This window comes from Mustelus asterias, chromosome 10 (assembly GCF_964213995.1).
Source record: "Mustelus asterias chromosome 10, sMusAst1.hap1.1, whole genome shotgun sequence".
Classification (NCBI taxonomy): domain Eukaryota; kingdom Metazoa; phylum Chordata; class Chondrichthyes; order Carcharhiniformes; family Triakidae; genus Mustelus; species Mustelus asterias.
The window spans coordinates 82,437,175-82,495,046 of NC_135810.1; the positions used below are offsets into that span (position 1 = coordinate 82,437,175).

The following is a 57,872-nucleotide window of genomic DNA, read 5'->3' on the forward strand; positions in this document are numbered from 1 at the left end:
AGGGGAGGAGACGGGGCCAGGTCTGAGCTCGCGCTTCCTCGCTGCACTGTGACGCTGGGCGGGGCCAGGGCTGAGCTCGCGCTTCCTCGCTGCATTGTGACACGGGGCTAGGGCTGAGGCTGAGCTCGCGCTTCCTCGCTGCACTGTGACGCGGGGCGGGGTCAGGGCTGAGCTCGCGCTTCCTCGCTGCAATGTGACGCGGGGCTCGGGCTGAGGCCGAGCTCGCGCTTCCTCGCTGCACTGTGATGCGGGAAGCGCGTGAAGAGGGAGGGAGGCCGGCATTGAGCTCGCGCTTCCTCCCCGCATTATGACGCGGGGAAGGGCGGGACAAGGCAAGGCTCGAGCTTCCCTACCGCATTGTGACGCGCGGGAAGCCATGGTGATGCAGGGGTGAAGGGTGAAGCCGCGGGTAGTCACTGTCCTCTTTCCGCCCTCAGACCGGCAGCATGTGGTTCGTGGCGGCCCTCCTGTCTATGCTGCCCTTCACCTTCTTCGACTTCTGGTACTTCATACGTGGGATCCTGGTGTTTATGATCTCTTCACTCGATGCCCCGGTGAAGGATATCCTGAAGGAGCAATCGGTCCGCGGTAAGGGAAGGAAAGCCGCGGCCGAGGCGCCGGGCTCACTGCACGGGGGAGGCGGTGGCAGCAGCTCGAGTCATTGGTTTCAGACAGCCGGGAAGCCGCTGGCACGACTTGGGCAATCGGTGTGAGGCAGGGCCTGCGTGATTGGGTGCTGTCGCTGCCCTCATGGGGTCAGCCTGGCGGGGGGAGGCCGGGAGGTTGATGGTGGCGGTCAGTGCGAGGCCGGAATGGTGGCGTTGGCAACCCACAATACAGTGCGGATGAAAGCGGCCTATCTTTGGCTGTTAGAGCTGGAGGCTGATTCTCCCAAAGCAAACCGGTGAACGAATAGGACACGACCAGGACCGATTTTACCGAGGAAAACGTGGAACAGTACCATAGATTAATATAAGGCAGGAGGAGGTCATTGGGCCCATTGTGTCCATGCCAGCTCTCGCTCAGAGCAAGGCCCCTGGTGCCACTTGCCTGCCTCCTCCCTGGAACACTGCAATTTTAAAATCTCTTTTGGATAATTATCCAATTCTTTGATTGAATCCGCTTCCAAAGTGCGCATACACAGTATCCCAAATCCTAACCACACTGTTAAAAATATTTTCCTTCTGTCACCATTGATTCTTTTGCCACTCGCTTTAAATTGGTGTCCTCTGGTTCTAGACCCTTATGCCAACGGGAACAGTTTTTCTCTATCTGCTCTGTCCCCCAAACCCTTAATGATTTTGATACCTCTGTCAAATCACCTCTTAATTCTCTCTCCTTCAAGGAGAACAGATCCACCTTTTGCAATTTATCATGTAACTGAAGTTCCTCATCGCTGAAATATAATTTAAGTCAGTTTTATATGGCTTACAACAAATATGCGTTCATTTAAGATACACACATCCAACAGGAACATTGGATCAACCACAGCTAACAAAATAAAGATTGCATTAAATAAAAGGAAGAGGCTTACAACGTTGCTAGAAAAAGTGGTAATCCCTAGGATTGGGAGCAATTCAAGATCCAGCGAAGGGTGACCAAGAAACTGATAACAGGAAAAGAGAACATGAAGGCAAGCTAGTGAGTAATGTAAAAGCTGACTGTCAAAACTTTGTTTGATATTGGAAAGGAAAAGATTAGCAACAGATGTGGGTCAATAACAGGGAGAGACAGGACAATTTTTAATGGAGAATAGGAAAATTGTGGAGAAGCTAAACAACTACTTTGTGTCTCTTCATAGAAGAAGATACAAAAATAGACAATATCAAACAGGTAATATTTGGAAAAAAAATAATTGGATTGAAGATTGCCTGGACCCAGATGAGCTACATCCCAGAATATTGAAGGAGGTGGTGATAGGAATAGTGAATGCATTGGTGATTATCTATCAAACTTAATTGATTCTTAGAAGGATCTTGTAGACTAGAAAGTAGCAAGTGTAACCCCACTATCTAAGGGGAGAAGAGAGAAACCCAAGAACTGCAGAGCTGTTAATTTGACTTCAGTAGTAGGGAAAACATTAGAATTTGTTATAAAAGATGTGATAACTGGACACTTAGAAATTAATAGTCGATTTGGGCAGAGTAAACATGAAAGGGAAATCTGTAGGAATTTTTTGAAGATGTTACTTGTAGTGTAGGTTAAAGGAGAGCCAGTGAATGTGGTGTATTTGTCTTTTCAGAACGCTTTTGATGAGGTCCCACACAGGTCAGTAAACAAAATTAGTGCACATGGGATTGGGGTTGATATATTGGCATGGATTGAGTTTTACAGACAAAACAGAGTAGGAATCCTCATTCTCACGGTGGTAGGTTAATAGTGGAGTAGTGCAAGGATCAGGGCCACAGTTATTCACAATCTTTTTATTGGGGATCAAATATAATATTTGCAAATTTGCTGATGACAAACTGGGTGGAAATGTAGTTGAGAGGAAGATGCAAAGAGGCTCCAAAGGAATTTGGACAGGTTAAGTGAATGGGCAAGGACATGGCAAATGGAGTATAATATGAATAAGTGTGAAGTTATCAACTTTAGTAGAATAAAAACAGGCCAAATATTTCTCAAATGTTGAAAGGTTTGGAAGTGTTGATGTTCATAGGGACCTGAGTGTCCTGGTTCATGTGTCACTAAAAGCTAGCATGCAAGTACAGCAAATAAGTTCGGACGGGCAAATGGTATGTTGGCCTTTGTTGCAAGGGGGTTTGAGTACAGGAGTAAAGAAGTCTCACTGCAATTGCATGGAGTTTTGATGAGACCTCATCTGGAATATTGTTCAGTTTGCCTCTCCTTAGCCAAGGAAGGATGTGCTTGCCATCAAAGGAGTGCAAAGGAGGTTCACCAGACTCAATCCCTGGGATGGAAGGTTTATTTTGTGAGGAAAGATTGAGGAAACCGGACCTGTATTCTCCAGAATTTTGAAGAATGAGAGGTGGCCTAATTGAAACTTGCAAAATTCTTACAGGGTATGACAGCGTAGATGTGGATAGATGTTTCCCCTAGCTGTTGAGACTTGAATCAGGCGACACAGTCTCAAAATAAGGGATAGGCCATTTTAGACTGAAATGAGGAAGAATGTCTTCAGTCAGAGGGTTGTGAATCTTAGGAATTCTCTATTCAAGAATTGTGGGAGTTCAGTCATTGAGCATGTTCAAGACAGGAATTGGTAAATCTCTGGACACTAATGACAACAAGGAACATGAGAATAGTGGGGGGAAATGGCTGAGAGGTAGATGATCACCCATGAACTGGTTAAATGGCCTAGCAGGCTTGATGGACTGTATGTCTTCCTTTTTCCTATGTTCCGATGAAATTGTCGTGAATCTTTTCTACATGGCTCCTGTGTTGCTATTTGCCATTACAGAACAGCATATTCTCATTCACAACTTATTTGACATGGGGATGTCTCAGTGTGTAACAGCAATGATGCCATTAAGCAGATTTTGGAAGTATCCGTACACAGCAAACCAGGAAGTTAAACACGTGTCATAATATTCATGTTTAATTAAAATTTTAGAAGCCAAATAAATGACGATGGTTGAATTAAGAGAGAAGCTAAAATAAACCAGTCAGTGTCCATATGCAGCAAGACCTGGGCGGCATACAGTCTTGGGCTGAAAAGTAACATTCATGCCACAGAAGCCAGTCAATAGGCAAACACAACAAGAGTGAACCTAACCATCTCCCCTTGATATTCAACAACATCACTATTGCTGAATCCTCTGAATAACTCACTTCCTGACTGCTCAAAGGCTGCCTGTGATCTACAAGACAATAAGTAAAGGAGTGTGATGGAATACTCTTCGCTTGCCTGGATTCGTGCAGCTCCAACAACACTTAATAAGCTTGACACCATCCATGATAACACATTGGCTCCCCATCCACCATGTTAACAATTCACTCCCTCCACTGCATATGCACAGTGGCAGCAGTGAGTACCATATATGCACTGCAGTAACTCTTTGACAACACCTTCCAAATCTGCAACTGCTACCACCTCGAAGGACAAGGGCAGTAGATGCCTGGGAACACCACCAGTTCCCCTCCAGGCCACACACCACCCTGACATGGGCGTATATCCGCATTCCGTAACTTTCACTGGGTCAAAATCCTAAAAACCCCTTCCGAACAGTGCTTTGGTGTACCTACTCCACTTGGACTTCAGCCGTTCAAGAAGGTGGCTTGCCATCACCTTCACAAGTGCAGCTAGGGGTGGGCAGTAATGCTGGCCTTCCCAGCGATGTCCACCTCCTGTGAAAGAACCTTTAGAAATGGTAAACAATCTTTGAAATCAGAAAATAATTTGTTTAAGTATTTGGATTGTTATCATAATGGAGAAATTTGATATTCCACAAATATAAAATTTGCTTTCCAAGGCTACAGAATTAAATAAGTAATTATGAATTAATACACACTTTTAAAAATACAGTTGCACCTCATTCTGCAAGTGTAACATTTTCAAGGGATACTGCAGTAAGACTAACAGTCTTAAGAGTAGGATAAAGGCAAAATAGTGTGGTTGCTGATTGGCTTCTGGAGGTGCCTTAACAGTACACATTGGAGAAATATAGAATCCCTATCAGTGATTTCTGGATTTCACATTTGTGGACTCCAGAAGTTGTTGCCAGTAATCCTACCCTTTTCCAGAGGATATATTGTTGACATTCCCACAGACAATTACTTCCACATTTACCTTATTGGTCTAATTGTAAAAACTCTTGAAATAAGGTGTAACCTTGAGCATCATCACTAATAATCACTCCTCATTAGTGGTCGTGCCTTCAGTTGCCTAGGCCGTAACCTTTAGAATTTCCTTCCTACACCTTTCTTTTCCCCTTTAAAGCAAACCTTAAAACATACCTCTTTGACCAAGCTTTTGGTATCTGACCTAAAATCTCCTTATGTGGCTCAGTGTCATATTTTATTTTATAATGCTCTTGTAAAGCATGGGACATTTTCTAACGTTAAAGGTGCTATGTTAAGGTAAGCTATTGTAGAGTCAATTGTCAGTTCAGCTATTCTGGTATTGGAAGGAAAACATGGTTCTTACGAAAAATTTAGAACCATTTAATGTCAATGCAGCTGTAAATTACACTTCCTGCTAATGTTTTACGATTTATGTCCAAATAAATTGCCTATGGAGACAACCTGTATTTTAGTTTACTCCCAGTTTTAAAAAAACAAGTTAAAGAATGGTATCGTAACTTACAAAAGACGTAGCAATTTTGGATGGTTTTGAACTTCCAAACCCTTGGTGCCTTCATGTCAATGTTGCAGTCAATATCTCCTCCATATAGCTTCTCATTTTCATCCCAATGAATTGCCTGTGCAGACAACTGGTGTTTTAGATTTTAGTTGACTGTGTATAAAATAAGTAAACTGTAGTCAGTTTAACAATAGGAAAGTCAGTTAGGATTCTCAGATTATGCTGCAAAAACCTCTGATCTCGTCCACGACTGGGAATCTCCAGTACCGCTGCAGTGAATGGGGATTTGGCTGAGGGCTAAATTCTCCATTCTCGCTGGAATCGGGGTGGGAATAAATGAGATCGGAGAATCAAAGAACAAAGAAAATTACAGCACAGGAACAGGCCTTTTGGCCCTCCAAGCCTGCATCGACCATGCTACCCGACTTAACCAAAACCCCCTACCCTTCTGGGGACCATATCCCTCTATTCCCATCCTATTCATGTATTTGTCAAGAAGTCCCTTAAAAGTCACGACCGTATCCGCTTCCACTACCTCCCCCCAGCAACGATCTCCTTTAAACCTTGTCCCTCGCACCTTGAACCTTTGCCTCCTATAGTAATTGATTCTTCCACCCTGGGAAAAAGCTTTTGACTATCCACTGTCCATGCCTCTCGTGATCTTGTAGACTTCTATCAGGTCACCCCTCAACCTCTGTCATTCCAGTGAGAACAAACCAAGTTTCTCCAACCTCTCCAAATAGCTGATGTCCTCCATACCAGGCAACATCCTGGTAAATCTTTTCTGTACCCTCTCCAAAGCCTCCACATCCTTCTGGTAGTGTGGTGACCAGAATTGAACACTATATTCCAAGTGCAGCCTAACTAAGGTTCTATAAAGCTACAACATGACTTGCCAATTTTTAAACTCAATGCCCTGGCCGATGAAGACAAGCATGTCGTATGTCTTCTTGACTGCCTTCTCCATCTGCATTGCCACTTTCAGTGACCTGTGTACCTATACACCCAGATCCCTTTGCCTATCAATACTTTTAAGGGTTCTGCCATTTACTGTATATTTCCTATCTGTATTAGACCTTCCAAAATGCATTACCTCACATTTGTCCGGATTAAACTCCATCTGCCACCTCTCCACCCAAGTCTCCCAACTGATCTATATCCTGCTGTATCCTCTGATGGTCCTCATTGCTATCTGCAAATCCACCAAACTTTGTGTTGTCCACAAACTTACTAATCAATCCAGTTACATTTTCCTCCAAATCATTTATATATATATAAACAGCAAAAGTCCCAGCACTGATCCCTGAGGAACGCCACTTGTCACAGGCCTCCATTCAGAAACGCACCCTTCCACTGCTACCCTCTGTCTTCTTTGACCGATGTGGAGATGCCGGCGTTGGACTGGGGTGAACACAGTAAGAAGTCTCACAACACCAGGTTAAAGTCCAACAGGTTTATTTGGTAGCAAATACCATAAGCTTTCGGAGTGCTGCTCCTTCGTCAGATGGAGTGGAAATGTGCTCTCAAACAGTGCACAGAGACACAACATCAAGTTACAGAATACTGATTAGAATGCGAATCTCTACAGCCAGCCAGGTCTTAAAGATACAGACAATGTGGGTGGAGGGAGCATTAAACACAGGTTAAAGAGATGTGTATTGTCTCCAGACAGAACAGCTAGTGAGATTCTGCAAGCCCAGGAGGTACGCTGTGGGGGTTACTGATAACGTGACATAAATCCAACATCCCGGTTTAGGCCATCCTCATGTGTGCGGAACTTGGCTATCAGTTTCTGCTCAGCAACTCTGCGCTGTCGTGTGTCGTGAAGGCCGCCTTGGAGAACGCCTACCTGAAGATCCAAGGCTGAATGCCCGTGACTGCTGAAGTGCTCCCCCACAGGAAGAGAACAGTCTTGCCTGGTGATTGTCGAGCGGTGTTCATTCATCCGTTGTCGTAGCGTCTGCATGGTTTCCCCAATGTACCATGCCTCGGGACATCCTTTTCTGCAGCGTATCAGGTAGACAACGTTGGCCGAGTTGCAAGACTGAGCCAGTTTTGTATCCACCTTGCCAGCTCACCTCTGATCCCATGCGACTTCACCTTCTGTACCAGTCTGCCATGAGGGACCTTGTCAAAGGCCTAACTGAAGTCCATGTAGACAACATCCATTGCCCTACTCTCATCAATCATCTTCGTCACTTCCTCGAAAAACTCGATCAAGTTCGTGAGACACGACCTCCCCTTCACAAAACCATGTTGCCTCTCACTAATACATCCACTTGTTTCCAAGTGGGAATAAATCCTGTCTCGAAGAATCCTCTCCAATAATTTCCCTATCACTGATGTAAGGCTCACCGGCCTGTAATTACCTGGATTATTCTTGCTACCCTCCTTAAACAAAGGAACAGCATTGGCTTTTCTCCAATCCTCTGGGACCTCCCCTGTAGCCAGTGAGGATAAAAAGATTTCTCTCAAGGCCCCAGCAATTTCCTCCCTTGCCCTTCTCAGTATTCTGGGGTATATCCCATCAGGCCCTGGGGGCTTGTCTACCTTAATGTTTCTCAAGAACCCCAATACCGCCACCTCTTCGATCTCCTGCCCAGGATGTTGAATATCTGGATGGCAGAGGTGGATCAGAAGAGCCTGTCACATAATTTAGGGGGTTCCCATCGAAGTTAGTGGATCCTGTAACAATCTGCTCACAGCACTTTCTGCAGGTCTGAATTTTCAGACCACTCATTGTTTCCAACATATACATTTTTAAAACTCTTAGACCTGTAATTTCAATATTGTCTTTTAAGTAGATATGTTAGTAATTTATTTGGATTATCACGGATCCTTTCCTAACAGCATCATGTTCATTCTACTGTATTCTAGGTATTGTGCTGTTGCAAGACATTGACTTCCTGGGCCACATGAATAATTCTCGATACTTGCGGGAATGTGACTTTGCTAGGTAATTATCATTTATGCTAAATTAAATGTGATTGTGTCAGAAATAGACACTTAAGTCACCAATAGTTCCAATAGATGCATAACTGTCAGTGGGCAAGGAAGAAAAATCTAAGGCAACCATTTTATCATTGAAAAGCTGCACATGAAAGTTGGGGAGTCGATACAAAATTATTTTTCAGGGATAATATTTAGTTGGTATGATGAATACATATGTGGAAAACATTTTGCCAGCTGAGATCACGAACATAACCCGTCTGCCAGTTAACAAGATCTTAATAGAGCTGTTAACTATTTCCCGAAATGAGATGTCAGTAGAGTTGACATTGAGTTCAGCCAAGTGAGTGACACTTTCTTCTGACATTGCTTAGTTTCTAATTCTAGGAAAAGTAAGTTGGAAAACATGATGTAGAAACTTAGTTTAATTGTTGAAATGAATTAAATTGAAATTATCCTCTGCTTGCTGGCTATAAGGGACTTATATGTAAAGAATTTGGACCGTCATCCCTATTTTAAGAACATAAGAACGAGGAGCAGGAGTAGGCCATCTGGCCCCTCGAGCCTGCTCCGCCATTCAATAAGATCACGACTGATCTTTTCGTGAATTCAGCTCCACTTACCCGCCCGCTCCCCATAACCCTTAATTCCTGGATTGTTCAAAAATTTATCTATCCTTGCCTTAAAAATATTCAATGAGGTGTAGCCTCAACTGCTTCACTGGGCAGGGAATTCCACAAATTCACAATCCTTTGTGTGAAGAAATTCCTCCTCAACTCAGTCCTAAATCTGCTCCCCCTTATTTTGAGGCCGTGCTCCCTATTTCTAGTTTCACCTGCCAGTGGAAACAACTTCCCTGCTTCTATCTTATCTATTCTCTTCATAATCTTATATGTTTCTATAAGATCTCCCCTCATTCTTCTGAATTCCAATGAGTAAAGCCCCAGTCTATTCATAAGCCAACAACTCCGGAATCAACCTAGTGAATCTCCTCTGCACCCCCTCCAGTGCCAGTATATCCTTTCTCAAGAAAGGAGACCAAAACTGTACACAGTACTCCAGGTGTGGCCTCACCAGCACCTTATATAGCTGCAACATGACCTCACTATTTTTAAACTCCATCCCTCTAGCAATGAAGGACAAAATTCCATTTGCCTTTTTAATTACCTGCTGCACCTGCAAGCCAACTCCTTGTGATTCTTGCACTGTATTTTGAATGTATATAATCCGTCAGCACAAAACTGCTCACAATTTGGCACTGACTGGCAAGCTGACTTTACGATGTTCATTGTGGGAAAAGGAAAATGTCACAGTGATATTCTTCAGAGATAGTGACTGAGGCACCTTGTTGGGACATTGCAGAGGAAGCATTACTCTAATGTAACCATAATATATATGATTTTGGTGTGCTGGGTGCTGACTGTGGCTGCTTGAATTGAAAAGTCTACCACAGTCGTAACAGCCTTCATCTTTTGATTGCCACAGTTGCCTTAAAAAGTATGATTAATAATGACTTAGTATTTCTCCACAAAATAAACCTGATAATTTTAATACACTCTTGTGATTTGTTCATACAAATGATTATCTTTCATTTTAAATTTTACAAAATGGTGACTAGTCTTCAAAGTCCGTGTCATGGGCATGTCCTGAAATGAACATACTGTTATGTGTGAAAGCCTTAATAGTTATATGGAACATTTTACATATTTTTTTAAAAATTGTTTACTTATCTTTAATTGTTATCCTTCCACTCTTACAGATAATGCACTACTGAACTGTTTTTACAATATTTTGTGTGTGGCGGGACTGATTCTGTAATTGGTCCTTCAATTGCTTCACTTTTGAGTTTAGTCACTTACAGTAGCATGGCTGGTTAAGTAATCATTACTTAGAAATTAGTTCATTGGATATGTCTACAAAATTGCTTCATATGCTGTCTGTTTTGCTGGACTAAGATAAAGAAAAATATTGGCTACATGGTTTCCTTGGATAGCTACATATAAAATAGCTGACTCAGCAACTTGTAAGTCAACTAAATCTGATTTTTCTATAATTATCACTAAAAATAATGTGTTGCAAATAAATATCATCTTTCAATTGGTGAACTAGGTATTTTGTATTTTGCTTGATTATTGCAATTAAATGGCTGGAGGAGGTGTCCATATGTTTCCTTGATATTTAACTCCACCTTTTGTTTACTGTACAGTGCATCTGCATCACTAGTATAAAATATCTGGCTTGTGAAAAATGTCGAATTTATTAATTTTCAGGGTATTTTAGCTTGTGCAGGTTAAACCGCAGATGTTTTAAAGCCAAATTAGGGAGTATGCTGTGTTGGAGCTTAAATGCAGTGTGCAGCAGTATGTTGGAAGGAAGCCAGTTTAGGCCTGCAATTTCCTACATGATAAACTAATCTTAGCAGCATGCAATTCCCCACAGGGAGAAAGGGAAAATCAACTCGTATGTCAATTTTTTGAAGGAGATAAAGGAGCGTGCCCACACTCTTAACCAGGAAATGGAAAGGGATTGGACAAAAGTACGTTTAAAACGGGGAAGAAGAATTAAAAGTAAGAAAAATGCTTTTAATGTGCACTTACCGTGGCTAATCCACCTACTTGCACATCTTTGGACACTAAGGGGCAATTTAGCATGGCTAACCCACCTAACCTGCACATGTTTGGACTGTGGGAGGAAACTGGAGCACCCAGAGGAGACACGGGAGAGAACATGCAAACTCCACACACAGTCACACAAGGTCAGAATCAAATCCAGGTCCTTGGCGTTGTGAGGCAGCAGTGCCAACCACTAAGCCACCATGCTGTAATCTAAAATAACCAAATTTACTGACCAATGCCCAAATTAAGAAATCACCAAGAAGAAGTCACTTTTGTAACTTTTGCTGAACATACAATCAGAATCGATATAAATTAAACGTTAATTATCAGGCAAATTAAAGTCAGTGCGAACTATAAATTTTCCCACCAGGACAAATCTCCAATGTCCTTTTAAACAGCCCCTTCACTGAACCTTCTGAGCATAATTGAATCGATTTCCAGTAGTGATGTAATTTATGGAAATTTTTTGACCTTTAAATGTAACTTATGGAAACTTTTTGACCTTTAACACATCATGAGTCTCTTTTAGTGGTTCACCAAAAACAGCTTTTTTCTCATGTCAGGCGGAGCAACACCTGTTATAAGAACAATACAGCTCAGGAACAGGCCCTTCGGCCCTCCAAGCCTGCGCCGCTCATGTGCCCACTAGAACATGCTTTTGTATCCCTCTATTCCCAGTCTGTTCATGTGGCTATCTCGATAAGTCTTAAACGATCCCAGCGTGTCCGCCTCAATCACCTTGCTTGGCAGTGCATTCCAGGCCCCCACCACCCTCTGTGTTAAATACTTCCCCCTGACATCTGTGTTGAACCATGCCCCCCTCACCTTGAACCCGTGACCCCTTGTGTTCGTCACCTCCGACCTGGGAAAAAGCTTCCCACTGTTCACCCTATCTATGCCCTTCATAATTTTATACACCTCTATTAGGTCGCCCCTCATCCTCCGTCTTTCCAGGGAGAACAACCCCAGTTTACCCAATCTCTCCTCATAGCTGAGACCCTCCATACCAGGCAACATCCTGGTAAACCTTCTCTGTACTCCCTCCAAAGCCTCCACGTCCTTCTGGTAGTGTGGCGACCAGAACTGGACGCAGTATTCCAAATGTGGCCTAACCAACGTGCTATACAGCTGCAACATCATATGCCAACTTTTATATTCTGTGCCCCGTCCAATAAAGGCAAGCATGCCATATGCTTCTTGACCACCCTCTCCACCTGTGCTACCACCTTTAAGGATCTGTGGACTTGTACACCCAGGTCCCTCTGTGTGTCTATATTCCTGATGGTTCTGCCATTTATTGTATAGCTCCCCCTTACATTAGATCTACTGAAATGCATCACTTCGCATTTATCTGGATTAAATTCCGTCTGCCATATCTCCGTCCAATGTTCCAGCCTATCTATATCCTGCTGTATTCTCTGACAATGTTCATCACTTTCCACAACTCCAGCAATCTTTGTGTCGTCTGCAAACTTACTGATCACACCAGCTACATCTTCCTCCAAATCATTTATATATATATCACAAACAGCAGAGGTCCCAGTTCAGAGCCCTGCGGAACACCACTAGTCTCAGACCTCCAACCGGAAAAAGACCCCTCCACTGCTACCCTCTGTCTTCTATGGCTAAGCCAGTTCTCCACCCATCTAGCTAGCTCACCTTTTATCCCGTGAGATTTAACCTTTTGCACCAGCCTGCCATGAGGGACCTTGTCAAATGCTTTACTAAAATCCATATAGACAACATCCACGGCCCTTCCCTCGTCAATCGTTTTTGTCACCTCCTCAAAAAACTCAACCAAATTTGTGAGGCATGACCTCCCTCGAACAAAAACATGCTGTCTATCGCTAATGAGATTATTCAGTTCTAAATGCGCATATATCCTATCTCTAAGAATCTTCTCCAACAATTTCCCTACCATGGACGTCAAGTTCACTGGCCTATAATTATCCGGGTTATCCTTGCTACCCTTCTTAAATAAAGGGACCACATTTGCTATCCTCCAATCCTCTGGGACCTCACCTGTGTCCAGTGAAGAGACAAAGATTTCTGTTAGAGGCCCAGCAATTTCATCTCTTGCCTCCCTGAGGAGTCTAGGATAGATGCCATCTGGCCCTGGGGATTTGTCAGTCTTAATGTTTCCTAAAAAACCTAACACTTCCTCCCTTGTAATTGAGATTTTTTCTAACGGGTCAACACATCTCTCTGAGACAATACCAGTCAACATATCCTTTGTGAATACTGATGCAAAGTATTCGTTTAGGATCTCACCTACTTCCTTTGGTTCTAAGCATAATTCCCCTCCTTTGTCCCTGAGAGGTCCGATCCTTTCCCTAACAACCCTCTTGTTCCTAACGTATGTATAAAATGCCTTAGGATTCTCCTTAATCCGGTCTGCCAAGGACATTTCGTGACCCCTTTTTGCTCTTCTAACTCCCTGTTTGAGTTCTTTTCTACTTTCTCTGTATTCCTCCAGTGCTCCATCTGTTTTTAGCTGCCTGGACCTCATGAATGTCTCTTTTTTCTTTTTGATTAGACCCACAATTTCACTGGTTAACCACGGCTCCCGAATCCTACCTTTCCTATCCTTCCTCTTTACAGGCACATGCGTCTCCTGCAGTCCTATCAACTGCTCCTTAAAAGACTCCCACATGCCAGATGTGGATTTATCTTCTCCAAATCTCTCTGACTGAGAGTTTAAGGCTGGAATCTCATCAATGTTCACGCCAACAGGATTTTCCCACCCTGAGTTTAGGTGCACCCACAATGATGTTAGGGAGGGAATTCCAGGATTTTGACCAAGTTACCATGAAGGGACGACAATATATTTCCAAATCAGGATGGTGAATGACTTGGAAGGGTACTTGCAGAAGGTGGTGTTCCCAGGTTTCTGGTGCTCTGGTTAATTTAATCAAGAACTGCATTATCATGTGTTGACCTTTTAACATAGTCTTTGAGTTACCCTTTTAACTCTTGATTGCCAGTTTCTTCCATGTTTGAGTGTTTTGAATATCCGAGTCTGGGAAGAAAATCTCAATCAGCCAAATTTTCCTCATCTTGTTTAGATTTAGGATCATCTAATCTTGTTTCTAGGATTTAACTCTTCAGTGATCTTCTCCAGGAGACAGATTTAAAACTGCCCCTTTTGTACAAGGTGTTCATTCTTTTGCTGAATAAAATCTTCATCAGCTGCTTTAAGGACTTTATTAAGATTATGTCAATGATCAGACAAAAAATCTTGATGCCCTTTTCTAGTCAGTTCATGAATTGTTTTGTTATTTTTCCTTTCAGTCTTCCCATTCAGCATAAGGTTTGTCTAGTTTTCTAGCAAGTGATAGCTTCATCAGTCTGAAGTTTTGATTTATATTTAAGAACATGTATCCTTCCTCACGGCTCTGTGCATCAGTATTAGTTGCAGCTGAACCGTTCACTTTCAAAGCAGTTCTCTCCTTGTTTCATCATTAGCTCTGAGCACTGTTGCTATCTGCTCTGAAACACCTTGTTCGTGCTTTGCTTGCGTGTTTATTTCAGATGCCTTTGCCTTGCCTCTAATTGCCATTAACCCTTTGTTTTCAGTCTGATGCTCTAATATCCTTTTAACAATAGCATTCTAAATCTCTGACTCTTTAGTTGAAACAGCAGAAGCAGTAATTTTTACTGCATGGCTACAGAAAGTCATGGGTCTTTGTACGTCACTGGATTTTTTTGGTACATTTTCAGTTTTAGCAGCTTCACTGAGATTTTCTGAAAACCGCTGGTAATGACAATACTCTATCACCAGCCAGGGTAATTTCCCTATAGATAAATACCTTCAATAACTAAATTAGACACAACCCTCACAATAACGGAATTAGTGACCAAATCACATTTTAGGTTAACTCTATTCAATAGAGTGACTAAACAACTCCCATCAATACCCTATATTGATACATTTCATTTCACACATTTTCTGGAGGGTAATACTAGTCCTCTGAGAAAACCATCAATTGGGCTAATGCCATATCTTCAACAATATTGATTTGCTGGCCGGCTTCACCAGGCAGACATGTGGATACTTTACCTTTAAGCACAAAACCCCATAATTTTCTATGCTCTGACCTCTCCAACAGTAAATAATATTAAAAGCTACTAATTTGTCATGAGTATAACTCATTGGTACAATATTTTCTGAAGAAATACTATGCAATCCTGCAAATGCTACAGCTAATTTAATTTAACCTTTTAACTTTGAAAAAGCCTGCTTTTATATACTCCCTCTTATGGCAAAAGTAACATGTGAATTTGAACATTTGAATCATATTTAACCTCTAGCCTGTCTTTTTCACTTCTGGGTATTTGTCTTTTCATTTTTGCCATCTTCCTTACTAACCAGGGTTCTGTGTATCAACAAACCTCTTATATCTCAAGTTTCTGTGTAATTTCATAATCAATGGCATGCTGCTAGCGTGCTTTGTGAGACAATTCATAATTGTTTGCTGTTATTCCAGTTCTCTTAAACTTTATGATCTTCAGGTGGGACCATATTCCCAAAGGAATACTATATTTAAATTGTTCCTTTAGCATTACCTTCCCATGGATTTCAAAATCTTGTTCAACCAGAGCAGACCCAATGGGCCAAATGGCCTACTTCTGCTCCTGCATCTTATGATCTTAAGACCTATACCACCAAGCAAAAAGCATTTCCTTTCCTCTAGTAAATTACACAGAAGTTGATGGTTTCTTCCTTACATTTCTAAGCATTGGCCTGTAAGCCTTCAGCACTGGTGCATGGGCATTGAGAACAGTTTTCAATTTATCATAATTACAACCTGTATTTCTGAAAGAGACGAGTTCACTTCCAAAGTCTTCTGTATACAACAGGCTCTGTAGTAAAATAATCCAACTTTTTTTCAGCCATTGCAGTTTCATAGTAGTCTTTTCAAACAATGCAAACAAATTTCAACATATTCTTTGTCCAATATACAATTCAGAGTTAAATCTGATTTGTCATCATATTTTCCTGCCACCTCTTAAAGTTTAAAGATTATTTTATTAGTGTCACTTAGGCTTACATTAACACTGCAATGAAGTTACTGTGAAAATCCCCTAGTCATCACACTGCGGCGCCTGTTTGGGTACACTGAGGGAGAATTTAACACGGTCAATGCACCTAACCAGCACATCTTTCGGACTGTGGGAGGATACTGGAGCACCTGGAGGAAACCCACACAAACACGAGGAGAATGTGCAGACTCCGCACACAGTGACCCAAGCCGGGAATCAAACCTGGGTCCCTGCCGCTGTGAGGCAGCAGTGCTAGCCACCATGCCACCCCTTGTTCATGTAATCAAAATTTGTTTTGCTTAGATCAAGTTTCCTCACTTTTCTTTGTAATTCAAGGTTTTCCCTTTCAACTTTTTCTTTTTCTGTTTGAGTTTTGTTCAATGTTTGCATTTTTTTCTTTAGCCCTCGTTTTCTGAATTCAAATTTTTTCCTTTCCCTTTCTTTCTGGAATTCATGTTTTACCTTGCTCTGTCTCTTTCCAATTTAAGTTGTTTAATTTGTAATTGCCTAAGTGCTATTGGGATCATCCTTTCCCTCAAGTTTGGAAGTGTTGAGCCAATACTTAAACAATCGCCATCATTTTAACCCCTACTTTCAAGTCGACTCCTGATTTTCCTTCCACAGACTCCAAATTAACTGCTGAAAACCATCCACAAACAGATCTCCTCATTCTAGAAATGTCTGAGCATTGAACCTAGCCATGCTGACTTTTCAGTAAATGCAGCAAGAGTAACTGTGGAATCTTGTTTGTTTAAACTCTGGCAAATTCCAGTGCATCTGTTTTCCACTTTGAATTCATATGCTGCAAAAGCCCCCAATTTGTTACTATCCCTGGAGAGACCAAGAACTTTTAATAAGCGAAATATATTTCCAGTGACCGATGCAACTGATAGTGTGACAAAATTTCACGTTTTAAGATTTTTACTGTAACAAACAAACTGAAACCAACATTAACCTAACATTACTTCGTAGACAAGTCATAACATCAAACAAAAGAACAAGTTATTCCCTATTACCTTCTTATCAAAATCTAAAACCCATGCCATGTTTATACATTAAAAAAAGCAATCTCAGCAGAAATGGAATCTTGTGTTCAAAATCCCAAATTCCTCCTGGCTTTAACAGGACCTCTTCTCCCCACACTACCAGGATGAACCTTCCAGTGTCCTTTCAAACAAAGTCTCTTCACTCAACGTTCTGAGCATAATTGTATGGCATTCCAGTAGCTAGGCACCCTCTTGTGATTCCTTGGTCTTTAACTCTCTGCAACCCTTGTTTCTTTGACTCCGGAATCTTCTCACCAGTCTGCTGAGTGGTTAACCCAAAACAGTCATAGAATCATAGAATCCCTACAGCGCAGAAGGAGGTCATTCGGCCCATCGAGTCTGCACCGACCACAATCCCACCCCAGCCCTATCCCCCTAACCCTACTTATTTACCCTACTAACCCCATGACACTAAGGGGCAATTTAGCATGGCCAATCAACCTAACCTGCACATCTTTGGACTGTGGGAGGAAACCGGAGCACCCGGAGGAAACCCACGCAGACACGGGAGAACGTGCAAACTCCACACAGACAGTGACCCAAGCGGGAATCGAACCCAGGTTTCTGGTGCTGTGAGGCAGCAGTGCTAACCACAGTGCCACCATGCCACCCTCTTTTCTTCAGAATAGCACAGCAGCACGTGTTGTGGATCGTCTTCTCCAAATCTCTCTATCTGACCTATTCTGAGTCTGCGCAGCCAGATCAGTTGCCTCTTGTGTCCAGGTGTTGAAACATGCGCCTTACTTTCAACAAGTTTAGACTTGAACCAGATTTTGGCAATGCCATTAGTTAATCTGGTCGCGTTATCAGGTCTAAAATAGCCTGTTCCTTGATTGATTCCAAAATGTATTGTCATCAGAAACTGTACTGAATACACTCCATGAGCTTATCCTCATGACTACTTTTGCCAATTTGCCCAATCGCAATGAAGATTAAAATCTTGGATGATCATTGCAGTACCTTTCTTACAAGCCTCCATTATTACTTGATTTATATTCCGCCCTATAGTGTAGCTACTATTTGGGAATGCCAGTGACTTTTTTTGCTGTTTCTTATCTCCACCCAAACTGATTCTGCATTTTGATCCTCCAAACCAAGAACATTTCTCACTACTGTTCTGATCTCACCCTTTATTAACAGAGCTACTCTACCTCCCTTTCCTTTCCTTTCTGTTCTTCCAAATTGGTTGATGATGAGAACAAATAGCCAGTGGAGCAGGAGGAGCCAGAGTATGAGGGGAACATTCTTAATAATATGAAAGAAGATCTTGGGCATGGGGCCAGAAATCAGTGTAAATGGAATAGCCACAGTCTAAATACATGTTATGGAATAGACACAGTCTTTCAGATCATTGAGAGTGGCAGGGTTCCTGGCTTACTTTTTTGTCTCATATCTACTGGAGAGAAAAAAACAGCAACAGTGGCGAGCCATCTGCCTGTGATGTCCAAGTTACGCTGAAACAGATGAAATCAAAATTGACTCAATCACAAGTGTCGCTTTAAAAATAAGGGGTCGCTCATTTAAGACAGATGGGGAGAATTTTTTCTCGAGAGGGTCATGAGTCTTTAGAACGCTCTTTCTAAAAGGCAGTGGAAGCAGAGTCTGTGAACATTTTTAAGGCAGCAGCTGGTAGATTCTTGATAAGTAAGGGGGTGAAAGGTTATAGGGGGTAGGTGGAAATGTGGAGGTGAAGTTTCAATTGAATCAGCCATTATCTCATCAAATGAAGCAGGCTCAAGGGGCTGAGTGACCCACTCCTGCTCCTACTCCTAATTCCTATGTTTGCATATCGCATTTCATTTCTAAATCATGCACGTCTGACACTTTCTTTTTATTTTGGTGACCCAAGAGTAGGAATGTTGAACAGTATTGATTGTCAGTTGTCATGTTTAGACTGCTAGTCATCAAACTAACACAGGTTTGCAATCCTTTGCTCACTCTGAATTATGGTCTCCAGAGATAAAAGGTAATTACTTTGACAAATTAATTCTTCATCCCTATGGCATTTCATTAATTGTCCATTAAATATCCACACAGGCATTTTTATGATGTAGTTCAAGTTTTTATTTATTTAAACGAGATGTAAGGATTGTTTCAAAACTGTTCCTTTGAGATAAATCAGATTTGAACTTTGTACACTTCTGAATAATGCAAAAATGGTTTCTCCTTATATTTTATGGATATTACGGATGCTGCTTATATTTTATGTATTTTTCAGGATCTCCCTCTATATCCGCAATGGCATATTCCACGTAACGCGAAAGTTAAAAGCTAATATGGTGCTTGGTGCCGCAACCATACGATACAGACGATCTCTGCGTTTATTTGAACAGTTCAAGATTCGGTCCAGAGTAAGTTGGTACTTTCCCTTTAGCATGGTCTAGCAAAAGAGTATTGAGTCAAGATGAGTAGGCTGTGGATATCACATGGAGTTTCTGAAGGTAAATCAGGTGGTATGCTGTGTGGCACCATCTTGAAGCAGACAATTTCCTCAGACTAAGCGGCAAGAGACTGACTATGCCTTGCAGTTATGGAGCTGGCTTTCATCATACCTGGTGCTCATCTGTATTGGATTATCTGCCATATTGGCAGGAGCTTAATGTCATGCCTTGCACAGTTTACTTATAAAGTACAAACGTGTTTAAACTGATCTGACCTCGTTAAGCTTGCGTCTTGTTTTAAGTAAACATTTTCTTGAGGTCAGTTGTAGTTTAATTGTTGTTTAATAAAGAAAGTTTCCAGATTGGACCACACTTGTAAACTCCCAGTGCCAGGTCAGAAAAGGCGTCATAAAATAATTTGATTTCTTATTTTGAAACTTTTAATGCTTGCAGCATGACGTCTGAAGTGTGAAGGATGTGCTTAAAACTTTTATATGGATAGATTTGTCATTTGCAAAGTTTACATTTGACATTTGGAAAGAAAATAATAAATAATACATGATCTCATCATCCAGCGCATCTCAAAGTGTAAATTTCACATGTAAATTCATTTGAAATATTGTCCTTGTTTCTAACTAGGTGAAAATGATAGCCATTTTTACAGAAATGGAATGAATGATTAGTTGATTTTTTTTATGATTCTGGCAGTGGAACGATATTGGCCATGACATGGGAAGAACTCCCTTTAGTTTAGGATTTAATGTTAGAGATGGCTAAACAGGTTCCAAGGCAGCTGGAGCTGCAAAATCTGAGTGACATCCAGGCTCAGGAGGGGTCAATCCAGTATGAAGGCCCAAAGTTGGGAGCCCTGCCCCACCAAAAAACCTGCGGAACAGCCCACCGAAACCACCAAAGGGGCAGAAAGAGCCTTTCCAACTATTTCAAAATGTTCTAGATATGACGCCAAAATGAATCATTGCCGTGGAGAATATCCAGACAGGGAGCTGAATGCTTTGTGGCAAGACTGAATATTTTAAATAATTCTGCAGTTCTAAAGCATAATTTGAGGGAAGAGAGCTGAACCAGGCTAACATCGATTCTGAAGTATAGGAAATTAAGATATTGAAGATAAAGATTTCCTGGGAGAAATAAAGGAACCCGATAATACTTCTGGACTGGAGAGTTGGAAGTCCAAGTATACAGAACAGAATTTAAACTGGACATTGGGGCTGGGATCACAGCCTTATCAGACAATTGGACCGGCTTAATGATGTTGAGAAGCACAAACCTCGAGAGTGAAGGGTCAGAAACTTCAACCCCCGGATATAAAGATAAAGGGTGAAATTTTCAAAGAAGAATGGCAAGCGTCAGGTTCCGACTGAAAACTGGCACTTTTCTCCCCAGAAACACAGCCAAATTTTCACTCCAGATCTTCTGACACTTTTGTCAAAAAAAAAAACCATGTTCAGCGCTGTCATCCACAGAGATCAGAAAGGGCGCCCCAATGTCAAAGTAAAGGCTCCCCTCTTTCCTCCCCTACCAAGGACTTCAGGATCCCCAGCAGACTAAGGGGACACCCTCAACCCTAGAACACAAGAGGGCCAATCTCTCCCCCTACCCCCCCCCCAAAAAACCCCAAAAACAAACAAATTGACAAAATCAGGCTCTGTTAACGCCACTCAAAAGAGCTCCATCTCATGTCTTCTGTTTGTCTGGTAAAGTTGTCGAAGTGTTCTTTCTACGAAGCTGAATGCCAGCAGTGGATTTTGGCAGATCCCCTTTGACCATGAGGCAAGGTCGTTGACAAAATTTTTCACCACCTTCAGTTGCTTTTGTTGCATTCGATTTCCTTTTCCCATATCCTCTGCACCAGAATCTTTCAAAGCAATGTTCAACATCCTCTAAGGCAGAGAAGGAATTATTTGCCACATGGATGACCTGCCTATTCAAGCTGCTACCAAAAAAGAGCATGACCATAGATTGTGGGAGGTTTTAAAAGTGCTTGAAAAGCAGAACAGGCCTCAAGCTGAAGGAAAGTACAAGTTTGGGAAAACCACGATCAGATTTTTAGGCTATTATATGCCAAAGAGGGACAATAATATATTCCAAAAGTCCAAGCTGATAAAAGAATTTCCATAGCCCAGGTGTGTTACTGACATACAAAGACTTTTAGGCATTGTCAACCAGATGGAGCAATTCATCCCAAATCTGTCTGCCATCAACAAACCTTTATGAGACTGCTGGGAAAAGTTCAGCATCGGTACTGGTGAATTCCTTTGACTGAATCAAAGGAGCTACTCATCTCCACGGTCATGCTTTCACTTTATGACCTCAAACTGCTGACAATAGCGGCAGCTGCTGCATCATTGACAGAGTTTGGAGCCATTCCTCGATATCCAGGAAGATGACGAGAAAAAAAAATGTTTATTAAGCCTCTAGATTAATGACGAAGTCTGTGAAACAATTGAAAAGGAAGCACTAGTGGTGACATGAGCTTGGAAAAAAAATTCAGATTACTTAATAGGCTTTACATTTCAGGATTGAGATGAACCATAAACCTCTGATAAATCTCCTGAACTCTAAGATGCTGCCACGGATGCAACATTTCCAGCTAAGACTCGCACGCTATGATTCTATTGTACAATCTGTGCGGGGAAAGATCGAGAGCTACAATTGACTAGGCTTTAGCACAACATTTAATGCTAATCTCTGAGGTGGAAACATATTATTCATTAATAGCAAGACCCGTACCAGCCTCTGCAAAAAAGAAGCTCTGATTGAAGAAGCTCACTTGAAGGGTGCAGAATGAAGTCAAGTCAAAACATACTGCCAAGACAGTTGGCCTGAATATGTCCCAAACAATCATGTGTCAAGACAGTACAATGGACAATAAAAACATCTGATGATCGTTAAAGACCTTCTAGAGTTCAAAAGTAGACTAATAATCCCAAGAGCAATGAAAGAAGACATTCTCCACGAATTCCACTGTGATCATTACCAAATGCAGAGCATAGGCACAACAATCAGTTTGGTGATCAGGAATATCGAAAGCTATAGAAGACTCTATTTCTTGGCCATCAGCAGCCAAAACCAGCACAACCATTACTACTTTCAACATTTTATGCCCACACCTTCACAAATGCTGGGAATGGATCTGTTTAACTTGAGGGAAAATCTACCTCATAATCATTAACTATTATTCTAGTTGATTGGAAATCAGCAGACTCCGTACCACAATTGCAGAAGCTGTGGTAAAAGCTCTGAAACACACTTACTCTGTGTGTAGTATTATTCATGAGATAGTCTTGGACAATTGTCCGCAGTTTACGTATGAACATTCTGATAATGCCCAGCAGAATGGATTCCAGCATGTGACCGGTTTGCCATACCATCCACAGGCTAATGGAGCAGCAGAGAGGGACGTAAAAACTATCAAGATGTTGATGAAAAGCAATAATGACCTCAAGTTGGCTTTACACAATTACACGGCAATGACATTCAGTTAAGGCTTTTTGACAGCAGAGTTGCTGATGGGGAAAAGGCTAAAGACCCAATTTCCTTTATTCCAAAGACCCAACATCATCTTACAAGATCATGACCGTGTAAGGTATCACCAGAAAATACAAAGAGAAACAGTCAAACTGGTCTAATCACCAGCATACAGTGACAGCACTACCCATGTTAGTACTGGGACAAAAAGGTGTGGATAAGAGATCATTAGACAAAGAGCAAACTTAGCAACCGTAATCATATCTTACAAATACTACATTGGTTTTTTTGAAGAAACATAGACACTGATAAGTTGCAAGGCATTATTGTGTTACCATGATGCAAATGACGTGATGGACCCTACAGCAAACATCTCAAGAAGTGATGCTCAAGTCCATGAACCAAGTGTAGACCAAGCAACCTTAAGCAAGAATACACGAGGCACGATCAGGGAGATTTTTACAAGCACCAAACAAGCTCAATTGTGTTGTCATGATTTTGCGGGGAGATAGTGGGAAAGTAAATAGTTTTTTCACAGTTTTGAGATTATACTTGGAGGGGACGAGGTGGTGAGGTTAATTGTATGAAAGGTTAATTGTTATGTTAGTCAGACGGTGTTCATGATGATGTAAGCATGACAACAGGGTCGGAAATCCTGAGGTGGGAGGGAGAGGAGCCTGAGGTAGCGGTACATATTGGTACCGCTGATGTGGGTAGGAAGGGAGAAGGGGTCATGAAAAGGGAGTACAGGGAATTAGGGAGACAGCTGAGAAAGAGGAAAGCAAAGGTAGTAATCTCAGGATTACTGCCTGTGCCACGGGAAGGTGAGGGCAGGAATGGAGTGAGGTGGAAGATGAATGTGTGGCTGAGGGACTGGTGCAGGGGGCAGGGATTCAGGTTCCTGGACCATTGGGACCTCTTTAGGGGCAGGGGTGATTTGTATACAAAAAACGGGTGGAACTTGAATCACAGGGACCAATATCCTGGCCGGTAGGTTGGCTAAGGCTACAGGGGAGAATTTAAACTAGATAGGTTGGGGGGAGGGGAGCTAGAAGAGTTGACTGGGATCAAGGAACTAATTGATGGGGGGGAGGATGCAGGGGTAAGGGGAATTACTAAATTAATGGTAGAGGAGAGGGTGCAAGTGAATGAAGGCGGTAATTTAGATAAGGGAGTAGAGGGAGAGGGTGTTCGCGACTCATCAAAGCGGGTCCAGATAAAAGCTGGAATAAGGACACTTTGCCTGAATGCACGAAGCATTCGGAACAAGGTAAATGAGTTGATGGTGCAAATCAGCACAAGTGGGTACGATCTAGTGGCCATTACAGAAACGTGGCTGAAAGGTGACCAGGACTGGGAGATGAATATCCAGGGGTATCAGGCGTTTAGGAAGAATAGACAGGAAGGAAAAGGTGGTGGGGTCGCGCTATTAATAAGAGATAATATCAGGGTAGTACTGAGGGATGACATAGGCTCTGAGGAACAAAACGTGGAATCATTATGGGTAGAGATGAGGAATAGTAGAGGGAGAAAGACACTAGTAGATGTGGTATATAGGCCCCCAAATAATAATGTTGAGGTAGGGAGGGCTATAAACAAGCAGATAAGGGATGCGTGTAAAAACAGAACGGCAATAATCATGGGGGACTTCAACATGCACATTGACTGGCAGACTCAAGTCGGTAAGGGTGGAATGGAGGAAGAGTTCTTAGAATGCTGTCGGGATAGTTTCCTTGAACAGCATGTTACGGAACCGACAAGGGAACGAGCTATTTTGGATCTGGTATTGTGTAACGAGGTAGGTAGAATTAAGGAACTTATTGTGAAGGACCCTCTTGGGTCTAGTGACCACAATATGGTCGAATTTCTGATTCAGATGGAAGAGGAGAAAGTTTGGTCCCAAACCAGTGTCCTCTGTTTGAACAGAGGGAAATATGATAGGATGAGGGATGAATTGGCTAAGGTAGACTGGCAGGTAGGATAGCTGAGGAACAGTGGAGGATTTTTAAGGAGATCCTTTTCAGTTCTCAGCAAAAATATATTCCAGCAAAAAACAAGGATTGTAAGAAAAGGGAGAACCAGCCGTGGATAACGAAGGAAATAAAGGAGAGTATTAAAATAAAAACAGCTGCGTACAGAGTGGCCAAAAATAGTGGAGAAACAAGTGATTGGGAAAAATTTAAGAAACAACAAAGAGAGACTAAGAAAGCGATAAAGAAAGGAAGGATAGACTATGAAGCTAGGCTAGCAATTAATATAAAAAATGATAGTAAAAGTTTTTATAAATATATAAAAAGGAATAGAGTGGCTAGAGTGAATGTTGGACCCTTGGAGGACGAGAGGGGGGAGTTAATAGTGGGAAATGAGGATATGGCTGAGTCTTTAAATAAGTTTTTTGTGTCGGTCTTCACGGTGGAGGACACAAATAGTTTGCCAAATATTAACGATAGAGGGTTGGCAGCAGGAGAAATACTTAATACAATTAATGTTACCAGAGAGGCAGTGCTGGGTAAACTAATGGGACTGAAGGTGGACAAGTCCCCGGGTCCGGATGGAATGCATCCCAGGGTATTGAAAGAAATGTCAGAGGTAATAGTGGATGCGTTAGTGATTATTTATCAAAACTCGTTGCATTCTGGGGTAGTGCCGGTTGATTGGAAAACGGCTAATGTTACGCCGCTGTTTAAAAAAGGAAGGAGACAAAAGGCGGGTAACTATAGGCCGGTCAGCTTAACGTCTGTAGTAGGGAAAATGCTGGAATCCATTATTAAAGAGGAGATAGCAGGGCATCTGGATAGAAATGATTCGATCAATCAGACGCAGCATGGATTCATGAGGGGAAAGTCATGCTTGACGAACATGTTGGATTTTTATGAAGATGTGACTAGGGCGGTTGATGGAGGAGAACCGGTGGATGCGGTGTTTTTGGATTTCCAAAAGGCGTTTGATAAGGTGCCCCATAAAAGGCTGCTGAAGAAGATTAGGGCACACGGAGTTGGGGGTAGTGTGTTAAAGTGGATTGGGGACTGGCTATCCGACAGGAAGCAAAGAGTCGGAATAAATGGGTGTTTTTCCGGTTGGAGGAAGGTAACTAGTGGCGTGCCGCAGGGATCGGTACTCGGGCCGCAACTATTTACCATTTATATAGATAATCTGGAGGAGGGGACGGAGTGTAGGGTAACGAAGTTTGCAGACGACACAAAGATAAGTGGAAAAGTGAATCGTGTGGAGGACGGAGAAGATCTGCAGAGAGATTTGGACAGGCTGAGTGAGTGGGCGAGGATATGGCAAATGGAGTATAACGTTGATAAATGCGAGGTTATACACTTTGGAGGAAATAATAACAAATGGGATTACTATCTCAATGGAAACAAATTAAAACATGCTACCGTGCAAAGGGACCTGGGGGTCCTTGTGCATGAGACGCAAAAGCCCAGTCTGCAGGTACAACAGGTGATCAAGAAGGCAAATGGGATGTTGGCCTATATCGCGAGGGGGATAGAATATAAAAGCAGGGATGTCTTGATGCACCTGTACAGGGCATTGGTGAGGCCGCAGCTGGAATACTGTGTGCAGTATTGGTCCCCTTATATGAGGAAGGATATATTGGCATTGGAGGGAGTGCAGAGAAGGTTCACCAGGTTGATACCGGAGATGAGGGGTTTGGATTATGAGGAGAGGCTGAGGAGATTGAGTTTGTACTCGTTGGAGTTTAGAAGGATGAGGGGGGATCTTATGGAGACTTATAAGATAATGCGGGGGCTGGATAGGGTGGAGGCGGAGAGATTCTTTCCACTTAGTAAGGAAGTTAAAACTAGAGGACACAGCCTCAAAATAAAGGGGGGTCGGTTTAAGACAGAGTTGAGGAGGAACTTCTTCTCCCAGAGGGTGGTGAATCTCTGGAATTCTCTGCCCACTGAGGTGGTGGAGGCTACCTCGCTGAATATGTTTAAAGCGCGGATGGATGGATTCCTGATCGGTAAGGGAATTAAGGGTTATGGGGATCAGGCGGGTAAGTGGTACTGATCCACGTCAGATCAGCCATGATCTTATTGAATGGCGGGGCAGGCTCGAGGGGCTAGATGGCCTACTCCTGCTCCTATTTCTTATGTTCTTATGTAGATGACTAAGAGCTTCCAAGGAGCTTGGCAGAGAATGTGTCCAGAAAGCAATGTGCTTATCATGAGGTCTTGGGTGAAAATAATGTGAATACATAGTTCATAGATGAAATACTGACCAAGTCATTCCTATAGCAAGTAAAATCTCATTGATCCAGAAGACAACACAAGTAAAAGGCAACAAGTCAAGCACTCACTTGTGATCCTCTCAGCAACAAACATGGCAGGGAAAAGGCCTCAAACGGAGTAGCAGCTCCTGCAGATTTTTTCACTTCACTTAACAGTATTTGAACAATGAGTCTGTGGACTGGATAGAGGCACTGCAAACTGGATTGTGGCCCATGGATCATATATTGGACAAGCCTGCTCTAAAAGTCCATTTTATTACCGTTAAGGAAAAATGCTGTATCAGTTTAAACTATTAATGGAATTTCAGTGGGATTAGTTTGATAATGTTGGTGCAGATAGATTGTCTTCAATGGAAGACAGAAACTCAAAAGTTCTTACTGTTACATTTTCAATATGCTGTTAAGCTGAGTGTGATTGCCTTCTTGACCATGACCATATTGTACTGAAAAATGTGCCAGACTCTTATTATATAAGGTGTAAAGTGCTCTGCTTCTTCAGATGAGTCATTGCTGGAAATTTCTGGATTGAATCCATTTTACTACTACACAGTCATGTAAAATGGTCAGACATTCCAAAAATAACCAAATTGATATAATTTTCTTGCAGCTTGATTTGAAATTTGCAGCTGAAAATATCATTTTGAATGAAGGGCACCACAGAAACTGAAGTCGAGCAGTGAAATTTTATTGTGTGAACCACCCTTTGTTCTGACGCAGTCTTTTCAAATGTGCTTTTACAGTGGAAGCTGTTCAAAGCTATGCTGGCTTCTCAAATCCCTTTATACTGCCGAGCAAATTTAACAATAGTTAGATGACTGCACAATTGCCTGAGCTGTGCATTCGTAACTTTGACAGTCTGACTCAATGTGGGGCTGAGGTCCATATAGGCCACAAGTGCGATTAATATGTTCCATCATTGCAGAAATGAGATGACTTCTCAGTCACAAGTAGACCCAAGATGGCAGGCCAAACAGTAAAGTGGCTACAACATTGCGTTGCCACCAGTGATGCCTTTCACCAGATTCTTCCGAAACACCTGGTATAGGAACATTTCGCAGCCTCTGGTTGCAAAGGCTTTGATCATCCCAACAGAGTGTAGAATTGAGCTTCAGCTCACCTGCTCCCTCCCCTTTTCGGCTACTCTGAATCCACCCACATGTCTATCCAGTCTATCTTTTAACTTGCATATCTGCTCGGCCCATGCATTCCATCCTGCATTTTCACCTGCTTATTCTAAGCGTATCTCAGTCTGCTCATCGGCTTTGAATGCCTTCTTTGAATGCCCAGATGTTTCCCAATTTGATCTCCTGTCTACCCGTGTTTCTTCATCAACCTGGCCATTCCAATTGTTTCTCAGCCCAATCATGGGTTTCTCAATCAATATTTATGCCCACTCTTACATGCTTAGAAAATGCATTTTCTGTTTTTATTCATGATTTCCAGCATTTGGGGGTGGGGTGGTGGGGCATAAATGCAAGTTTGTATCCTGGCGTGATGTGACTGACCCCTACCTGAATGTGGGCATTGTCAAAGACTGCCTATGAAGGGATTTCTCTCAGTTCTGTACCACATGAAATCTCAGCATTCACTACGTACTTGAATTATAAAATGTTTTCAAGAAGTAGTGAAAGATTTTTTTTTTAATTAGCTGGCAATTCAGTAATGGATTCCAGTATGGACTTGGAGTTACTTGTCCAAGAGTGAGTGAAGGTTGGAATTTTCTTCCATACATGGGAATCGTGGATTGTTTGGGCAGTATTCATTTGGCAAATTATTTTGTTCTAGGAGTTGGTGGGTTACCTGGCCACAGTGAGTGCAGAAAAATTGAGCTGGTAATGTTTTGTTCATTAATGCACTCCACCCCACCAGATCATCTTGTATTTGTTGTGCCCAGATAACCCAGTAGTTCGGATGCAGGAGCGAGCAAGTCTGCCTCAAAAAGCCTATCCAAAAGGCAGTTGGATTTGAATTTTGAAAGGAACAGTATAGAAAGCGATGGGAAAGCACTGGAAAATAGGATTAGGATAGATAACTCCAATTGAAAAGCAGTGACACAGTGAAAGAGAAGGGAAAGCACAGGCAAGCACTGGAGGAAAAAGAATTAGTGCGAAGTGAAGACAGATGTGCCAAAAGACACAAAGTAACCTTGTAGCATTAAAATGAGAGTGAACACAGCTTCATCTTTGTAATTGAATACTTTGTGCATTACATGGTATAGCAGTCCTGTCCCCTCAAAAAGAGTGCATCAAACGATATGATATGGAACTTTCACCAATATTTCTGTAAAACTCTGCAATTCTGATACAGCTCTGTTCAATCATCAGATAATAAAAATCCACCCTTAAATTCTGCTGCCTTGTTGAGTTCTCCTACAAAAAGTGTAATAAATTTAATCTTCAAAAAAAAAATTACTGCTGTATTTAGTAAGAACATTAAAGTAAATGCATCCATTGGACATTTAAATTACATTGAGTTTATCCACCAATTGAACATGCTGGTGGCTGATCCATCTCTGCAGCTCAATACTTGAAATGAATGCTCTAAAGAGTAAAAGAATGTTTACATGTTTTTGACTGTTTAGGCAACTCTACTGAGGGCAAGGAGTCACCAAGGGTGAAATCAGAAGGAGAATCTATTGCCTTATCAGTTTGTCTCAATGTGTTTAACATAGTTACTCGATGCAATATCAAAGTGTTTGCCATAAACTTTAGAGGCAGCTAGGTGACCCTGGAATTGGTCCCATTTCCATCCATTTCTCTAATGCTGATTTTCTGCGAACTGCCATGTCACAAGATACCTCCCTACAACATGAAGGTGTTTGCCAACTTTAAATGTAGCTATGTCCATCCAGGATTTCAAAATGCACCTCTTTAGATTTTAAAATATTGAAATCAAGCCAGCAAAGAAATTTAAGAAAATATTGCTCGGTGGTTTTATCACAGAGAGAGGATTCTGACTTTGGAGCACTTAAATAAATTCCTTTTACATCTGCTGCTCTGTTGCTGACAGAAGGGTGGATTTTCTGTGTTCTTGCACATGGCTGGTTTCCTCCCTCTGTGCACTAGGTCCATTATTTTCCAGTGCATGTTCATGTCATTTCAAATATGTTGCCACGTGAGAAATTGAAAAATCTCCTCCCTCATCCCTGCTCTGTTTCTATTCTATTTCTCCTAATGTTACTGTCCGTGATTGCCGTTAATATTAGTGTTATTTGGTGTTATTTTACAAAGTCTAACCATAAAATGCTGTCATTATGAGGCAGTAGCTCTTGGAGTTTCCACAATAAAGATTGCAGAGGCATAGATCTGAAATTGTGGACTGCTGAGCACTCCACCGCAAAGGAAGGCTATTACCATACTGCAGACAGCACCTCTTTTATCATTTAATTTCTCCCATTCTCCACCCCATCACAGACTTTGCCTTTTTTTCTCTTTTCCACCCACGCCCCTTTCTGCTGTTTAAAACACAATGCAAATCTAACTTTTTCCCGTTCTGATGAAGGCCATCCACCTGAAATATTAACTCCGTCTCTCTCAACAGATGCAGCCTGACCAGCTGAGTATTTCCAGCATTTTATGTCTTTAGTTCAGGGGAGGCACTGGCCTAGTAATCCAGAGACCCATGCAATGCCCTGGAATCAGGATTCAAATCCCACCACGGCAGCGTGAATTCAATGAAAACCTGAAATTAAAAGTCTAATGACAACTGTGAAACCATTGTCGATTTTTTTTTAAAATTCATCTGGTTCGTTATGTCCTTCAGGGAAGGAAATCTGCTGTCATCACCCGGTCTGGCCTACATGTGACTGCAGATCCACAGTAATGTGGTTGACTCTTATCTTCCTCCCTCGAGGGCAATTAGGGATGGGCAATAAATGTTGGTCCAGCTCATGTCCCATAAAATTTAATCTTTAAAAATGTACTTCATTTATTTAAAAATAACACATCCATGATTTTTGTTTTCTGGTTAAGTAACTTTCTTGACACCAGAGAAGGTCCTTGTGGACCAACAATAGATGAATGCCAGATTTCTACATAGCTTTTATTATCCTGTAGCCATCAATTATCTCCCATTATTCCACCGACTAAGAAACAGTTTAGGTGCCTTGGGCCTCGCTTCAGAGCAGCCAGGGTTTTGAGTATTACAGTAACGTGTTGCATGTTGCACAACTTCTCAATCCAAAGAAAGCCTATGTGAAGGGGAGCATCAGGAATAACTATCATTTTTTCAAATTATTTTTATTGAATATTTTTCCCCATTTTGCAAACAATGCAACCAACCCTCAAGGATTGGTACAGAACAGCATAATCAGTTTTCCCCAAATACATACAGAAAAAGACATGAGAACACCAATGCAGTTGGTTCGGTTTATTCATTGCAAATGACACCTCCAAAGATACAAACAATGAAAGGATGTTTCAGATAAAGCCATGAGTACATGGCGCAATGGTGCATGCCCTCGCTCACACGATACAAGACACAGAGCCGCATCACTTATTGGAAAACCTTATAGGAGTAAGTCAGACAACGCGGAGCCCAACTTCTCTCAGGATCCAGAGCAAAATACTTGCTTAGACTCCACAGACATCAGGATTTATTTTCCACCGGGGAAACCTTAGCACCAAGAAAAAGAGCCATCTTATTAAGGATAAATGTGGTAAAAACTGCTGATGCAGCTGCTCAAAAGGCAACAGGAAGGCACGTGCGCGCACACACACACCACCACAACCCCCCCCCCCCCCCTTCCCTCCTTTGATAGGATAAGTGCTATGCAACTTACAGCGCGCACCCTCCAACAGAACAAAGGAAACCCAGTGCCAATCATAAGCAAAGGATATTTTCCTGTACTACCAATGTCCGGATAACTTCTCAAGCTCTTTAAGGATACTAAAGCATCAGGTTTTAATTTTGACACAGGGCCAAAGGCAGAGTGGGCAGACCCTCACACCCACCCTGCGTCCTTGGCACAGCACAGATGTAATAGGATCAAATCCGTGTCTCAAGCTTAAAGTAATGCTGCCGGTGTGATATTGTACGCTAAGTCTTCCCCCGCTCCATCAAAGCAGCATGCCGAGGGATGCCTTGTGTTTGAATAATTGTATTCCCCACACAATCCAGGATTTTCAAACTAGCTACTGCCATTGTGTTTTCAGCCAAGGAGAATATAGGATATTGACATAGGTATAGAAAAGACTGGTCAGCCAAAGATTTTCACACCACACTTAGGAACCAACCAAAGCTACTTTCCCCATCTCCAGATATCCCAGAGGACTTGTTGGGTCATACTGACAACCACTACAGCAAACCAACCACAATATTAGCCATGATAAGAGTAAAGGATATCAAATAGGATATACCATCATTATAAATGCAAGGATGATAAAAGACCGATAAATATTGCACAGCCCTATTGCCATGCAACTTATCCAATACTCTCCCCAACACTTTCAAGCTCTTCAAGGATATTAAACCAATAGGATTCATTTTTAACACTGGACCAGAAGCAATGTAGGTATTCCCCTGTGCCACCTTGCACCCCTGGCATAATGAGGATATTGTAGGATCAAATCTGTGTCTTAAGCTTGGAGTAATTAAAGGAACACACTGAGCGATGCATTCCATGGGCGGCCTGGTGGCACAATGATTAGCACTACTGCCTCAGAGTGCCAAGGACCTGGGTTTGACTTGGCCTTGGGTTTCGTCCAGGTGTTCCAGTTTCCTCCCACAGTCCAAAGGCATGCAGGTTAGGTGGATTGGCCATGCTAAATTGCCTCTTAGTGTCCAAGGATGTGCGGGTTAGGTGGATTGACCATGCTAAATTGCCTCTTAGTGTCCAAAGGTGGATTAGCCATGGTAAATGCGCAGGATTATGGGGATAAAGTGGGGGGATGGGCTAGGGTAAGATGCTCTTTTGGAGAGTCAGTACAGGCTACATGGGACAAATGGCCTCCTTCTGCACTTAGGGTTATATCACCAAATGGACATCCCTAGTTTTCAAAGCTAGATCACCCCAGTCAACATGATAAATAACATCACAAAATCAAAAAAAGTGTAACAACAATGGATAAAGTCCAGGATTAGTGATGAACTAATGGTAGGGCGTTGGGGAGAGTTACAGAACAAAGAGATCTAGGGGTACAGGTTCAAAGCTCCTTGAAAGTGCAGTCACAGGTGGACAGAGTAGTGAAGAAGGCATTCAGCATGCGTGGTTTCATTGGTCAAAACATTGAATACAGGAATTGGGACGTCTTATTGAAGTTGTACAAGACATTGGTAAGGCCACACTTGGAATACTGTGTACAGTTCTGATCACCCTATTATAGAAAGGATATTATTAAACTAAAAAGAGTGCAGAAAAAATTTAATAGGATGCTACCGGGACTTGATGGTTTGAGTTATAAGGAGAGGCTGGATAGACTGGAGCGTAGGAGGCTGAGGGATGATCTTATAGAGGTCTATAAAATAATGAGGAGCATAGATCAGCTAGATAGTCAATATCTTTTCCCAAAGGTAGGAGAGTCTAAAACTAGAGGCATAGGTTTATGGTGAGAGGGGAGAGATTCAAAAGGGTCCAGAGGAGCAATTGTTTCACACAGAGGGTGGTGAGTGTCTGGAACAAGCTGCCAGAGGTAGTAGTAGAGGCAGGTACAATTTTGTCTTTTAAAAAGCGTTTAGCCAGTTATATGGATAAGATGGCTATAGAGGGATATGGGCCAAACGTGGGCAATTGGGATTAGCTTAGTGGTTAAAAACAAAGGGGCGGCATGAACAAGTTGGGCCGAGGGGCCTGTTTCCATTTCTGGAAATCTCTATGAATATGACTCTATAACTGCTTATGATTCCAAATTATTGGCATTCACTGAGTTTAGAGAGGCCACAGCCTTAGTAGGATTGCCGAATAGCCATGAGAGTCCATCGGATGTCATCCTCAGGATGGCAGGATAAAGCACAGCAAACTATATTCAGACAGCTTTTAGCCTTATCAAAGCATCTGCGAGCGAAGCTATGGAAATACCTGAATACTGGCTGTGGATCAGGCCTCGAAAACAGAATACGATGGGTGGGATTTTACTGCCTCGCTCAGGCAAGATAGTAAAATCCCGCCCGAGGCCATCGGAGATTCCCATTCTGGGACCCTCGCCCGCCCCAATTCCAGGGTGGGCGACATGCCCTTTCACGATTAACACGCCCATCTTTCATGTCAAGATTTAAAATATGTGGTAGCCAGTTCTCAAAAAAACATTAGCTGGGAGCTCGGCACAGCTCCTTCTGGAAAGCCAGTCACACGGACACTCTTCCTCCGGCCCCAGCTTTCCAGATCGATTAAAATATCTGACATTCCATGTAGATGATTTTCTAAGGATTGAAAGTGGGCCTCATTCGCGAAGATAAGGATTCTTACCTCTGCTTCATTATCTTATCGGTAAACTGCAGTTCAGCAATATGAGCAGTGGAATTCTGTGCAAAACAACCAAATTTGTCATCTATAACTTTAATCATATTGGCAGTCATCATCTACAATGCCTTCGACATTGCTGATTCGGGAGCCCGTTCATTGATCAAACTAGCATATTGAGAGCTCAGCTCCACCCCCGCTGCCTCTAACTGCTTCTTTCAGTCGAGGATCTTCATGACTTTACTTGGCATTATGACCCAAAACTTAACCAGAAGCGTTCCAGGGACGTAGTAGAGAGTTTCCACTCCAGGATTAGGTACTTACGGGCTGTGCATCAGGTTAACTGAAAGGATTAAAAGTTTGAAGTTTTAAAATTTGTTTATTAATGTCACAAGTAGGATTACTGCAATGAAGTTACTGTGAAAATCCCATGGTCGCCACGCCCCGGCGCCTGTTGGGATACACGGAGGGAGAATTTAGCATGGCCAATACACCTAACCAGCACGTCTTTCGGACCATGGGAGAAAACCGGAGCACCCGGAGGAAACTCACGCAGACACGGGGAGAACGTGCAGACTCCGCACAGACAGTGACCCAAGGCGGGAATCGAACCTGGACCCCTGGCGCTGTGAGGCATGATGTGGAGATGCCGGCGTTGGACTGGGGTAAACACAGTAAGAAGTCTCACAACACCAGGTTAAAGACCTGTTGGACTTTAACCTGGTGTTGTGAAACGAGACTTCTTGCTGTGAGGCAGCAGTGCTAACCACTGCGTCACCGTGCTGCCCATGTAACATGAGGTTGGCATCAAGCTGCTTGTGAAACGCCATGAATATAATGGAACAATCAAATATTAAATGATGAGTAGCACCAGAGTCGTAGAAACTCTGCTGTTCCCCAACTATCCTCATTTGTTGAGGGAGAATCAAGGGATGGTGAGGAGGTAGCACAGAAAAATGAGCTATTATACCACTTTGCAATCAACAATGCCAAGGATGAGTTCATTGTGCAGATTTTGGTAAACCTGTTTATTCCCTCAATTTCCATAATTTCCTCTGCATATAATGGCTCATTCCCAACTGCCACTCCTTCAATTCCTAAATGAAGCATATTTACACCAGTGAACCAATTATGACATCCTGATAATGCAGACTAATAACCTGCTAGGAAAACACATAGAACATAGAACAGTACAGCACAGAACAGGCCCTTCGGCCCACGATGTTGTGCCGAGCTTTATCTGAAACCAAGATCAAGCTATCCCACTCCCTACCATCCTGGTGTGCTCCATGTGCCTATCCAATAACCGCTTAAATGATCCTAAAGTGTCTGACTCCACTATCACTGCAGGCAGTCCATTCCACACCCCAACCACTCTCTGCGTGAAGAACCTACCTCTGATATCCTTCCTATATCTCCCACCATGAACCCTATAGTTATGCCCCCTTGTAATAGCTCCATCCACCCGAGGAAATAGTCTTTGAACGTTCACTCGATCTATCCCCTTCATCATTTTATAAACCTCTATTAAGTCTCCCCTCAATCTCCTCCGCTCCAGAGAGAACAGCCCCAGCTCCCTCAACCTTTCCTCATAAGACCGACACTCCAAACCAGGCAGCATCCTGGTAAATCTCCTCTGCACTCTTTCCAGCGCTTCCACATCCTTCTTATAGTGAGGTGACCAGAACTGCACACAATATTCCAAATGTGGTCTCACCAAGGTCCTGTACAGTTGCAGCATAACCCCACGGCTCTTAAACTCCAACCCCCTGTTAATAAAAGCTAACACACTATATGCCTTCTTCACAGCTCTATCCACTTGAGTGGCAACCTTTAGAGATCTGTGGATATGGACCCCAAGATCTCTCTGTTCCTCCACAGTCTTCAGAACCCTACCTTTGACCCTGTAATCCACATTTAAATTTGTCCTACCAAAATGAATCACCTCACATTTATCAGGGTTAAACTCCATTTGCCATTTTTCAGCCCAGCTTTGCATCCTATCTATGTCTCTTTGCAGCCTACAGCACCCCTCCACCTCATCCACTACTCCACCAATCTTGGTGTCATCAGCAAATTTACTGATCCACCCTTCAGCCCCCTCCTCTAAGTCATTAATAAAAATCACAAAGAGCAGAGGACCAAGCACCGATCCCTGCGGCACTCCGCTAGCAACCTGCCTCCAGTTTGAAAATTTTCCATCCACCACCACCCTCTGTCTTCGATCAGATAGCCAGTTACCTATCCAATCGGCCAACTTTCCCTCTATCCCACACCTCCTTACTTTCATCATAAGCCGACCATGGGGGACCTTATCAAACGCCTTACTAAAATCCATGTATATGACATCAACCGCCCTACCTTCATCAACACACCTAGTTACCTCCTCAAAAAATTCTATCAAATTTGTGAGGCACGATTTGCCCTTCACAAATCCGTGCTGACTATCCCGGATTAATCCGCATCTTTCTAAATGGTCGTAAATCCCATCCCAAAGGACCTTTTCCATCAATTTACCAACCACCGAAGTCAGACTAACCGGTCTATAATTACCAGGGTCATTTCTATTCCCTCTCTTAAACAGAGGAACAACATTTGCCACTCTCCAGTCCTCTGGCACCATCCCCGTGGACAGTGAGGACCCAAAGATCAAAGCCAAAGGCTCTGCAATCTCATCCCTCGCCTCCCAAAGAATCCTAGGATACATTTCATCAGGCCCAGGGGACTTATCGACCTTCAGTTTATTCAAAACTGCCAGTACATCCTCCCTCCGAACATCTATTTCCTCCAGCCTATTAGCCTGTAACACCTTCTCTTCCTGAAAAACATGGCCCCTCTCCTTGGTGAACACTGAAGAAAAGTATTCATTCATCACCTCGCCTATCTCTACTGATTCCATACACAAGTTCCCACCACTGTCCTTGACCGGCCCTAACCTCACCCTGGTCATTCTTTTATTCCTCACATAAGAGTAAAAAGCCTTGGGGTTTTCCTTGATCCGACCCGCCAAGGACTTCTCATGTCCCCTCCTAGCTCTCCTCAGCCCCTTTTTCAGCTCATTCCTTGCTAACTTGTAACCCTCAATCGAGCCATCTGAACCTTGTTTCCTCATCCCTACATAAGCTTCCCTCTTCCTTTTCACAAGACATTCCACCTCTTTTGTGAACCACGGTTCCCTCACTCGGCCATTTCCTCCCTGCCTGACAGGGACATACCTATCAAGGACACCCAGTATTTGTTCCTGCAGAAGTTCCAAATTTTTGCATCAGTAATGGTCTTGGCGTCATTTCTCAGCAAAGTGTCCACCCGTAGGACATTCAGTAGCTTTAACCTAACTACTATAAGGCTGCTGTCGCTCAAGTGAGGAATCCTGAGATGCCTGTAATTGGTCATTTCTGGGAGTTCAGAGGACCAGGACCCTCATAGACTGCAGTATCTTGGCTTCCAGTGGGGCAGTGTGGCCCAGCTAGCTTTCTGGCAACATGATGGATATTGAAAGGAAGAGCAATATGTGCCATTCCACTGTTGATGAAACAGACTCTTAGTGTGAAGGCTCAGTGGAGGTGATCACGTACACTAGGATAGACTGCAGAGTGCTGACACCCTGTGACAGAACGCCACACAAGCTAGTAGCAGATGCCTTCAAACTTTCAGCCGTTGTATAGCAATTCCTCAATAGCCTTTTTAATACATTATATAATTTCATGAGTGCTGAAAGGAGTTTGCCTGTGAAGGCTGGGTTCCTGAAGTTAGTGTTTTAATCTTTCAGTGAAGTTATCCCATGGCATGCTGTCTTCCTGGGCTATTATTTATTCTATTACCCTGCTGCCACTAAGTTGTGCTAGGTACTTCACAGGAACAAAAACAGAAAATGCTGGAAAATCTCAGCAGGTCTGACAGCATCTGCAGAGCCAATGTTTCGAGTCTGGATGACCCTTCGTCAGAACTCAGCTCCCCACAGATGCTGTCAGACTTGGTGAGATTTTCCAACATTTTCTGTTTTTGTTTCAGATTCCAGCATCTGCAGTATTGTGCTTTTATTTCACTAAGAGCAGGCCCACCCTGAGTGCTGGTCCCAGTGTAGTAATTGGGGGAACTGGAGTGTGTGATGGTGCTTCTGAAGGAATTGCTGTCCCCTTCATCAGATGTTCACAAGCTAGAGAAAGGGGTGAATTTAAATGGCACTGACAGTAGCCATGACTGGCTTTGCTATGCAACATGAGGTTAGCATCAAGCTGGTTGTGAGACTGCATGAATATAATGGAACAGTCAAATATTAAACAGATACCCAATCAGCGTCATTCCAGTCTTGCCAACTCCAATGCTTTTTGCTCTTGATGGACCTGTGATATCCAGAGCTGTTTGTTCCATTTTACTAAAGCCTTGGATATTAGCTAGTCCTCACTCAGTCTCACTCCTTCACTTGAGCTGTGAGGCATTTCTTCCTGCAGGAACTGGGAGGGATTTATTGAGAGGTATTGCAAAGTGATATGCATATATGTGAATAGGTTTATGCTGAGAGGGGAAGAAAAAGCAAACTGAGTAGGAAAGGGTGGTGTTCAACGGAAAGAAAATGGCCGGTCTGAAGTTAGAGACGAGTTATTAGAGAAGTTAATTGTTTTGCAATTGCTACCAGGTCAGAACAGAATGCTGCTGGTGGCTGTTGTGTGGGTGTTATTGGAATGGAGATGGTACAGGCTGGTGGAGAGGAATGTGGTGCAGGGGAGGAAGTGTTTAATGTGCTGTGGGGAAGAGGAGATGGGAAAGTGTATAGCAGATAAACTGGATGTCAGAAGAAAGCGGCCCGGGGGTGTTTGTGCATAAATCTCTTGTTGGCAGGACAAGTTGACTAAGCAATTAATAAAGCGTATGGCATCCTAGGCTTATACAGAGACACATGGAGTACATGAGCCAAGAAGCTATGTTAAGCCTGGATAAAAGATTAATTGGCCCCAGCTGGAGTACTGTAACCTATTCTTGGCACCATACTTTAGGAAGTATGTAAAGGTTTTGGAAAGGGTACAGAGGAGATTTACTAGAATGGTCCCAGGAATGAGGCATTACAGCTTTACGGATAGATTGGACAATGTGTGATTGTTCATAGAGCAGACACCATTAAGAAGTAATTTGGTAAACGTATTTAAAATTCTGAAAGGTTTAGATAGAGTAAATAAAGATAAACTGCTTCTAATAGCTAAAGAGTCATTAACCAGAGGGCACAGATTTAAGGTGATTAGTAAAAGAACCAGGTACAACATGAGGAAAAACGTTTTTACGTAATGAGTGGTTACGATTTGAAATGTACTGCCTGATAAGATGTTGGATGCAAATTCATTATTAACTTTCAAAAAAGAATTGGATAAATACTTGAAGGGGAATAAATTTGCAGGGGTGTAAGGAAAGCGCCTGGGACTGGGACTAATTGCATAGCTGTTTGAAAGAACTGGTACAGGCTCAAGGGATGAAATGACCTCCACCTGTGCTGTACCATTCAATGATTCGTTGAAAACCTGAACTCTCACTCACTCGCTGCTCTGGTCAGAATGCATTTTCCTGCATTGAATCCGTGTTCTAGGAGTGATGCTCCTCTCATTGACAAAGTCTGCTACCTTTCTCCAGGTCTGTTTAATGTTCTTCTTTTGCACCCTTTCTATCTGATGTCTTCCTATACCCTCATCTCTTCAACATACATTCAGTCTTTTAGTAGCATTCTGCAGGCCTGCCAGAAATCCTGCCCTGATAGTGAGCAAGCTGCCCATCACCAGTGCAATCTGGATGTTGACATCCCCTTGTTCAAGAAGGGGAGTAGAGACAACCCTGGTAATTATAGACCGGTGAGCCTTACTTCTGTTGTGGGCAAAGTATTGGAAAGGATTATAAGAGATAGGATTTATAATCACCTAGAAAGGAATAATTTGATTAGGGATAGTCAGCACGGTTTTGTGAAAGGTAGGTCGTGCCTCACAAACCTTATTGAGTTCTTTGAGAAGGTGACCAAAGAGGTGGATGAGGGTAAAGCGGTTGATGTGGTGTATATGGATTTCAGCAAAGCGTTTGATAAGGTTCCCCATGGTAAGCTTTTGCAGAAAATGCGGACACATGGGATTGAGGGTGATTTAGTGGTTTGGATCAGGAATTGGCTAGCTGTAAGAAAACAGAGGGTGGTGGTTGATGGGAAATATTCATCCTGGAGTTCGGTTACTAGTGGTGTACCGCAAGGATCTGTTTTGGGGCCACTGCTGTTTGTCATTTTTATTAATGACCTGGATGAGGGCGTGGAAGGATGGTTTAGTAAATTTGCGGATGACACTAAAGTCGGTGGAGTTGTAGACAGTGCGGAGGGAAGTGACAGGTTACAGAGGGACATAGATAAGCTGCAGAGCTGGGCTGAGAGGTGGCAAATGGAGTTTAATGCGGATAAGTGTGAGGTGATTCACTTTGGAAGGAGTAACAGGAATACAGAGTACTGGGCTAATGGTAAGATACTTGGTAGTGTGGATGAACAGAGGGACCTGGGTGTCCATGTGCATAGATCCCTGAAAGTTGGCACCCAGGTTGATAGGGTTGTTAAGAAGGCGTACGGTGTGTTAGCTTTTATTGGTAGAGGGATTGAGTTTCGGAGCCAGGAGGTCATGCTGCAACTGTACAAAACTTTGGTGCGGCCGCATTTGGAGTATTGCATACAGTTCTGGTCGCCGTATTATAGGAAAGATGTGGAAGTGTTGGAAAGGGTGCAGAGGAGATTTACCAGGATGTTGCCTGGTATGGTGGGAAAATCATATGAGGAAAGGCTGAGGGGCTTGAGGTTGTTTTCGTTAGAGAGAAGAAGGTTAAGAGGTGACTTAATAGAGGCATACAAGATGATCAGAGGATTAGATAGGGTGGATAGTGAGAGCCTTTTTCCTCGGATGGTGATAGCTAGCACGAAGGGACATAGCTTTAAATTGAGGGGTGAGAGATATAGGACAGATGTTAGAGGTAGGTTCTTTACTCAGAGAGTAGTAAGGGCGTGGAATGCCCTGCCTGCAGCAGTAGTGGACTCGTCAACATTAAGAGCATTCAAATGGTTATTGGATAAACATATGGATGATATTGGAATAGTGTAGATTAGAGAGGCTTTAGATTGGTTCCACTGGTCGGCGCAACATCGAGGGCCAAAGGGCCTGTACTGCGCTGTAATGTTCTATGTTCTAATCAGGCCTAGCAGTTATAGTGCTCAGAATGATGATGCCGGGGGCATTGTACCCACCCCTTCGCCTATAGCCACTTAATATTTCCCCAAAAACTCAAATGACCTCTTTTTCTGTTCTGTCCTTGCCATACTTCCTGTGCCCAGTAAACTGAATTAAGAATCTTCTCCCAGTATCTTCAGATCCTTTGTTACAAACCAAAGGAAATAAATGTATAGAATGACCCCAACAAAAAATCAATTGACAAGATTTCACTTTTTAGAACTTCTACTTGAACAATCAAACCAAAATCAACATAAACTGAACATGAATTAATATAGCAATCAGTCAATATAAGCTATAAATTACACATTAAATAGCAGATATAGCAAATATTAAATCTAATGGATTTACTGGGCAGTCCACAAAATAGAGGGCACCAATTTCAGCCACAAAGCCCTTCAAGGCTCTGAACATCCTCAGGTAAATTTCCTTTTCTTCAAGACCAATTCTCATTCGATAACAGCTTCCAATCAAGCTGAGTTCCACAGGTACAATCTAACAAATTCTCCAGTACCACCTCTGCTCTGCTCACAATAGTTTGGATGGCATGGATCCACCAGTATTATATTTATCTGAAGACTCTGTGACAAAGCTGGACATTGTATGGCTGAGTCTGGTCAGTCAGCTGCTTTAAGCTACAGAAGTAGCTGCAAGAACCATCGTTGCCTTTGTTTTTTTTTCAGCCTGCTTGCGCTGCACCCTTGGGTGACCTGAGTTCTGATGGCCGTTTGTCTTTTATCTGGTTTAAACCAGTTTGAGTTTCCCTGGAAAGCAGTGTCAGTGCACCCAACCGGTGCTTTGGGAAAGATGGTGGTGTAGTGGGGATATCACTGATCCAGACATCTAGAGGCACCAGGCTAACCTTCTGGGGACATGGGTTCAAATTCCACTACGGCACTGGTGGAATTTAAATTCAATTAATACAATCAGGATTATAAAGCAACTTTCATGACAACTATCATCAATTGTAAAAACCAATCTGATTTACCAATGTCTTTCAGAAAAGAAATCTGCCATTCTTACCCTACACATGACTCCAGCTCCATTTCAATGTGGTCGACTCTTAAATGCCCTCTAAAACAGCCCTAGAACGTGTTGTGTGTGTGGTATCTGTCTCTTTAAGATAGTACAGCAGAAGTGAGTCACCTGACTTGAAGGACCAATGGAAACTGAGTGAGTAATCACACCAGAGGGTGAAGTCCTCTGCGCAGAATCATCTAGAAGCCATGTTGTCAACACGTAAAGGTTGGAGCTCTGCTCCAGGGCAGCCGAGCTGCAGACCTCCTGTACGTAAGTTTCTCTTATCAATAAATACGTTTTGTTCCTAACAAAGTCTGAAATCTCTTGATGATTCCATAACAGCCACAACATAACAGAACTCCATTGAGTTCAAGAGCAATTAGGGATGAGCATCAAATGCTGGTTTTGCCAGCAATGCCAACATCCCACAAAAGATCAAAAAAATACACCCAACCTATTCAGACAACAGCTCACATACAATACCCCACTGGCTGCACAAACTGCAGATTGCATCACCACTTCCATGGTTTTGCTATACCTTATCAGATAGATCTCCTTCAGTAAAATGTTTTGAATGTTAAATCTCAAATAGAGAATGTTAAGAGGAGATTTGATAAAGTGCGCAAAATCATAAGGCATATACACGGGGACAAACTTTCCATTGGGAGAAGGGTTGAAAACCAGGGGATCCCAAATTAAAGTGGCAAAAGAACCAGAGGCAATATGAGGAAGTCTGAAATACACTACCTGAAGGTATACTGGATCCAGATTTTCATTCTTATTGTTTATTACAATCTGATTTTCACATATTTTGCCAACTTTCAATGGCAGGACAGACCCAGTAGAGGTGGCGGCACAGTGGTATACAGTCGGGAGGGAGTTGCCCTGGGAGTCCTTAACATTGACTCTGGACCCCATGAAGGCTCATGGCTTCAGGCTAAACATGGGCAAGGAAACTTCTTACTGGTTACCACGTACCGTCCTCCTTCGGCCTGATGAATCAGTATTCCTCCATGTTGAACGACACTTGGAGGAAGCACTGAGGGTGGCAAGGGCACAAAATGTACTCTGGGTGGGGGATTTCTATGTCCACCACCAAGCGTGGCTCAGCAGCAGCACTACTGATCGAGCGGGTCAGGTCCTAAAGGATATAACTGCTAGACTGGGTCTGCAGCAGGTGGTGAAGGAACCAACAAAAGGAAATAATATACTTGAACTCATCCTTACCAACCTGCCGGCTGCAGATGAATCTGTCCATGACAGTATCGGTAAGAGTGACCACCGCACAGTCCTTGTGGAGACAAAAGTCCCGCCTTCACATTGAGAATAACCTCCAATAGGAGGGGGGGGGGGGGGGCATTGTGTGGCATTATCACCGTGCTAAATGGGACAGACTTCGAACTGATCTAGCAACTCAAGACTGGGCATCCATGAGGCGCGGTGGGCCATCAACAGCAGCAGAACTGTACTCCAGCACAATCTGCAACCTCATGGCCCAGCATATCCCCCACTCAACCATTACCATCAAGCCAGGGGATCAACCCTGGTTCAATGGAGGGAGCAGGAGGGCATGCCAGGAGCAGTACCAGGCATACCTAAAAATGAGGTGTCACCTGGTGAAGCTACCAAACAGAAATACTTGCATGTCAAACAGCAAGTGATAGACAGAGCTAAGCGATCCCACAACCAACGGATCAGATCTAAGCTCTGCAGTCCTTCCACATCCAGTCGAGAATGGTGGTGGACAATTAAACAACTCACTGGAGGAGGAGGCTCCACAAATATCCCCATCCTCAATGATGGAGGAGCCCAGCACATTAGTGCAAAAGATAAGGCTGAAGTATTCGCAGCAATCTTCAGCCAGAAGTGCTGAGTGGATGATCCATCTCGGCCTCCTCTAGTGATCCCCAGCATCTCAGATGCCAGTCTCCAGCCCCACGTGATATCAAGAAACGGTTGGAGGCACTGGATACTGCAAAAGCAATGGACCCTGATAACATTCCGGCAATAGTACTGAAGACTTGTGCTCCAGAACTTGCTGCTCCCCTAGCCAGTATAGTTACAACACTGGCATCTACCCAACAATGTGGAACATTGCCCAGGTATGTCCTGTACACAAAAAGCAGGACAAATCCAACCCGGCCAATTGCCACCCAATCAGTCTATTCTTGATCATCAGTAAAGTGATGGAAGGGGTCATCGACAATGCTATCAAGTAGCATCTGCTCAGCAATAACCTGCTCAGTGACGCCCAGTTTGGGCTTCGCCAGGGTCATTCAGCTCCTGATCTCATTGCAGCCTTGGTTCAAACATGTACAAAAGAGCTGAATTCCAGAAATGAGGTGAGAATGACAGCCCTTGACATCAAGGCCGCATTCGACCGAGTGTGGCATCAAGGAGTCCTAGCGAAACTGAAATCAGTGGGTATCGGGGGCAAACTCTGCACTGGTTGGAGTCACACCTGGTACATAGGAAAATGGTTGTGGTTGTGGAGGGTCAGTCATCTCAGCTCCAGGACATCTCTGCAGGAATCCCTCACGAGAGTGTCCGAGGCCCAACAATCTTCAGCTGCTTCATCAATGACCTTCCCTCCATCATAAGGTCAGAAGTGGGGATGTTCACCGATGATTGCACAATGTTCAGCAATATTCACGACTCCTCAGGTGCTGAAGCAGTCCATGCTCAAATGCAACATCTGGATAATATCCAGGCTTGGGCTGACTAGTGGCAAATAACATTTGTGCCACACAAATGCCAGGCATTGACCATCACCAATAAGAGTCACTCTAACCACCGCCCCTTGACATCCAATGGTGTAACCATCACTGAATCCCCCACTGTCAACACCCTTGGGGCTACCATTGAGCAGAAACTCAACTGGACTCACCACATAAACACAGTGGCTACAAGAGCAGGTCAGAGGCTAAGAATACTGAGCCAAGTAACTCACTTCCTGACTCCCCAGAGCCTATCCACCAACTACAAGGCACAAGTCAGGAGTGTGATGGAATACTCCCCACTCGCCTGGATAGGTGCAGCTTCAACAACACTCAAGAAGCTTGACACCATCCAAGACAAAGGAGCCCGTTTGATTGGCACCACATCTACAGACATTCAATCCCTCCACCACTAACGCTTAGTAGTAGCAATGTATACTATCTACAAGATGCACTGCAGCAATTCACCAAAGATCCTTAGACAGGACCTTCCAAACCCACGACCACTTCCATCTAGAAGGACAAGGGCAGCAGATAAAAGGGAACACCGCCACCTGCAAGTTCCCCTCCAAGCCACTCCCCATCCTGACTTGGAAATATATCGCCGTTCCTTCGCAGTCGCTAGGTCAAAATCTTGGAATTCCCTCCCTAATGCATTTATGGGTCAACCCACAGAACATGGACTGCAGCGATGCAAGAAGGCTTCAATTTCCCTGGTATAGACTGGAAATCGCTGAGGGAAGGGACTCTGGATGGGGAGGAATTTGTAAAATGTGTACAGGAGGGTTCGTTGGAACAATATGTGGACAGCCCAACTAGAGAGGGGGCTATACTGGACCTGGTACTGGGGAATGAGCCCGGTCAGGTCTTCAAAGTTTTGGTTGGGGAACATGTGGCAAATAGTGACCACAATTCTGTTAGCTTTAGGATAGTGATGGAAAAGGATGAGTGGTGGCCCAAGGGTAAGGTGTTGGATTGGGGGAAGGCTAACTTTATTGGGATCAGGCAGAAATTGGCAGCTCTTGATTGGGAGAGGCTGTTTGAGGGTAAATCCACATCTGGTATGTGGCAGTCTTTTAAGGAACGGTTGTTAGGGCTACAGGACAAGCATGTGCCTGTAAAAAAGAAGGATAGGAAGGGTAGGATTAGAGAACCGTGGATAACCAGGGAAATTGAGGGACTGGTCAAACGGAAAAGAGAGGCGTATGTTACGTCCAAGCAGCTAAAAACGGAGGGAGCTCTGGAGGAGTACAATGAAAGTAGGAAAATACTCAAACGGGGAATTAGAAGAGAAAAAAGGGGTCACGAAATGTTCTTGGCAGACAGGATTAAGGAGAATCCCAAGGCATTTTATTCATACGTTAGGAACAAAAGGGTTGTTAGGGAAAAAATCGGACCTCTCAGGGACAAAAGTGGGGACTTATGCTTGGAGCCCAAAGAAGTAGGGGAGATCCTAAATGAATACTTTGCGTCGGTATTCACAAAGGAGAGGGATGTGTTGACTGGGAGTGTCTCGGAGGGGAGTGTTGAACCGTTGGAGAAAATCTCCATTACAAAGGAGGAAGTGTTAGGTTTGTTAGAGAATATAAAGACTGACAAATCCCCAGGGCCTGATGGAATCTATCCAAGGCTGCTCAGGGAGACGAGAGGTGAAATCGTTGGGCCTCTGACGCAAATCTTTGTCTCGTCACTGGACACAGGTGAGGTCCCAGAGGATTGGAGGATAGCCAATGTGGTCCCGTTATTTAAGAAGGGTAGGAAAGATAACCCGGGTAATTATAGGCCGGTGAGCTTGATGTCCGTGGTGGGGAAGTTGTTGGAGAAGATTCTTAGAGATAGGATGTATGCGCATTTAGAAAGGAATAAACTCATTAACGATAGTCAACATGGTTTTGTGAGAGGGAGGTCATGCCTCACTAACTTGGTGGTGTTTTTTGAAGAAGTGACCAAAATGGTTGACGAAGGAAGGGCTGTGGATGTTGTCTATATGGACTTTAGTAAAGCGTTTGACAAAGTCCCTCATGGTAGGCTAGTGAAAAAGGTTGGATCCCATGGGATAAAGGGGGAGGTGGCTAGATGGGTGGAGAACTGGCTTGGTCATAGAAGACAGAGGGTGGTAGTGGAAGGGTCTTTTTCCGGCTGGAGGCCTGTCACTAGTGGTGTACCGCAGGGCTCTGTATTGGGACCTCTGCTGTTTGTGATTTATATAAATGATCTGGAAGAAGGAGTAACTGGGGTGATCAGTAAGTTTGCGGACGACACAAAACTGGCAGGACTTGCAGATAGTGAGGAACATTGTCAGAGGCTACAGAAGGATATAGATAGGCTGGAAATTTGGGCAAGGAAATGGCAGATGGAGTTCAATCCTGATAAATGCGAAGTGATGCATTTTGGTGGGAATAATGTAGGGAGGAGCTACACGATAAATGGAAGAACCATAAAGGGTGTAGAGACGCAGAGGGACCTGGGTGTGCAAGTCCACAGATCCTTGAAGGTGACGTCACAGGTGGAGAAGGTGGTGAAGAAGGCATATGGCATGCTTGCCTTTATAGGACGGGGCATAGAGTATAAGAGTTGGGGTCTGATGTTGCAGATGTATAGAACGTTGGTTCGGCCGCATTTGGAATACTGCGTCCAGTTCTGGTCGCCACACTACCAGAAGGACGTGGAGGCTTTGGAGAGAGTACAGAGGAGGTTTACCAGGATGTTGCCTGGTATGGAGGGGCTTGGTTATGAGGAGAGATTGGGGAAACTGGGGTTGTTCTCCTTGGAAAGACGGAGGATGAGGGGAGACTTAATAGAGGTGTATAAAATTATGAAAGGCATAGATAGGGTGAACGGTGGGAAGCTTTTCCCCGGGTCGGTGGTGACGTTCACGAGGGGTCATAGGTTCAAGGTGAAGGGGGGGAGGTTTAACACAGATATCAGAAGGACATATTTCACACAGAGGGTCGTGGGGGCCTGGAATGTGTTGCCGGGCAAGGTGGTGGAGGCGGACACACTGGGAACGTTTAAGACTTATCTAGACAGCTATATGAACGGAGTGGGAATGGAGGGATACAAAAGAGTGGTCTAGTTTGGACCAGGGAGCGGCGCGGGCTAATTGTTCCTTGTTTCTCGTTTCAAGGCTTCATTCTATGATCATCTTGCTGGTGCCAGTACAGAGCGAGACTGCGGATAGTTGGGAACCTGTCTCGGGGGCAGGGAATTCATATGGTGTTCGTGGAAGTGGAAATGACTAGGGTTGGGAAGTATTTTCCGATCGGGGCCATTGTGATCTCCTGGACTCGTTTCGATCGCCTCAGGGGGTCGGAGAGGAATTTCCCAGATTTTTTTTCCCCATATTGGCCCTGGGGTTTTTCACTCTGGGTTTTCGCCTCTCCCTGGAGACCACATGGTCTGGAATGGGGGGGTGGGGGTGAGTTAATGGGTTGTAATGAACAAAGCATCGTAGCTGTGAGGGACCGCTCGGTGGATAGGATATTGGTATGTAGATAGGCTGGAAAATTGGGCGGGGATCCTGGATTCAGGATTCAATCCTGGACCGGGGAGCGGCGCGGGCTTGGAGGGCCGAAGGGCCTGTTCCTGTGCTGTATTGTTCTTTGTTCTAAGGCAGCTCACCACCACCTTCTCAAGGGCAACTAGGGATGGGCAATAAATGTTGGCCAGCCAGTGACGCCCATGTCCCACAAATGAATTTTTAAAACTTTCCAATTATGCGCACAAATGTGTTGTTGCTGAATTTTAACCCATATTTGTGGGAACCAAAAGACTGCTGATATATAGAAGCTGATGTGGAGATGTCGGCGTTGGACTGGGGTAAACACAGTAAGATGTTTAACAACACCAGGTTAAAGTCCAACAGGTTTATTTGGTAGCAAAAGCCACAAGCTTTCGGAGCCTTAAGCTGTGTATAGAAGCTGCTCAGAGTTGGATTGCCACTTTGTAAATTCTCAGCCAGTGTCACATCTGATCCATTATTGGAGTAGCAGGTGAAAGCATGTAATTTCGTCAGGTTATCAAATACTGTGACCTGCCAGATAAATGCTCATTACAATTGGTACAACCCAATCAAGCGTAGCTGCTGTGATGTGAGTCTGCTTCACGTGAACTGCTCTACCTCTTGTCTTGGAATAGACTTTGGTGAATTTGCTGTACACGGTTACTGTCTGATACAATCCTGTCATTAGAATTGATTGTACGCTTTGGGTTATTTTGCAACGGGTAAATTAGTTCAGGATCATCCAATATACTTCAATTGATGGACATCTGTTCTAACAGTATAGAAATTATGATTTTTGTTGCAGTTTAAAAACATAAGCATGGAATGAAAAAAATACCATCTAATTCAGCAAGTCCTTTGTTTTCCACAGTGCATCTATAGTCTCGCTTTTGAAAATTCTCTCAACCATTTAATTTTCTGAGGACATGTGCTACATAAACAATCCCCACACTTTAATGGTAAAAGTAAAATCCTTCATCCTAACCTGTCATTCTCATTAAACATTATTTACCACACACAGCCCGAGCTGACCAAAAACCAGCTGAGTGTATCATGGCCAGTTATTTGGATGTTAAGGCTGAATCAGAGTTGCGATGTCATAGCTCTGTCTTTGGCTTGCGTTCCCTGCAAGTATATCTGTGCTGGGCGAATGGAATCAGTGCAACTGTGATAGCACACAGACAACTTTATTGCTGAAATGTGTATTCTCTCTCCAACAGATTCTTTGCTGGGATGAAAAGGCTTTCTATATCGAGCAGGAATTCATCTCCTGCAAGGACAGCTTTGTGTGTGCCACCATGCTGTGTCGACAGAACGTATTGTACAGCACCCCAGACAAGTTGCTGCAGATCCTGTGTAAGAGGAAGGTGGAATGCCCAGATTTTCCTGAAGAGCTACAGCTGTGGATCAAATACAACTTGGCCAGCAGTGCGAAGCTGAAAGCATAGAGGGACCTCAGCACCAATACCAACCAACCCTGGGCAAACTATCAAGGAATAGGAACAGTCGTGTCCCTGGTAATATTAGCTGTGGTGTGTTGCCTAAATTTCACCATCCAGTTGGACGCTTCATTTAATTTATGCTCTTTATCAGATTATTTATTTATGTTTCAAGAGAAAGTTTAGAATCACTGGGATGAGCTTTATATTATAAATCAGTGATGTCAGATGGTACATTCCTCAGAACCTGTATTATTCTTGTTTTGTTCTCGTGAGATCTTGATTATTGATAGACAAATGTACAACTTACTGACTTGAAGAAATGATATTTATCACTTTATGGATGTTTGTTGGAGATCTTTGTCAATGTGTATTATTAAAATCACTATATCCCCACGTCTTACCTCAAAGTTCAATGTATTCCTTCTGTCTGTGATGTCTATCTCTAATGCTGTAATATGATTTTCTATTGCCAATAATTTCTAAACCTGGACCAGTCTAATTTATATCGGTGGAGAGGGCTTTGCTGGCCATCTACTTCTGGCCTGAATAAACTAGCAGAGGAATATCTGTTAAGCACCCATTTGCCTGCCTGATATAATTTTTCAGGCAGGTCTTTATTGATCACATAATACTCCTATCTCAAACAGGTACACCTGTTTAAATAAGCAAAGGTGCATGTAACTTCAGCATGCACCGCACATGCTAATATTGTTGTATCAGATATTGAGCTAGCAGCATATCTTAAAGGGCCATTTTAAAAAAACTAAAGGCTTACCTTAAATAAAAATCATGGAGCCAGGAGAAGCATTTATGATCCTTTTGGCCCCACAAGTTTTTCAGCCAGCAGCTGTGCGAAAGCAAACTGATTTTCTGCTGCAGAGTGCTTGCTTGATGCCAGTCTGAAGATGGTTCTGGTATCCGGGAACTGGCTTTGGTCCAGCGCTGTGAGCGAAAGCCGAAGTTGAAGAACAGAAATTATCTGCTGGCAGTTGCCTCAAAGAAGCACTATTGGTCTGTTCTTGCATTCAGTAAGAGTTCAACATTGGCCCGATCTGTTGTTTGTGGTGTCAGACCATTATATCATCTGGTGTTGGTGTTTAGCCCCCTGTTTAACATGGGAGTAAGTTGGGCAAGGAAACTTGAGGTGCAGTTGGAAAAATCAGAACTCACTTTAAACTGTCAGCCATAGCCAAGAGGATCGGAAAATTAGTGGTGAACATTCTTTAAGGCTAAATGTAGTTTTAATGGTTTAAAAGTGTTTCATGTGAGATTTTATGGAACTCCCAAAGAATGTTTTCTACTGGAAGAACAAGGTGTTAGGCCTAAATAAAGAGAGCAGGAAATTCAAATTGGACAACAGAGCCCAAAATTTCAGTGAGGCAGCTGTTGATAGACCTGTATAAAAGGTAGCAGAGGACAGAAAGTCAATCCCGTGGAAGAAATCATCACACAACTGTGGTGGGAGCTATGTGGAAGGAGATGCTGCTGGCACGAAATGCAACTTCTAATACTCAGAATAGCCAAACAGTACACACAAGGGTGGCACAGTGGTTAGCATTGCTGTCTTACAGTGCCAGGGACCGGGTTCAATTCCGGCCTTGGGTGACTGTGTGTGGTTTGCATATTCTCTGTGTGTCTACGTGGGTTTCCTCCAGGTGCTCCAGTTTCCTCCCACAGTCCAAACATGTGCAGGTTGCGTGGATTGACCACGCTAAATTGCCCCTTAGTGACTGACCCAAGATGTGTAGGTGAGGTGGATTAGTCATGGTAAATGCACAGGGTCGGGGGGCTGCAGGGGGTATTGGTGAACCATGGTGAAGTGCTTTGTCAGAGAGTTGGTGCAGACTTGATAGGCCAAATGCCTCCTTCTGCACTGTAGGGATTCTATGAAAAGGTTTATCAAACTGATAGTGGCAGGCAAGGTAACAATGGGCACTGTGCTTTCTATTAGATATTGTAGGCAGCAACATATTCTTAGCTTTCTAAATGTTTAAGGATTCACTAACTATCCTTCATTGAGTTGGCAACTACCAATGATTTATATAATAAGCTTCAAAATCCCTTCCTCAATTTTTACAAAGCTTCAAGAGCAATGGGAAACATTCCTCAAATGCTAGACCTCACCTAGTATTACCAATGTAGTATTGGGATATTGTATCAGTTATTTATGGGAGACACTGAGATGTGTGTGACAGTGCAGGTTAGTAGGTGCACATTTATACAATTACCAAGTGATTTCTGTAAAGCAGAAGCCAAGAGCAGAAGCTGAAGACACAGAGTAAGATGGAGAAGAGATAAGTTACATGGACGCAACAAGAAAATTTCTTCCTTGGAGACCAAGATGATGAGAACGGGAATAATGACGAGGACGTTATATAGGAAACTACACCATATTTCTCTGCTCCAAACCATTCAAAACTCCATATTATTTGGTTCCTCATTTTAATGCATCACTTCAGTCAATCCATCCAGCTGGTCTAAGCAACAATGCGGCAATATGTTGCTCAAAGACAAAAAAATGGAACCTGATGAATGCTACAACAAGCTCCAGAGACGTAGTTTTGGCTCAGACTTAATGGGACTTGCATCTTGTCTGTATTTTTCAAAGAAGTATGTTTGAGCAACATCACATTTATGTGCAGAAACTAGGTCACTGCGCAAGGGTGTTCAGCAATTGACAAGACTAATGCAGGTGTTTGCATACCTTACTTGCAGCAACATCATGTAAGGTCTTTCACAGGCACCAGTGTAGTGTATGGCAGCTTCAACCAGGCAGTAGATGATAAGATGATTCTGGATTTCAGACACTTGGAACAAATATAGGCTTTAAATCTGATAGCTGCCTAAACCAAACATTCCACTGGTTAGCAAAGATTCAGGGAAATACATCAGCTGAAGTTGATCTGCACAATTGCCATGTCAGAAGACAGCAGGCATTTAACCTATCCCCTCAGAGTGCTACATATTGTAAGAAGCAACAGCAAGCTGTCAGAGATGGAGCCTACAGGGTTCCTTCTCTAGACCGAACTGTCATAAAGAGCCTTCTCCACCCCAAAAGCCATCACTCAGTATTATACTGATTATTGATTGTGCAAGAATGGGAAAACATATTTTCAACACAGGAGAAATAAGAAGTGAAGGAGTAAGATGACCATGGCTGCTTTTTGTTTTTAATGAGAGTAGAATCACTTAATTTGCATTTATTTGTTCATGGAGCATGCTAGAGAGCTGAAAGCAGGAAGGTCTGATCTACTGTGAAGTTCAAGATGTGTTAATGTGGGCATAATGGAGTATGTGTTGTGTTCTGATGCCGTTTGCAGCCTTCACTTCAAATGCTAGTCCTTCTGATGCTTCATCCCATCTTCCACTGTCTCCAAAGTAGCTGGGGCTACCTCCTCAATACATCCATGTTCAAGTCTTCTCTGGACTGTATCAAACTAGTGCTCATACTTGGCTGGTTGTTCAGGGATCAGCTGCAAGCGTCAGGAAGAACATTGAGCTGTGATGTGAGGTGCATGCTGACTAACCTTTGATTTACATCAGTTCATCGGCCAGTTTTGAGATCCAATGTATCATAGCAGCAGTAGTCTGCCATTTAGAGGAACATTCTACATCTCCCTAACTCAAAGGATAAGTAAAATTATTCTTCAATCATAACTTAACCATACATCTCTTTCACAAATACTAGCAATTTTCAGTTGATGCCCTGGGCTCCTAAGACCTTAGTTTGAATAATGGGGTTCAGTGGGAAGGAAGGAACACTGTGAAGACTTTTTGATTTTATAAAATGTACAATTTTTTTGTCAAACTGTTCATACAAGGTGAGTCATCTTGTACCATTTCAAAAGTTTCAAATAGTGTTTAAGAAAATCCATGAGAACAGTAGTTTTATAATTGTAATATTAGTCCCATGCAACAAATAATTACAAAATTACAATTTTTTTTCATCTCGCACAATAATTTCATAAGTACACCCATATTCAAAGCCACTAACCACTTCCAAATAATAGAGGTAGTTTCATTTGCAAAACTGTAAGTGGCCTCCTCTCCAATCCACCTGTAAATTACAAGTGAATAAAATTTTCTCCACTTTACAAGTCCAAGGCTCTTCCAAAGATTTTTTTTTTAAACTTTCAATTTCTATAATGCTCAGTGACCTTTGCCTGGTAAAGCTTTGGGGCCTTTCAGATGGATACGTGCCAGTTCAGAATGGGTAGCACACTAACTGTCACAGCAATGGAAGCAGTTTTATGCAGAAAGCAGCCAATTTCCCATTGCACCATACAGGCACCAGCAGCTCATCAATTAAATTTAAATAAGACCAGAACTGAAAATGGCTCAGGTCTTCTTTCTGGTGTAATGCCATGGGGAGATGGTGGCTCAGTGGTAATGTCACTGAACTAGTAATCAAGACGACCAAACTAATGCTCTGGGGACATAGGATCACATCCCACCACAGCGACTGGTAGAATTGGATTCTATGAAGTTAGTCTCAGTAATAGTAACCATGAAACAGCACTGATCTTCACAAGAACCAATCTGGTTCACTAGGAAATCTGCCATCCTTACCTGGGCTGCCCTACATGTGACTCCAGACCCACAGCAATGTGGTTGACTCTTAACTGTCCTCTGATACAAGGGCAATTAGGGATGGGCAACAAATGCTGGCTTTGACAGTGATGCCCAAATCCTATGAAAGAATTAAGAAAAAACATTGATTTGAAAATCCTCCCCCACCCTTAGGTGCTTAAGATAGGGATTCAACAATTAATCGTGTTGGTAAGAGAGGCATGATATAGAACAGGTAGGTTTAATGGGCCTAATTATATTTCTCAGTCCAGAGTTTGTTCTTCTGACTGTCTTCCCTCAGTTACCCTCAGCTTCTCTATTCAGATATTGTCCAGTCCAATGTTAAAGATGGTTCTCCTCCATCAGATACTGTGCCCAAAGAGAGCATAATCAGTCATAGACCACTATTGGGTTGGTTCATGACAATCCTTGGCAAAGTACTGCAGTGATTTGCTGTTGCTATCTGCTGTATCGTTGACCAGGAAACTCTGGTAACTGACATAAAAATAATTGTTTTGTCTTGGTGTCCATTCCTCACAACCGTGGCTCTATAATGAATGTCTAATCACACATCTTTCTTTAGTGTGTTCATTTTGCACTGGTGTGTTCTAGTTCTATGCTTTAATCCACATTATCCACTGGAGTGAATATTTTAACAACCTGGATAAGTTGTTTCCCCTGATTAACTTGCAGGATTTTACTGAAAAAAGTGGAGGCCAGACATGTAGAAACATGGAATGTTTGCAGCTCAGAAAGAGGCCATTCAATCTGTCATTTTTCTGCTGGATCTCAGCAAGGGCAATTCAGCTAGTTCCAGCATGCATCATGCACTCTTTCCCCCCCCCCACCCACCCCTTCCCCCAATCTCACCAACCTTTTCCGACAGTCCTGTAAATTCTCTCCAGGTTATACTGAATTTGACTCGACTGTACTTTCAGACAATGCATTCCAGATCCTACCAACTTCCAATATTTAAAAAAAGTTTTCCTTATGTTGACATTAGTTATTTTGCCAATAACCTAATGCCCTCTTGTTATCGGCACTTCGACCAATAGAAACCGCTTTCCCTGTTTACTTTGTCTAGACCCCTCATGATTTTGAACCTCTCAATCAAATCTCTTAACCATTTCTTCTCCAAGGTGAACAGCCCCAGCTTAAAAAATCTATTCACGTAACTGATGTCTCCCATCCCTGGAACCTTTTCAGAAATAAATTTCTGCACCCAGTTCAATTCCTTCATATCCCTCCTAAAGTGTGGCACTCAGAATTGGATTCTCCAGTTGCAGGCAAATCAGTGTTTCAGAGAGTTTCAAATAACTTTCTTGCTTTTAAGTTTAAGTTTATTTATTAGTGTCACAGGTAGGCTTACGTTAAAACTGCAATGAAGTTACAGTGAAAATCCCCCAGTCACCACACTTCAATGCCTGTTCGGGTACACTGACGGAGAATTTAGCATGGCAAGGCACCTAACCAGCGTGTCTTTCGGACTGTGTACTCTATGTACTATTATGCTTTTGTACTCTATGCTACCTTCAATTATTTGTGTACATTTATCCCTTAGTCCATTCACTTATCCATCTCTTTAGAATTTTACTCTTTATTTTATACTGCTTTACCTTGTTCTTCCTACCAAAATGCATCACTTGTCAGTTCACTACATTAAATTTCATCCGCCACATGAAGTCCATCCATTTCACCAGCCTGTCTATGTCCTCTTGAAGTCTACCACTATCATCCTCACAGTTCACAACACTTCCGACTTGCAAACCCAAGTCCACTTTGCTGATAAGCATGTAATGGTACTTTATCAAATGCCTTTTAAAAGTCTATGTACACCACATCAACCACATTATCATCATCAACTCTCCATGATACCTCATCAAAAAACTCTGAAATTTATTAATCACATTTTACCCTCAATAAATCCATGTTGGAATTTTTTAATTAATCCACGTTTGTCTAAGTGACTATTTATTTTGTTCCAGATTATGTTATGATCTCAGCTGACGTTACTACCAGACAAGTCAAATCCCAGGGTGGAATTCAGTTTGATAGGTCCTAACTTATTGTTTGCTTAGAAACATGGAAGGCAACTATTGAACACAGAAGCTGCTGATGAACTTTTAACAAAACAATAAAACATTTATTAAAGAATGAAAGATGAACTATAAAACTATTAATTCACACATGACTATACATTTATGAATACGTACAGATTCATAAGAATAACACAAGATCCAAAATCTATCTTATACTCTAATGTTCACAGCAAGTGCAGTCCATGCAAACTAATTGGCAACATGTGGTCAGACACACCATACTCTGAAACCAAATGGCAAATGTCATCCCAAACAGATGCTATGGATCTCTCATCAACTCCACCCTGACGTTTGTCTGTGAGCCAATCAGTTTCACTGGAAGTTTGTCTTCCACATGAAAGTTTCCAATCTCAATGCTCAAAGCACTCACTTCGGAATCTTCTCCTAAACAACATTTTCTCTCGATGCCTTCCAGAAGGCATATAAAGTCCTTTCTCGTGCACCTCTCTCCAGCCACACATTCATCTTCTCTATCCTCCCAATTCTCTACCCACGCATGTGTGTCACAAGGAATAATCCAGAGATTACCACCTTTGAGGTGCTGCTGGCTGGTTTATCTCTTAGCTCCCCAAAATCTTTATGCTGGATCTCATCTCTCTTTATACCAATGTCATTGATATGGACCATGACTGTTGGCTGTTCATCCTCCTTGCTCACAATGCTCTGCAGCCATTCAGTGACATCCTTGACCCTGGCATCAGAGAGGCAACATTATCCTAGATTAATGCCTGCTGCCGCAGAAATGTGTGACCATATCCATGCAGTCAAAGAAAAGGGACTTTATTTTCCTTCCTTTTTTGGATACTCATCATTTGTGTTGGAAACTCTTCTTCAGTTGAGGAATGTCAGTATGAAGCATTCTC

At 42.9% G+C, this 57,872-nt stretch overlaps 1 protein-coding gene across 2 annotated transcripts; it reads left to right on the forward strand.

Annotated features, from left to right (window-relative positions):
* Positions 1-239: 239 nt before the first annotated feature.
* Positions 240-50,745, forward strand: LOC144499709 (protein THEM6-like). 2 transcript variants are annotated; one of them, XM_078222036.1, is made up of 4 exons: positions 240-588; positions 8,141-8,219; positions 19,135-19,267; positions 50,120-50,745. In XM_078222036.1, the coding sequence occupies exons 1-4, from the start codon at positions 447-449 to the stop codon at positions 50,345-50,347; spliced, it is 582 nt and encodes a 193-aa protein (XP_078078162.1). In that variant the 5' UTR covers positions 240-446; the 3' UTR covers positions 50,348-50,745. The 2 variants fall into 2 exon arrangements, with proteins under 2 accessions (XP_078078162.1, XP_078078164.1); XM_078222038.1 differs by lacking the exon at positions 240-588 and adding an exon at positions 6,932-7,280.
* The last annotated feature ends 7,127 nt before the right edge of the window (positions 50,746-57,872 follow it).

What these genes read in the sequence shown, in the direction of transcription:
- LOC144499709 (XM_078222036.1), top strand. Translation starts at nt 447, where the DNA reads ATGTGGTTCGTGGCGGCCCTCCTGTCTATGCTGCCCTTCACCTTCTTC. An exon ending in GAAGGAGCAATCGGTCCGCG is followed by an intron (nt 589 to 8,140) that starts GTAAGGGAAGGA and finishes ACTGTATTCTAG; the next exon opens with GTATTGTGCTGTTGCAAGAC. An exon ending in AGTTCAAGATTCGGTCCAGA is followed by an intron (nt 19,268 to 50,119) that starts GTAAGTTGGTAC and finishes TCTCTCCAACAG; the next exon opens with ATTCTTTGCTGGGATGAAAA.